The sequence below is a fragment of the Muntiacus reevesi genome, chromosome 3 (assembly GCF_963930625.1).
Source record: "Muntiacus reevesi chromosome 3, mMunRee1.1, whole genome shotgun sequence".
Lineage (NCBI taxonomy): Eukaryota > Metazoa > Chordata > Mammalia > Artiodactyla > Cervidae > Muntiacus > Muntiacus reevesi.
Window position 1 is genome coordinate 140,327,935 of NC_089251.1, and position 72,089 is coordinate 140,400,023.

The 72,089-nt window shown below is 40.9% G+C and overlaps 1 long non-coding RNA gene across 1 annotated transcript; it reads right to left on the reverse strand.

The window, feature by feature from the left end:
* Positions 1-17,623: 17,623 nt before the first annotated feature.
* On the reverse strand, positions 17,624-53,703 carry LOC136163245 (uncharacterized). The gene is made up of 3 exons (XR_010662198.1): positions 53,576-53,703; positions 20,642-20,778; positions 17,624-18,212 (listed from the first exon to the last, which is right to left on the reverse strand). It is a non-coding gene; the product is annotated as an uncharacterized lncRNA (long non-coding RNA).
* Positions 53,704-72,089: the final 18,386 nt, after the last annotated feature.

The window sequence follows — 72,089 nt, forward strand, 5'->3', positions numbered from 1 at the left end:
TTAGTATTACTGAGAGATGCAGCTAAAGGTCACCTCAGGCTGGGGGCCGCCGGGGGAGAGTCTAGCTGACATTTCCGTGGTGCAATGGTGGAGCAAATGGAGATTTTTAAGGGGGCAGACCCCATTCAGCCTTTACAGGAGACTACAGTGCCATTATAATGCTGTGTAATCAGATTTCTTCCTTTTCTGTAATCTTTGTCCCACTTATTAATTAAGTGAAATGACACAAGAGGGTGAGTGCTGGCGGTCTGTGACACATTTTCGTGTATTGTTAGGACCGTGGCACAGGCTTGATTACAGTCAGTGTGAACAGTAGCAGGTTACTTATTGGGTAATAAGACTGACCCATGAGTGTCTTTATGGGAGTTGAAAGAGAAATTTTCAGATAAAAGAGAAAAAAAAAATGTTTTTAATGAAATTTAGAAAATGGGGTCAGAGTATAATTTATGGACTACATCTTGCCCTCTGGCATCTGCAAAAATAGATAGAAGCCAGGGAGGAGGAAAGAGTCCAGAGCTCAGGAAATTTCTCATTAGCTCTCTGTCTGTCCTGTTCCTGCCCATCTATGACTTCACGTCAATGGACTGCCTACATTGACAACTGCCTGCCTACATTGCAGGCAAGATTTGCCATCATCTCCTCAGGATGCCTTTCTTTCTTTTAAATACTGGATGGTTGACCTGTAAAAGAGTTGAGCTGATTGCTTTTCTTCATCATCAGTTTTCCTATGTATAAAATGGGCAGGTGAGTCCTTGATACTGTATTGCCTCACAGACTTCCGGGGGCATGATGAGTATAAAGCTCTTTGTGTTCTCTGTGGGCAGACGTGCTGGAAACACTCATCAATCATTGTCGATGGGAGTCATGCCCACTGAAATGATGCAACAAATGTTTGCTGAAAGGCCGTGCATGCCTGCTCAGTCACTCAGTCATGACTGACTCTGCGACCCTACAGTCTGTATAGCCTGCCAGGCTCCTCTGTGGAATTTTCCAGGCAAGAGTACTGGAGTGGGTTGCCATTTCCACCTCTAGGGCCATGCCCACTGAGATGATGCAGCAAATGTTTTCTGAATGAACAGATGAACCCCAAAAGGCCTGTTCTACTTGCTTCCTGTGGTGCTGATCAGATCCCTTCTCTGTCCTACGGGTTTGATACCTCCAACTGCTGGGGTGCTGTGGGCAGCCAGCCCCTCTGGGTTCTCTCTGGTGGGGAGAGCTGCTTTGAACAAGGCCGCACCCCCTCCCTGGGACAGCTGCATCCAAAGACTGCTTGAGCAAGGGGTAGGGAGCCCTGGCCCTCTCATCCAAATGGGACAGCATTGAGAAGCCAGCCTCCAGAATGTTGGATGAGATGTCCATTGAAACTGCATTACAGGAACTTCCCTCGTGGTCCAGTGGTTAAGAATCCACCTGGCAATGCTGGGGACATGAGTTCAATCCCTGATCTGGGAATTAGGATCCCACATGCTGCAGAGCAACTAAGCCCGCACACCACAACTGAGACCTGACCCAGCCAAGATTAAAAAAAGAAAAAAAACAAAAAACAAAAAACAAAACACAAAACTGTGTTGTAGCTCGACTTCTCCCTCTGTCCAGTTTTACTTCCTTCCTTTCCCTTCCCTTCCCTAGGTGCTGGTATTGCAAGAGCAGCCCCCTAAAAGTACCCTGCACTCTAATTTCTGACTCAGAGTCTGCTTCCTGGGACACCCAGGCTGCCACAGTCATGAAATTCTGTAGGTGTCATGTGCCGTACTACAAATGCAAAAAGATTGGGGGGCTGACAGGGTAGGGAAGACATGTGCTGCTCATTGACAGCTGAGACAACTCTTGTTTGTAATGAGAACCTTAATGTGGCATTTGCAGGCTAGAACACGGCAAATTCTGCCAGCAGCCTCACCCCACCCTGTCCCTGTTTTAAGCTGGTGTCTCTTGGCTATGGCTCCCTTGGAGCCAGCCTCTTTTTAATTCTTTCCCTTTTAAGGCTGTAGCATGTAAGACCTGGTTTACTGGAAATGTGACTATATTATACAGCAGATGTTAATGAAGAATGGGCACATGAATTTAATAGTACTTTTTGATTGGCTTATTGCATTGTGAAGAGAACACTGGAGCTATTAAAATGTGCAATTGGGAAACAGAGCCTATGATGCCATCTACATATTTCTGTGACTCGTGTTTAAGGGTTTCATTCAGTTCTCTAATAAGTGAAGGGAGCAGTTCTGACAGTGCCTGCTTTTTGTTGTTTCCTCCGTATTTCTTTTTTTCCGGGGCTGAGGACATGCAGACCTTCTCTGCATCCTGGATCTATGTTTACTTGCTCTTGCCACTGGCTTGGCTCTATTGTTAAGGGAAGAGAATATGAGAGAAGAAAAGTTATGCTCCTTAGAGGCTTTTCTAATTAACTGTTTGAAAGAGACTTTTAAAAAATGCCTAAGTGTGAGGTTATTTGTATGCCTAATTTCGTTTTTATGTTACACTTACTTTTAAGTGTAATTTACCAAGGCTTAACACTTGTATTCTTTCAGGGGCATTACAAAGAGCATTGAACATTTATTACAGCCCTTTAAATGGCTATGTTTTATTTCCATATGCTTTTAAATGGTTATTGAGTGGATTTGGTGCTCTTCCTGTAGTTAAAGTGCATTTTTTTTTATTGTGCATAAATGGTAAATAATTGATACCTGCCATATGCTTCGCTCTCCCTTTTTGAGCTCCCCTTTCCCTTTTCCTCTTCATTCTCTTCCCTTCTCTGTTCCAATTGGTTTCTGCCCTTATCTTGCTCTTTATCCTTTCCTCTGCTCTCTCTGCAGGTCTCCATTGCTTTCAACACCATTTCCCTTGCCGCTAAATATGCTCATTTGAGAGGGGGCTTTTACATGAATTCTTGAGACCATCACATTACTCTGTGGGTGTGAAGGGGGTGGGTAAGGGCATCAGCTTTTTATTAGGTGATGCCAATATCAAGAATTTAAAATAAGCGAATGGTTTTAGAGAACATTTCTTGAATATATTTTCTTCAGATTGCAAATTGATGCAGGGCTAATTACTGTTGCCTCTTTCTCTGACTAACCAGTGACAGCCTCTAAAGTTTGGAATTAAGAAAGATGTGGCCGAGTGTCTGAGATTGTTCTTAGCAGGCAAAGCTTCTCAAGCTGAACAATTTTAAAGAATCTCTCATTAGGGAAAGAAGAGGATAAATAGTGCAAGGGAAAATTTAAAGAATGTTCAATTGGATGAATTTGTTTGGGGGAAATTCCTACTATACTGAAGCCACAAGACTAAAAAAACATTGATTTCTTTGTTCTTATATCCCCAAAAGGCAAAAAAAGAAAAAAATAAATTTATATATGTGACAGCTCACCAACACTGGAGGAGCTTTTCTTTTTGAAGTTTTAGAAAGGAGTTGAGAATTAATATGCAAATGTAAGGAACGCAGAAAACCCAAAGATAATCTTGGCAAAAAAAGAACAAAGTTGGAGGACTCATATTCCCGATTTCAAAAGTTACTACAAAGCAACAGTAATTGAGACAGTATGGTAGCAGACCATGTATGGCCGTACTGACCAATGGAATAGAAATGAGAGCCCAGAAATAAACCTACATATCTACAGTCAACTGGTTTTTGGGAAAAAATGCCAACATCATTCAATGGAAAAAGAATAGACTTTCCAACAAATGGACAGCCATTCTTCATGCAAAAGAATGAAGTTGAATCTCTACCTTATACCTCTACAAAATTAAATCAAAATGGATCAAAGGCCTAAAAGTAAAGCTAAAACTGTAAGACTCTTAGAAGGAAGCATAGGAGTAAATCTTCGTGACTTTGGATTTGGTGATGGATTCTTAGATATGACACCAAAAGCACAAACAACAAAATGAAAAAAAAAAAATAGATAAGTTGCACTTCTCTAATGTTAAAAACTTTTTTTTCCTTCAAAAGGTACACTATCAAGAAAGTGAAAAGACAACCTGCAGAATGGGTGAAAATATTTCCAAATCACAGATCTGCTAAGAATACTTAGAATATATATTTATAATATGTAAAGAATTCTTACAGTTCAATAATAGCCAGATTTTAAAATGGGCAAATGATTTGAGTAAACATCTTTCCAAAGATGGTAGCACTTAACAGGAAACAGGAGTAAATCTTTGTCACTATGGATTTGGGAATGGATTCTTAGATATGACACCAAAAATACAGGCAACAAAATGAAGGAAAAAAGGACCAACAAACTTAAGAAAAGATGCTAAATGTCATTAGCTATCAGGGAAATGCAAATCAAAACCATCATGTGATACCACTTTATATCTGCTGTGATAAAGAAGACAGACAATGGCAAGTGTTGTCAGGATGTGGAGAAATTAGAATCCATATACAAGGATGGTAGGAATGCAAAATGTTGCAGTCATTTTGGAGAACAGTCTAGTGGTTCCTCATAAGATTAAACATAGAGATACCATATGGAGTAGAACCCAGCAATTTCACTTTTAGGTATATACTTAAGACAAATGAAAACATATGTCCACACAGAAACTTGTACATGAAATGTTCATAGTAGCATTACCTGTAATAATTAAAAGGTAGGAATAAACCAAATGTCTATCAACTGATAAATGAAAGAAAAAAATGTGCTATATCTATAGAATGGAATATTATTTAACCATAGAAAAGGATAAGTACCAATACATGCTACAGCATGGATAAACTTTGAAAACATTGGGCTAAGTGAAAGAAGCCAGACACAGAAGTCCATTTACAGTATGATTTCATTTATATGAAACATTCAAGATAGACAGAAAGTAGGAACAGATGGCTGATAGGCAGAAAGTAGAGACAGAAGTTTGATTGTGGTTACCTAATACTGGAAGAGAATCATGGGGAGATTGAGGTGTGATAGATAAGGGATGTAGGCTTCTTTTGGGGGTGATAAAATGTTCTAAAATTGATTGTGTTGATGATTACATAACTCTATGAATACACTAAAAACCACTGAATTGTATACTTTAAATATTTGAATTGTGTAATATTTGAATTTTATCTTAGTAAAGCTGCTATACACAGAAGAACTATACAAAAAAGATCTTCATGACCCAAATAACCATGGTGGTGTGATCATTCACCTAGAGCCAGAATTCTGGAATGTGAAATCAAGTGGCCTTAGGAAGCATCACTACAAACAAAGCTAGTGGAGGTGATGGAATTCCAGCTGAGCGATTTCAAATCCTAAAAGATGATGCTATTTTAACATATTGAGTGCTACACTCAACATGCTAACAAATTTGGAAAACTCAGCAGTGACCACAGGACTGGAAAAGGTCTGTTTTCATTCCAATCCCAAAGAAAGGCAACGCCAAATAATGTTCAAATTACTGCGCAACTGCCCTCATCTCACATGGTAGCAAAGTATGTTGAAAATTCTTCAAGCTAGGCTTCGACAGTACGTGAACTGTGAACTTTCAGATGTTCAAGCTGTATTTAGAAAAGGCAGAGGAACCAGAGATCAAATTTCCAACATCCATTGGATCATAGAAAAAGCAAGAGAATTCCAGAAAAAACATCTACTTCTGCTTTATTGATTATGCCATAGCCTTTGACAGTTGTTATGTATGGATGTGAGAGTTGGACCATAGAGAAAGCTGAGCACTGAAGAATTGATGCTTCTGAACTGTGGTGTTAGAGAAAACTCTTGAGAGTTTCTTGGACTGCAAGGAGATCCAACCAGTGAATCCTCAAGGAAATCAGTCCTGAATATTCATTGGAAGGACTGATGCTGAAGCTGAAACCCCAATACTCTGGCCACTTGATGCAAAGAACTGACTCACTGGAAAAGACCCTGATGCTGATTGAAGATTGAAGGTGGGAGGAGAAGGGGATGAAAGAGGATGAGATGGTTAGAAGGCATCACTGACTTGATGGAGATGAGTTTGAGTAAGCTCTGGGAGTTGGTGATGGGCAGGGAAGCCTGGTGTGCTGCAGTTCATGGGGTCACAAAGAGTTGGACACGACTGAGTGACTGAACTGAACTGAACTGAAAGCCTTTGTGTGGATCACAACAAACTGTGGACAATTCCTCAAGAAATGGGAATACCAGACCACCTTACCTGTCTCCTGAGAAATCTGTATGCAGGTCAAGAAGCAGTAGTTAGAACTGGACATGGAACAACAGACTGCTTCCAAATTGGAAAAGGAGTATGTCAAAGCTGTATATTGTCACCCTGCTTATGTAACTTATATACAGAGTTCAGTCAGTTCAGTTCAGTCACTCAGTTGTGTCTGACTCTTTGCGACCCCATGGACTGCAACACGACAGGCCTTCCTGTCCATTGCTAACTCCTGGAGTTTATTCAAACTCATGTCCATTGAGTCGGTGATGCCATCCAATCATCTCATCCTCTGTCTTCCCCTTTTCCTCCTGCCCTCAATCTTTCCTAGCATCAGGGTCTTTTCAAAAGAGCCAGTTCTTTGCATCAGGTGGCCAAAGTGTTGGAGTTTCAACTTCAACATCAGTCCCTCTAATGAATATTCAGGACTGATTTCCTTTAGGATGGACTGGTTGGATCTCCTTGCAGTCTCAAGAGTCTTCTCCAACACCACAGTTCAAAAGCATCAATTCTCTGGTGCTCAACTTTCTTTACAGTCCTAGTCTCACAACCATACATGACACTGGGAAAACCATAGCTTTGACTAGATGGACCTTTGTTGGCAAAGTAATATGTCTGTTTTTTAATATGCTGTCTAGGTTGGTCGTAGCTTTTCTTCTAAGGAACTGATGCTTTTGAACTGTGGTGTTGGTGAAGACTCATGAGAGTCCTTTGGACTGTAAGGAGAGTCAGCCAGTCGATCCTAAAGGAAATCAGTCCTGAATTTTCACTGGAAAGGCTGATGCTGAAGCTGAAGCTCCAATACTTTGGCCGCCTGATGTGAAGAACTGACTCACTGAAAAGGACCCTGATGCTGGGAAAGATTGAAGGCAGGAGGAGACGAGGACGACAGAGGACGAGATGGTTGGATGGCCCCACTGACTCGATGGACATGAGTTTGAGCAAGCTCTGGGCATTGGTGGTGGACAGGGAAGCCTTGCATGCTGCAGCCCATGGGGTCAGAAAGAATCGGACTTTGATAGCTGAAAGCTGCTATCCTCAAAAACTATAAATTCCAAGAATTTAAATAAAAAAGAGTCAAAGCATTTTAAAGTTGTGAAAGGTGACCCCTCCTCCAAAGCAAAGCTGCAGCTTCTTGGAACAATAACTTGTTAAACTCAAGACACACTGGGTGTCAGTAAGCAATTGTTCCTGTTTTACAGATGCAGCAATCCAGACTCAGAGGATTAAAGGACTTGCCGCATAGTCATACAGGTAATTGGTGGGAAGATGGGGAACCTAGATCTCTCACAGCCTCTGAGTGCATGATTCTGACATTCCACTAGCTCGTCTCAGACTTCCTTTTTCACAGGGCTTTGGAGGCAGCAACAATATGAAACAAAGCTCCCTTGCTTATTTCCTTACATTGTGGTTAACAGTGTATTAGTTGCTCAGTCGTGTCCGACTCTTTGCAATCCCGTGGACTGTAGCCTGCCAGGCTCCTCTGTCTATGCGATTCTCCAGGCAAGAATACTGGAGTGGATTGCTATTATCTTCTCCAGGGGATCTTCCCAACCCAGGGATCAAACCCAGGTCTCCCAAATTGCAGGCAGATTCTTTATCATAACTAACCTAAGGCTATTGTTAATGAACAAATCTCAAGTTCTTTGGGGGATATAGCAGAGCCTTGAAGAAACTTGAGGTGGGTGAATTAGTTATTTCCTCACAACCTTTCAATCAGGTGAAGGCAGATCTCAAGACAAATTCTGCCCCATAAATGAATATGAGCAGGTTGGCACAAAGGAGCTCATACAACTGCTCTGCCAACCTGATGACATCTCAGGGCTCTCACCTTTTGTTTATCTTCACTTGTGTGAAATCCACTGGGGAAGACGTGGTGATATGGTACAGGTAGGATCCACTGGGGAAGCCATGGTGATATTGTAGAGGTAGGATCTGCAACTGTGCAGATCAGTTTAGGCTACAAAAGTCCTGGCTAATGATCGGGTGTAGGACCATTCAGACATCAAGTCTGGGGCATCATCTTAAAGAGACAGACTACAGGTCCAGCTCAATTCTGATACCCAAGCAAGGATGCAGAGAGCCTTATAAATATTTTGTTCAGCCTATACATCTTGAATACATCTAATTTTTGCCAATAAGGCACATTTTTAACCTTTTGAACCTCCGATTTCACTTCTGTAAAATAAGATATTTAAGGAGTGATGTTACAAATATGTGGAAACTTCTGTGATACTCTAAAAAGCCACTCATTTATTTAATAAATCACCATTTTAAATATTTCTAAAATTCACTTCACTAATTAGAAAACCTTGGGTACTGATTGAGATACAGAAGACAAAATCATTTGCAGTAGCTGCTTCTAGAGCAGTCCTCTCAATTGTGATGCTAACTGGGCGCCCCAGGAGTATAGATTTTCCATTAAGGCAGCTGACTGCCCCTGGAGTGGGAGTCTAAACTAAGTGGCATATTCAGAATATCTCAGTCTAGGCTAAAATATTTCAAATTAAATTATAATTAATAAATAAATTAATAAATATGCAAAAAAACTCCAAGCAATGTACTAGGGCTGCCACTTGCTTTACATATTTTAATTACATAATTGTGATGCTTATGTCCTCAGGCTTGTTAGCAAAGGACACAATTTTTCTTTTTTAAAAAAATTTTTAATTTTTACATAATTTTTAAATGTTACTTTCCATTTACAGTTATTACAAAATATTCACATATTCCCCATGTTGTACAATACATCCTTGAGATTATCTTACACCCAGTAGTTTGTACCTCCTAATTCTTCCCCATCCCACTGGAATCATGGTTAATTCTCTGTATCTGTGAGTTTGCTTCTCTTTTGGTATATTCAATAGTTTGTTTTTCTTTAAAAAAAAATCTATTTTTTTTAAGATTCCACATGTAAATGATATCATGCAGTATTTGTCTTTATCTGACTTATTTCAATTAACAATGCCTTCTAAGTCCCTCTGTGTTTTTGCTAATGGCAACATTTCATTCTTTTTTATGAATGAATAGTATTCCATTCTATATTTATAACACATCTTCTTTATCATTCATCTGTTGATGGACACGGGTTGCTTCCTTGTCTTGGGAATTGTAAATAATGGTGTTATGAATGTTGGGATGCATGTACCTTTCCAAGTTAATGTTTTTTTCAGATATATAACCAGTAGTGGAATTGGTAGGTAATATGGTAATTTTATTTTTATTTTTTGGAAAATTCTCCATACTGTTTTCCACAGTGGCTGTACCAATTTCCATTACCACTGACAATATAGGAGTATTCCCTTTTCTCTACATCTTTGCCAATGTTTGTTATTTGCAGACTTTTTGATGACAGTCATTCAGACAGGTGTGAGGTGATATATTATTATGGTTTTGATTTGCATTTCCCTGATGATTAGCAGTATTAAAGATTTTTTCTTGTATGTGTTGTCCATCTGTATGTCTTCTTTGGAAAAAATGTCTACTCAGATCTGCTTATTTTTAAAATTGGGTGTTTTTTTTTTTTTTGATATTGAGTTGCATGAGCTGTTTATATATTTTGGGAATATATAAATTTAACTCTTTATTGGGAATATAATTTGCAAATTTTTTCCCCATTCAGTACATTGTCTTTTCATTTTATTGATGGTTTCCTTTTCTGGTCAAAAGCTTTTAAGTTTAATTAGATTTCATTTGTTTATATTTGCTTTTATTTCCTTTACTTTAGGAGCTGGATCCCCAAAAATATGGTTTTGATTTATGTCAAAGAGTGTTCTGCCTATGTTTTCCTCTGGGAGTTTATAGTATCCAGTCTTACATTTAGGTCTTTAAGCAAATGATGCAATTTTTTTCAAATCAAATGAAAAGAAAAATGGATAGAAGAGGAAGACATAGAGAATGGATAGAAAGAAAAAAAAAGTCAGAGGCAGAGAAAAATGGAAACTGAGGGAGGAAGAGTTTTAGAGACTCAGAGAGAGGCACAGAGAGAAGAAGAACCAAAATAATCAGGCATCCTCAGGTTGGTCATTTTGTAATTTTCGTGTGATTCCTTCAAAGACCTTTTTTTAACTGCCAAGCATAGCAAGTCTCTCTCATCAAAACTATCCCTGGCTTGGCTGGAGGGATACACAGCGGACAACAGAAATATCTTCTGAGAACCCCCATGTTCATTGCTGCAGTATTTATAATAGCTAGGACATGGATTGAATCTGTGTCCATCAGTGGGTGAATGAGTAAAAATATGTGACATATATAAATTTCAGCCATAAAAAGAAGGAAATTCTGTCGTTTGGGACAATGTGGATGGACCTTGGAGGCATTATGCTAAATGAAATGTGACACAGAGAAAGACAAATGTTGTATGATCTTACTTTTACGTAGAATCCACAAAATCTGAATTCATAGAAATAGAATACACTGATGGTTGCCAGAGGTGGAGAATAGGCCATGGAGGAAATGGGAGAAGATGGTCAAAAGGAACAAACTTCTAGTTATATGATAAACAAATTCTGGGGATAAAACACACAGCATAGTGATTAGAGTTAACAATACTGTATCATATATTTGAAAGTTGTTTAAGAGAGTAGATCTTAAAAACTCTCATCATGAGAAAAAGATTGTTACTGTGTGAGGTGATGGATGTTAATTAAACTTACTGTAATGAGCATTTTGAAACATACACATATATTAAATATCATATTGTACACTAATGTGTATGTGTGTATGTGCTCAGTTGCTAAGTCCTGTCTTACTCTTTGGAATCCCATGGACTGTAGCCTGCCAAGCTCCTCTGTCCATGGGGTTTTCCAGGCAAGAATACTGGAGTGAATTGCCATTTCCTCCTCTAGGGGATCTTCCTGACTCAGGGTTTGAACCCATGTCTCCTGCATCTCCTGCACTGGCAGGAGGATTCTTTACCACTGAGCCACCTGGGAAGCCCCATGGTACATTAATATGATTAACTAATACATTGTTGTTCATTGTTCAGTTGCTAAGTCTTGTCTGACTCTTTGCGGCCCCAGCACACTAGGCTTCCCTGTCCAACACTATCTCCCAGTTTGCTCAAGTTCATGTCCATTGAGTTAGTGATGCTATCTAATCCTCTGTTGCCCTCTTCTCCTGCCTTCAGTCTTTCCCAGCATCAGGGTCTTTTCCAATGAGTTGGCTCTTCACATATATGTGACAAAGTATTGGAGTTTCAGCTTCAGCATCAGTTCTTCCAATGAATATTCAGGGTTTATTTCCTTTAGGATATGTTTTATGTCAATTTTACGTCGATAAAATTGGGGGAAAAGTGAGCAATATCTCCTGAGGAAATAAACATAAACTCACTCTCTCTGAGTCTGGCAAGGTGCTGCAGTGCTGGTAGGCACGTGGTAGAATCCTTCCTAGAGCAAGATGGCAGTGCTACAGCTACACGCCAACTGCAGGGGATCCCAGGGCTCTTTCACAGAGGTGGAGTGAATGACTGCCCATGGGCAATGATACCAGGGTTTCAGAAAAGGATCTCCTTACTCACAATCTCTTTTCCTTGCCTGCCTTGACTTTGCCACTCAATATGGCGTCAGACGAATTATTCAGCCTTTCTGAATCTCAGATTCCACCTTCATACAATGAGGGCTAGTGCCATAAGTATATGCTACATGTACTGTAAATACTTCTTTTTTTCTTTTTCCTTAATTCATTCTCTCTCTTTTTTGGTAACAGATTTTATTTTTCATTAAGAGTATCTTTTTAAAATATCAGTGACTCTGGGAGAGGTGCATTAAGACAGTTTTTCTCAAATACCCATCAAAGTGCCCCTAATGGAGGAGGAAGATAAACATTTAGACCCCGGAGATCTGGGGAAGGATTTGGAAGCTCTTGCTTCAGGGTCAAAATTTATTTATAGTTTTAAGATTCGTTTTATTTTAAAAGTCCATGAATTTTGCATTTTCTCCATGTTTGTATAGTACTTTAGTTTGTAATGCTCTTTAAAAAAAAGGAATTTCCCCTATTACTGGTACTCCAGGAGAATGTCCCATGTTTATCCTGCAGCTTCTTGTTTTCCTGGCATGTGGCCATGTGCTCCTTAGGGTCTATAATCCCTGGCTTGAGCAGAGTGGCCTTATGTATCAGTTAACATGCTGGCAAATAAAGCTACAGAGGAAATAGGACGCCCAAAGATGATTCCAGTTTTGTCTTGAGGCCACCGAGCCTGGTGTTCTGTGCTGTTTGCTGTGATGTGCCTAGTCGCTCAGTCATGTCCGACTGTTTGCGACTCCATAGACTGTAGCCCGCCAGGCTCCTTCATCCATGGGGATTCTCCAGGCAAGAGTCCTGGAGCGGGTTGCCATGCTCTCCTCCAGGGGATCTTCCCAACCCAGGGATTGAACCCAGGTCTCCTGCACTGCAGGCAGGTTCTTTACCATCTGAGCTGCCAGGGAAGCCCGGTATCCATGTCTAGGCTACTCTAAATTTCTAGCTAGAAACTATGGTGATTTTATTTCAGACTGAGACCAAAAGGTGATAGGAGTAGTGAGTTTAAGAACAAATTTAGGGGTTTTTTGATTTTATCAGCATCCTAAGAATTTGGCTTTAGATTTGAGGTCTTTTTGGCCATGTACAGAATGACAAGGGTTTCTAGTCTCTCAAAGATCTTTATCAGGCTCATTCATCTGGGACCCCGAGAGAGGGTGAGAATTTGAAATGGGATATGAACCTGAAATATCCTTCTGGGTAATATTTATAGTCTTGGGGGCCTTGAAGTTCTCAAGGTCCTCTTGGTTGCACAGTGCAAGTGTTCCTTTAAGATGGCCATGTTTGTGAGAAGGCATCGTCTAGTCTTTTGCAGCCACTAAATTAATGATCCTACTGTCATGAAAAGGTACTAAGAGGTTAAATGTTCCTTGGAAGAGGATCTTTTTAGAGTCATCTCTCAACAAGTTGTCTTAGGCTGTACAGATAGTCTCAACCATTACTAACAGATGCATCTGCCGTGAGACAATTTTGCAAGCCCAGGCAGAAAAGAACTCATGCTTTTCTGAATCTTCCCCTTGGCTCATATTAAAACTAGCCAGGAGAGGAGTCATAGCAAAGTTTATTAGGGACAGTTCCCTGGAGGGGAAATAATGGGGATAATGAGACAAATATTCTTAAGGCATCCTGGGGCTTCTGGAATAAGCAGGCTCTGGTCCACCGGAATAGCTGGTGGAGAAATGGCTTTGTTATACATAATTTCAGAAAATATGTTCTGTTGTTATATTCCAAATACATTTGAAATTTCCTAGAGAAGTTCTTTGTTGTTGTTTGTTGTTGTTCCATCGCTAAGTTGTGTCTGACTCTTTTGCGACCCCATGGACTGTGACCCTGCAGGCTCCTCTGTCCATAGGATTCCCCAGGCAAGAATAGTAGAGTGGGTTGCCATGCCCTCCTCCAGGGGATCTTCCTGACCCAGGGATCAAACTAGCGTTTTTTATGTCTCCTGCATTGGCAGGTGGGTTCTTTACCATGAGCGCCATCTGGCAAGCCCAGTGTAGGATAACCTTAATCAGGAAGGAAGCAGATGAAGTGTATGTGTGCATGTGTGTGTGTGTGTGTGTGTGTGTGTGTGTATGTGTGTGTGAGACAGAGAGAGAGAAAGGGAGGGACAGAGAAAGAGAGGAAGAGAGAGAGGGAGCGAGGAAGAGGGAGGGAAAGCTAGAAACTGATTTTCTGGTTAAGGTGAGATAAGCCATCCATTTAATGGCCTAAAAGCTATTGGAACCATCATTTTAGGTCCAGGTAATTGCTACCACAGACTCCACAAGTTAGTATAAGGTCCAGATATGAAGAAAGGAACTTTAATCTATTCCAAAATCACATTATAAAGCCTTATTTAGCGCATCTTTCCAATGGCATTGTAGATAGCTCTGACCCTAGATATATAATGGGGAGGTGAGGAGGGTGTTCCGTGTGCAAACCAGGGAAGCTCCTCCATGCATTACTTCCAAATACATTGACCATTTTCTTATAGACCTGGCCTTAACACTGAGAATATGAAATCAAGCAAATCTGGACATAGTTGAATGTGAGGAGCTTCCAGTCTACTGTAAAGGATTTATGCAGAGGTATTATACCATGGCTAGAGGCATATACAGAGGCATTGTAGTGTAGTGTAAGCTCACAGACTTCTGAAGTCAGGCTGTCTGGGTTCATGAGCTACCATTGCCACTAATTAGTAGTTCAAGGTCACTGAATTTCAATTTTATCATTTCTAAAATGGGATTGGTCTTACTCTATATATGCATAGGATATATTTATTTATATAATAGTATAGGACTATTTTGGAGAAGGAAATGGCAACCAACTCCAGTGTTCTTGCCTGGAGAATCCCAGGGACGGGGGAGCCTGGTGGGCTGCCGTCTATGGGGTCACACAGAGTCGGACACGACTGAAGCGACTTAGCATAGCATAGGACTATTTTATCTATAAATGAACTGATACACACACACACACACACACACACACACATATATATAAAGTGTCTGATTCATAATAAACATTCAGTAAATGGAGAGATATTATGATTATATATATAAATATATTTTGTTATTGTTGATATTTAGGGAGAAAATTATGTCAGGAGACCTTTGGTAATAATCCTCAGATTCGGGAATAATGCCATAACTGCTTTGGAGGTAAATTACCTTTACTTCTATAAGTTAATACTTTGGAGAGGAAAAGGCAAGTAGACCTCAATGAGATATTCTAGTCTCACAAACTAACTCTCTAACCTATACAATAAAACTGAAGTAGTGCTCAGCAGATGAGAAACTGCCTCTTGCCATGGACTTTTGGAGTTAGACAGGAATAGTCTATTAGGACTATTAAATTTCAGAGACTGTTGAAGGTCAGAGACTGTTTAAGATAGCAAAACCAGCATGAGAATGCTGATTTGCTCAAGGAACAAGAGATGGAGGAATGCCAAAACATTCCTCCAGTGGTCCAGTGATGAGCTTGGAAATTCTGGCTCTGCCCAGGTTGCAAAGAGTCTGACACAACTGAAGTGACTTAGCACACATACACACCCACCCACCTCTTCCAGGTGAGACAGGAACGGTAGAATTTCAGGAGCTGATCTAGGGTTGGGAGTTGTTGGCTGGCCCAAACCTGAGATACAATTAGGCTATGACTGCCTTGAATTTTTGTAGATTCCTCCCATTTTTCTGAGATAGGTTTCCATTTTCTGTTTGATTTTGAATGACTATCCCTGGACTCTTTCACACATCTGTGAAGGGTCGAGCAAGTTCAAGGTGAAATAGAGGCACAAACCCAGATGACCTTCAGAAAAGGTTTTCTTTTTCTGCTTATTTTTCTCCCCTCTGCTAAAGTCTCCCTTCTTAAAGGCTTCCTCACCCTTTCCTATCTCTGCCCTCCCCTTCATCAATTTCTGCTTCTGCAAAGGATTTGACATTAGTCATTTATATTTCATAATGAATTTCAGCCAACATGTTACTTGTCTCAGGAGTAATTTTCCCCTTAGCCTCAGATACACGTCACTGTTGAACTCACCTTGTATTGGCTTTGCCTCGGCTCCTATGTTCATTGCAGCATAACAGCTTCAGGGGCTCTGCTGTAGATTTTACTGTGATACAATATGGAAGAACTTTTGGTTTCACAAGTTTTAATTCATTGGTTTTCTTTGATCAAACAAAAAGCTATCCGTACCAGGAGAAGGAGCATGTTTGCAGGCAAATCAGGAAGCATGCTATCCGAAGTTGAATGTAAAAGCAGAGGGAGAATGAAGAGAATAGAGAGGAGAAGGGAGGGGAGAGGGAGGAAAAAGGAAGGAAAAGGAAGAGAAATAGAGAGAGCATCATTCTCTCCTCCTGGCTGAGAACAAAGAATCTGAATGACAATGTGGACACATAGCGCCTGGAAGCGTCAGCTTGATGGTATAAACAGGTGCTACAGAGAACCACAATGATTTTTTACAACTCTTTTCTCCTTTTCTTTGCTTTACAAATCTTTGCCTATGAAAAAGTAGCTTACCTTCTTTCTCATTTCTTACTTTTTTTTTAAACTCAAAATTTCCTTGCTTGAAACACACATACACAAAAGAAAAACAACACACACAGTCCATTTTAGGACTTCTATGTCTTCCTGTCCTTGTTAGGTTTTTTTCCCATTCTGTTCATAACCTAGTCCTTCTCTCTTTCTAACTGATTTCTTTGGAGATGTTAAAGGTCGAAGCTTATTACATTATTACCTTTAAAAATGTACACTAAAAAATAGAGCAAAGAATATCCTGAAGAATGAGCCAGGTGATGTACAAAACCCAGAAATTGTTTCAGTTTCTACTTACAGGGTTTAAAAGTTTGCTTTTGAACAGAGATTAAAACTAAGAAAAGAAAAGAAGAAGCTCATCAAAGCAAAGGGAAAGAAGTCTGAAGTATCCAAAAAGTATTATGTTTTCTTTTTTATCTTTTTAACAGACTAAAATAATCTAAATAGCCCCTAATTAAAATGCTTAAAATGCCTAAAATGCTTAAAGATGCTTTTCTTAAAAAATGGCTCCCCCGCTCCCAAGTTACCATGTCAAACTGATGATGTTGTAGTTGTAGGGGGAATATGTAGCTTGAGGAAATGGAGTATCTGAGTTACAGGTTAAAATTGAAATTATGAAATAATGGCTTTCATTCAGCCTGATAGAGTATAAGCTGTGATGGCAAAGGTCCTATTAATACAAGTCACATGTTCTAATCCATTTGTCCAGTGAATAATTTCACCTTTCTGCTGTGTGCCACTACTTTACAGGCTGAAAGCATTGGAGTTTCTTCCAGCAAATGGAGGATCCCCAGGGCTCCATCTGTCTGTCACTCTCAGACTGTATTAGGGGTAACCTTTCCCTCTCCCCAGCAGTGGAATCCAACGCAGATTTTTTAAGATGCATGACTAAATTCTGTTACAGAGAGCACAAGGGTAAAAACTGTGTAACAACAATAGCCATTTGTTGCATGTTTCCTATGTGCCAAGTGCAGTACATGGTGCTTACTTCATTCTCCACTGTCTTCAAGTTAGGTAAAACCAACATCTTTAGCCGCCTCTTCTGATCTGTGGAAGAGAAAGGCTCTTTCCTGTTTAGGCTCCAGGTTGATTTTTCCCCCCCTGTTAGCAGGGCCTTTCCAGGCTCTGGGAAAAACAGTTCTCATGATCAAGCTCACCATGGGTACCTAAGGTTGAGGACTGTCAGCTACTTTCCAGAGTTGGTCCCCAGCAAGGGTCCTCCTGCTCGGTGTCCTTTGGGCCAACAGAATCAGGCCAAGCTGGGATCATAAGCCAAGGAAACTTTTATTTTTGGATCAGAAAATGGACAGATGCGAGATTGTGCTGTATATCAGGGATCCCCAACCTTTTTTGGCCCCAGGGACTGGTTTTGAGAAAGACAATGTTTCCTTGGCCTGGGGGTGCGGGTGGGCGGGATGGTTTCAGGATGACTCAAGCGCATTACATTTATTATACACTTTATTTCTATGATTATTATTTCAGCTCCACTAGATCATCAGGCATTAGATCCCAGAAGTTGGGGAACCTTGCCCTTCAGGACACGATCTCCCCAACAAGCCCTTTGCAGGGCTGCTTTACTGAAGTCTTGGTATGGAGGAAAGGGGGCGGAGCTTCCACGAGTCTGGCGCAGGCATGTCGCTCAGGGTTGAGGGTCACAGCGCCAGAGCAGCGACTCTGCACACGGCCTGCTGCCGCCATCTTGAATTGCAGTGCCACTCACAGCGCTCCTGCACACGCCCTGGGCCGAGGTGGGGGTACGGCCATTTTGCACTAGGAACTGGTCTGAATGACCAGTGTGAGGCCTCTGCACATGCCCCTCTGTGAGCAAATGAAACTAGTCCAAGCACAAACGAAAAAAAGGTTAGACTGTATTTTATTACCCAGATTCTATTTTTAATTCTTGGAAACTTTTCCTGGGTTTTGCTGGTGACAGGAGGAGAGATGCTAGCTCGATCAGAGCTGAGTGGTAGAATCCTGGAAAGCAGGGGCAGGTGGCTGGCCTGAATCACGTATTTCCGCAACAATGTGGTCCAGCTGCAGACAGTACTGAACAGTTTCTGTCTTACAGTATTTGAGATTTCGCCCTGGAAAACAAATGGAGAGCAGAACAGTTACACCGTTTTGTCATGCTGTGAGGTGAGTTGCGCAGGAGTGGTCCCATTCACGGTCTCGTCCTGAGCCAGTTATTGACAGTTGCAGTGCCTGGAATGGTGGTAAGTGTGGGGCCTGAAGTGAGACCCTTGGATTTGGACCTCTGCTTGGCCACTTATGAAACACATGACCTTGGGCAGCTCACTCAACTTCTCTGGGTCTGAGGAGCTTCCTCTACAAAATGAGGGTTAAACAAGACACATAATATATGCAAAGTGCTTAATGTAGTGCCTGGCAGTTGGTAAGCATTCAGGAAAAGTTGTTCATGATTATTATTCTGATCATCAGTCCGAGAGCTTTAAGTAGCATGTGCTACATGGACTAATGCTTCTGAATACAGATTATTAGCCTTGTTAATCATGTTGAAAATACAAAATGTGCTGCATATTTCCTTTTTATAGATACACAGTTTGTGATGGTTTTACTGTTTGTCTTTTCTTTCTTATACATTTTAATGATCTCTTCAAGTGTTAGTTGCTCAATTGTGTTCGACTCTTTGCAACCCCATGGACTATAGCCCACCATGCCCCTCTGTCCATGGAATTCTCTAAGCAAAAATACTAGAGAGGGTAGCCATTCCCTTCTCCAGGGGAATCTTCCCAACCCAGGAATTGAACCTGCATCTCCTGCTTTGCAGGCAGATTCTTTACCATCTGAGCCAAATGTTAGACTAAAATATACTTTAAATCTCTTGATTTAAGGTCGGTAGTTATATATAATTACTTGTATAGACACATACATATTACATGATAAAAATACATATATGTGGCATGATGCATAACATGGTTCTAAGTGAAATTTATTAGATTTATTTACCACATGGTTTACAAGTTTTGTGCCCAGGAAAGACATTAGTCAACTTATAATATTTTTTAAAGATATGTATTTAATCAACAATAATAATAGACAACTTGATAAATTTTCATATTCTAATACAAATTCATCTAGGCAGTTAAAAATAGTATAAGTTGACTAATGTCTTTCCTGGGCACAAAACTTGTAAACCATGTGGTAAATAAATCTAATAAATTGCACTTAGAAGTATATTATGTATCATGCCACATATATGTGTTTGTATCATGTAATATGTATGTGGCTATATAAGTAAATATATATAAGTGGTGACCTTAAATCAAGAAATTTAAAGTATAATTTAGCCTAACATTTCTTAGATAAAATAAATTGATTATCCATTTTTGGTCTCATTCACATTGCAGGAAACCTATTTACCATTTAATGTAGTTAATAAAATTACTTCTGAGGTCCTTCTGTATCTAAAGCAATGGCTTTCTCCTGAAAATTTGCCATTTTGATATCTGAGTGCTTTGAGTTAGTTAATTGAGAATTCTTCATCTTTTGATGAGGCAGTTTAAACAAGATTTGTCACCATGGAGGGAAGAACTTTCTCTAAATTCTGTTCATGAGGAAGTTGGTCCCTTGGGCATGGTATTATTTTCCTTTGAGAGATGGTTTCCTGATAAAGGGAATTCAGTATTTCATAAAGATCCTCTAGTTTTGTCAAAAATTGGTTTAATAATCTGTTTCATTTCCTGTGCCAAATACTAGTGTAAGACTTTTTTTTTTTTTGACTATCAGAGTTAAATCATGAACTGCTACATGCAGCAGATCGAACGCTATGTCAGTATGAGGTACACCTCGGGTTTTTGAAAAAATTTTGAACCTACAGAAAAATTGAAAAAGTAATATAATCCTGATAATATTTACTAGACCCAATGATTGCTTTAACATTTTGCCAGTTTTGTGCCTACACTCACACAAGCATCTATGTCTCTTGATTGGGACTTGTCTGGGTTTTTCTCTCCTGATAAGAATCAAGCTAAACGTTTTTGGCAAGAGTGCAACACAGCAGAGGGTTTCAAAGCTTTCAGAGCTAGGTGATGAGATAGGAAGGTGACAATGTCCCCGTTTATAGCAGTAATGAATGTGAGCAGAGTCATCTCTCAGATCAGGTGATGTGGGGTGATTATTTTATAGTTTGGGACGGGCTTAGAGAGTGAGTCACTTAGGGATTTGGTGAATGAGAAGGGTCAAGACAGAAAGAGGCTGGCTCTTGCCAGGTGGTACATTTAAATACTTCAATATTCTTGGGTCTAATTTGTATAAATATCATCAGTTTCTGAAACTTTCCTTCTCTTCCTGTATTTCCAAGGCAAAATCTATGATGCTGTCCATAACATATCCATTCACAACTTCTAGGCTGACCTTCTAAAAACTTGTTTTTCCCTTCAAGGAAATGAAATTTTTTTCTTTTCTTTTTTATCAAGTTTGACTTAAATGAAAAGATTTATGGATTGGGGTAAAGGCAGGGGAGGGAATCACAAGCCCCAGGTCTTGTACTTACTAAAGTCAGCTCAAAACTTTGTTTTATTTTCATTTTGAAGCCATGATCCTCTAGGGATGGAGGCAGGGGATTCTTAGAAGGAGAAGAGTTGAGAAGTTTTCCTTAAGTGGGCATCTGAAGAAACCATGCTTGCAGTCCTTCAAGAGGGGATGAAACAAATAAGGAGATTGGGGTCAATTGCCTGAAGTCCTGGAGTCTTAAGGAAAAGCTGTAAATAATAGATTTTTCTCTTTAAAATAAAGATTAGAAAGTAAAAAGCAGAAAAATAAATGATAAATTTCAGAACATTTTCCAAAATTGTTTACTTTTCTTTTTCTAAACTTTTTTGCCCTGGGGTTTATTACCTCTGTGGCAAAGATCTCAGAAAAATTGATAAAAAAAAATTAGTCTGACTCTATAAACAATAATGACAAACAGCTATCACATAAGTTCAGGGAGGATGGGCGGTCCTAGAGCCCATGCTGAAGCTCTGTCTCGAGTCCCTGGACCGTACCATAGAACACAATGGCAGCTACTAGGATTTTTTTCCCACTAGGTGGTTCTGTAATGGGCCATTGGCAAAACTGATGTGTTAAAAATCTGGCCACCTCTGACCGTGCTCCAGGTCTTGGAATCTGCTATATCCATCAGGAGAGCAAGAGAGTGACACCAGAGTGAATTTACCAGAAAGATTGAGTTTCCTGTTTTCTTGTTATCAATGACTTCTTGAAGGTTGGGGGTTAGTTTGCAGAAAAAGTGGCACATTGATTGTGAATTAATTACTGATACAATTTCCATCTGTGTCTTCCATGGACAGGTGGCTCATATGTAAGTCCTAAGAATCTTCAGTCTCAAGGTGCCCTGGTGGGGTTGGCATGTTGTGAAATGAGCTACACACTCTTTAATACCATACTTATCAGCAGCTGTGATAAAGAAACATCTGCCCCCATGAAAAGTCAAGGGCAGAGGTCATCTGGCATTCCAAGGGAACTCTCCACAGCAGGGAGCCTTCTAATTGGTTGATATTGATTGGTAAATTGTGTCCCCACTGTGATTAATTCTAGCCTCCCCCCAAACTCCCACAGCAGGAGCGTGATAGGTCAAGATTTGGGGCCTCTAAGCATCCCTTACAAGTGGAGCTCAGGTCCTTAAAGGTGCTAGTGAAAGACACAGCTTGTTAACTCTCTCCCGGCTGCTAGTGCTAACCCAGGAAGCTGGTTTCATTCAGTTTCCTTGCTCTCACTAATAACGGCTTAATGGGATGCTAATGTGAGAAACAGAAGTTATCAGATGGCTTGTATGATTCATGATGGATTTATTACCACTCTGAGTTCCCTTGATGTTCAGTGCATCCTTTCCCCATCCATCCCTGTTACTGGCCTTAGCAAATGATTTCATAATTAATTAATTTTTTTTCCTGGAGGGGGTTAAATTATTTTTGCCTTGCTGCCTTTTCTCCATATCTAATTCCCAAAGAATGATTCTTCTCTGTGTGCCTACCAAAAATGGAATATACTAACTAACATCTGTTCTCTCCATGGTCCCCTCTCTTTCCCACCTTTCCTGCCAGCTAATGCCTATTCAACTTTCTACAATAGTGGTTCTCAACTTTGACTCTTCACTGAAATTACCAGGGAGAGAGAGCTTTTAAAATACTTTTGCCTGAATACCTTTCCTAGAGATTCTGTTTTGACTGGTCTGGGTTACTTCCTGGGTAACAGGAGTTTGAAAAGCTCCCCAAATGATTATAATGTGCAGTCAAGGTTGAGAACCATTGGAGCAGACTCTAAATTCATCTTAACTGCTACATGTCCCATGGTGCTTTTTCCTGTCTCCAGTAGACATGACCTCTCATTCTTTAGAATCCATGTATCTCTTTGTGTATGTCCTTGGAACTCAGAGTGCTTTGTGTATTTCCATTGGCAGTTTACCTATTTGTGAACTTGTCTTATTGCTGCTATTAGACTCTGAGCTTACTGTGGTATTGTGAGCAATGCCCAAGCTGTCTTTGTGCCCTTGTGGTGCCTTGTACCTACCTGGGACTCAGTAAAAAATTATTGACCTGTGTTTTACCAATAACCACACCCTATGGGGGGCTTCCCTGTTGGTTCAGGCAGTAAAGAATTCACCTGTAATGCAGGAGACACAGGTTCGATCCTTGAGTCAGGAAGATTCCCTGGAGAAGGGAAGGCTACCCACTCCAGTATTCTTGCCTGGAGAATTTCATGGACAGAGGAGCCTGGTGAGCTACAGTCCATGGGGTCACAAAGAGTCATACATGACTGAACGACTAACAGTTTCACTTTCACACTCTATGGAAAGTTGTTCTCTAGCCCCCAATCTCAATTACATCTCAGGCACTGTGAGTGGATTCTGTTTGATGATCTTTAAGATAGATTTTGCCTGCTAGTGCATCCCTGCTGCCTTCTACCATCCCTTCTCACCAGGGTGTCTACCTGACCTGGTTTGCTGGGGACAGTCACTGTTTACACCTTTTGTCCCAGCATCATTATGTATAGTATATCCTTTTGCTCTCAGAGGTATTCCAGTTTGGATGACAGATTATGTGTTTCTTCTCCTCATCTCCTTTCTCTTCCAGCTCACTTTCCTTAAGTTATCCAAGAAAAGGCAAGGTTCTTTAGGGCTCAGACCTTCTTGATGTCATAAGCTTAACTAAGCTTCAGAAGGGCTTATACTAATAATTCCAAACTTAAAATTCCATGTCTAATTCCATGTTTAAAAAATTATAAAACAGATGAAACACCTACAGCATTAGGAGTTAGGCTAGTTGTTTTCTCTGGAGTTTTCCAGTGTGCAGGATGGGGTACACAGGGGCACTTTGACGATGCTGGAAATACTGTTTCTTCATCCAAGTATTGGTTACACACCTGTGGTCATTTTGTGAAAATTCATCACATTGTAATGCTTAGACTTCTTTTCTCTATGTATATTCAGTTCACTTCAGTTCAGTCGCTCAGTCATGTCTGACTCTTTGTGACCCCATGAATCGTAGCACGCCAGGCCTCCCTGTCCATCACCAACTCCCGGAGTTTACTCAAACTCATGTCCATCAAGTCGGTGATGCCATCCAGGCATCTCATCCTCTGTCGTCCCCTTCTCCTCCTGCCCCCAATCCCTCCCAGCATCAGAGTCTTTTCCAATGAGTCACATTTTCACATGAGGTGGCCAAAGTATTGGAGTTTCATCTTCAACATCAGTCCTTCCAATGAACACCCAGTACTGATCTCCTTTACGATGAACTGGTTGGATCTCCTTGCAGTCCAAGGGACTCTTAAGAGTCTTCTCCAACACCACAGTTCAAAAGCATTAATTCTTTGGTGCTTGGCTTTCTTCACAGTTCAACTCTCATATCCATACATGACCACTGGAGAAACCATAGCCTTGATTAGACGGACTTTGTTGGCAAAGTAATGTCTCTGCTTTTCAATATGCTGTCTAGGTTGGTCATAACTTTCCTTCCAAGGAGTAAGCATCTTTTAATTTCATGGCTGCAATCACCATCTGCAGTGATTTTGGAGCCCCCAAAAATAAAGTCTGACACTGTTTCCATGTATACCCATAAAAAGTTTTTCTAAAGGGAGGGTTAAATTATAATCAGCACAGATGCAAAAGTCAACACTTATCCTTGTCAATTAATATGATCACCCTGATTGATGAATTATTGTTAAGCATGAGCAAAATATTGCAATGGACAGAGTATGCAAAAATCTATTGTTCATCTTCTTGAGGGCATATGTTATTATTGTTTTACTAAGAAAATGTTGCTATTGACAGCAATATATGTTGTCAGTCACCAAATATGGTGCAGTCTTGTTTATTATATAATTCTTCTGGTGACTCTATGAACTAGGTGGCTGTTTTCTCATGTTGCAGTTGAGAAAATTGTTACAGAACTGGTGAAAAAGTAGCCTGAGTTTCCATACAGGCTGAATTTATGCCTAGTAGGTTGAAAAATTAGCTGGTTTTTCAGCTGTCTCAAAGACAGAAGCAGATTAAATGTATGGCTGATGTTATTGATTGGGCAGAAATCAAGTAAGAGAGTTTAAACAAAATAAAATTAAAATACATCTAGAAAATAAATAATTTCTTGAGTTTAAAGAGAAAAGCCCAGAGACTTGGTAGCTCGATAGCAATTAAGACTGATAGCTTTGAGTTTCTGGAAAGCATTATAACAATCCAGGTCTTCGTGAGGGTTTTAGTTTCATTTTTTTTTTCCATTTATTTTTATTAGTTGTAGGCTAATTACTTTACAATGTTGTAGTGGTTTTCGCCATACATTGTCGTGAATCAGCCATGGATTTACATGTGTCCCCCATCCTGATCCCCCCTCCTACCTCCCTCCCCATCCCTTCCCTCTGGGTTTTCCCAGTGCACCAGCCCTGAGCACTTGTCTCATGCATCCAACCTGGACTGGCGATCTGTTTCACACTTGATAAGATACTTGTTTCAATGCTATTCTCTCAGATCATCCCACCCTCGCCTTCTCCCACAGAGTCCAAAAGTCTGTTCTATACATCTGTGTCTCTTTTTCTGTCTTTCATACAGGGTTATCATTACCATCTTTTTAAATTCCATATATATGCATTAATACACTATATTGGTGTTTATCTTTCTGACTTACTTCACTCTGTATAATGGGCTCCAGTTTCATGCATCTCATTAGAACTGATTCAAATGTATTCTTTTTAATGGCTGAGTAATATTCCATGGTGTTTATGTACCACAGCTTCCTTATCCATTCATCTGCTGATGGGCATCTAGGTTGCTTCCATGTCCTGGCTATTATAAACAGTGCTGTGATGAACACTGGGGTACACGTGTCTCTTGCAGATCTGGTTTCCTCGGTGTGTTTGCCCAGGAGTGGGATTGCTGGGTCATATGGCAGTTCTATTTCCAGTTTTTTAAGAAATCTCCACACTGTTCTCCATAGTGGCTGTACTAGTTTGCATTCCCACCAACAGTGTAAGAGGGTTCCCTTTTCTCCACACCCTTTCTAGCATTTATTGCTTGTAGACTTTTGGATAGCAGCCATTCTGACTGGCGTGTAATGGTACCTCATTGTGGTTTTGATTTGCATTTCTCTGATAATGAGTGATGTGGAGCATCTTTTCATGTGTTTGTTAGTCATCTGTATGTCTTCTTTGGAGAAATGTCTGTTTAGTTCTTTGGCCCATTTTTTGATTGGGTCATTTATTTTTCTGGAATTGAGCTTCAGGAGTTGCTTGTATATTTTTGAGATTAATCCTTTGTCTGTTGCTTCATTTTCTATTATTTTCTCCCATTCTGAAGGCTGTCTTTTCACCTTGCTTATAGTTTCCTTTGTTGTGCAAAAGCTTTCAAGTTTCATTAGGTCCCATTTGTTTATTTTGGTTTTATTTCCAGTATTCTGGGAGGTGGGTCATAGAGGATCCTGTTGTGATTTATGTCGGAGAGTGTTTTGCCTATGTTCTCCTCTAGGAGTTTTATAGTTTCTGGTCTTACATTTAGATCTTTAATCCATTTTGAGTTTATTTTTGTGTATGTTGTTAGAAAGTGTTCTAGTTTCATTCTTTCACAAGTGGCTGACCAGTTTTCCCAGCACCATTTGTTAAAGAGTTTGTCTTTTTTCCATTGTATATTCTTGCCTCCTTTGTCAAAGAAAGGTGTCCATAGGTATGTGGATTTATCTCTGGGCTTTCTGTTTTGTTCCATTGATCTATATTTCTGTCTTTGTGCCAGTACCATATTGTCTTGATGACTGTGGCTTTGTAGTAGAGCCTGAAGTCAGGCAGGTTGATTCCTCCAGTTCCATTCTTCTTTCTCAAGATTGCTTTGGCTATTCGAGGTTTTTTGTATTTCCATACAAATTGTGAAATTATTTGTTCTAGTTCTGTGAAAAATACCGTTGGTAGCTTGATAGGGATTGCATTGAATCTATAGATTGCTTTGGGTAGTATATTCATTTTCACAATATTGATTCTTCCAATCCATGAATATGGTATATTTCTCCATCTGTTTGTGTCGTCTTTGATTTCTTTCATCAGTGTTTTATAGTTTTCTATATATAGGTTTTTTGTTTCTTTAGATATACTCCTAAGTATTTTATTCTTTTTGTTGCAATGGTGAATGATATTGTTTCCTTAATTTCTCTTTCTGTTTTCTCATTGTTAGTATATAGGAATGCAAGGGATTTCTGTGTGTTAATTTTATATCCTGCAACTTTACTGTATTCATTGATTAGCTCTAGTAATTTTCTGGTAGAGTCTTTAGGGTTTTCTATGTAGAGGACCATGTCGTCTGCAAACAGTGAGAGTTTTACTTCATATCCTATCTAGATTCCTTTTATTTCTTTTTCTGCTCTGATTGCTATGGCCAACACTTCCAAAACTATGTTGAATAGTAGTGGTGAGAGTGGGCACCCTTGTCTTGTTCCTGACTTTAGGGGAAATGCTTTTAATTTTTCACCATTGAGGATAATGTTTGCTGTGGGTTTATCATATATGGCTTTTATTATATTGAGGTATGTTCCTTCTATGCCTGCTTTCTGGAGAGTTTTTATCATAAATGGATGTTGAATTTTGTCAAAGGCTTTTTGGGTTTTAGTTTCAAATTGAGAGAATCCTCTGAAGGTTCAGTGAGAACCCTGCCTGTGTTTAAGTCCTGTCTGAGCCCAGAACAGAGATTTGTCAGAATGGAAGCATCTCATAGAGTACTTAATGGCCATCTCTGTCTCCTCTTCATTCTGCCCCTATAAGCATGGTAAGGAAATAAATGTCTTCCCTTTTTAGATGTAGCTAATGTAGGGAAATGAAGTGAATTAGTTTCCACTATTACAGATAATAAATACACCTAGTGGTGAAATAAATAATATAATATATAAGAATGGACTAAAAAATATGGCTTATAACTCACAAAACTGTATCAAAACAAAAACTATCAAAAGTAGAAAAGTCAGAGAGCTATGTATTCGAACAAAAATAAAGCAGTGAAATCCTGGGAGCCTCATGCACTGTGCCAAAGTGAGTTTTAGCTATTCATGCTGTGTTAACTGCTGATGAAATGTCATTGAGCTTAAAATAAAATAAGTTTGTAGTCCCAGATAACACTTCACAAGATCAAATAATGTTAGGCTACTATAGCCAGTTATATGAAGAAATAACTCATAGCAATGTACCAATATGTCAGGATTTTTCACAGGAGGCAATATGAAAACTAGGTGGATGGTGTCAGGCTTATTTAAAAGCTCATTTGCTCCCCTTAGTCACTGTCCTTTCACCTTTGCATGTCGTATATCCTGGTCTCGTGTCGATGTAGTTGTCAAAGCACCAGCTTAATAGTGCTGGTCCCTCAACAGAGACATGTTAAATGTAAAGATGGCAAAGTTCCCTGCCAAAAGGGAAATGCAAAGAAGTGGAGCCAGCTGAAGTCATGAGATATCAGGTGACAATGAGACTGTGTCATTTCATAACACATTTCCCTGAGGTCCCAATGAACTTTACATGGAGTTTTTTTTCTGTTTTAGTATTTTGACATCCTGAGGGACAAAAAGGGTTGAAGAAAGACATTTCCATGCTACAGAAAGGAAAACTTGGCTTCAGAGGAGTAAAATGGATTTCTCTAGGTCACTTTAATTTTCGGGATTTCCTGATTTCTGTAAACAACCACAAATCTGCCTGTACCTCTCACACATCAAAACTCCACCAATATTCTTGCATTTGGAGGAGCAGATTTAATGTCTGTGATGGAGAGGGGGTGCAGAAGGTGAACGAGAAAGTTCATAGCTTCCTGCCTACTGAAGTGACCACAACATGAGTCATCCACAAAATCCCTTCCTGGTTCAGTGCAACAACTGTTTGTTTAATTAAACTCAACCTGTAGGGACTGCTCTTCCACTCCTGATATTGCCCATCTATAAGATCCAGTGAATGCTCCCAAGTCATAGGAGTCCAACAAGAAGACTACACACTTTCTCTGAACAGTTATTTCCTGGAGAGTTTCATCTTTACTTTGGGAACTTCTACATCTTTGTGATAATGGGAAATTCATCTGCAGTAGATAGGGGTTGCCGATCCTAGAAAACAGGACAGAGTAGAAGCATTGCAGCTCTCCACTTCTGAGTGGGCTCAGTGAGGAGACATCTCAGATGTTGGTTCAGCCTCATGTCTCTATGTTTTTTTTCTTTTGCCAAGGTTTCTATAATTTGATTTTTAATATTGAAATCTTCAGACAACCAGACTGTTTTTTTTTTTTTTTCTTAATCTTTAGCAGGGATATATGATGAGTCTAAATTTTTTTCTCTCTAAATTTCAGTATCACTTAAAAAATATCCATTCTGCCTTGCTTTGTGAGAAAAATATAGTGAAAGGAGGCCTGCTTTGGGAGGTCAAAAAATCTGGGCTCAAGTCCCCATTCATCTTCTCTTTATTATGTTGGGCAAGTCATTTAATTTCTGAGTACCAATTGCTTCATAAAGAAAATAAGCATAATGATAATTCTTGTTTCACTGCATGGTTTTGAAGCATAAATGGTAATGCAGGTAGAAAGCTTTGAAAACTATAGAGCCATCTATAAAAGTGACACTAAGTGTAACAGAATCTGTCCCCAGGGTGTTTGGTCTTTTCCTTTGGTTTACATTTTTACATTTATATCAAAACTCACAGTTATAATTGCTGATTCTTCACATCTATATTCTGATATCCGACAAGACTGATCCCTAAGAATACATTTTGCTAATTATTCCTGTTTAGAGTTTTGGTCCCTTGTTATAAGATAAGCACCAAGTTTAACAATTAGCCCACACTAATTCTAATGACTTCCCAGAAAGATCCTGTTGTATTTTTGGATAGAATTATTTTAATAAGTTTGAGAAGCCATGATGCCTTTATGTTAAAATTTTTCATTTAATATAAATGTAACTCTTCCTATTAATTATTCAAATTTTATCTCTCAAAGTTTTAACAGTTTTAATACATTTCACATTGAGTTGGTATGTCTTTTATTTGTTGCTCTTTGAATAAATAGCTTTTCTTTTCCATTTTATGGTATATTTGGTTATTGTCAGTTGGAATATTATTGCTTTTTAGGTATTTATCCTATTCCAAGTCACTTTATTAGTCTTTATTAATGAAGAAAGCTTTTAGTTAATTCATTTGGCTTTTTCAGATATATGCTTATGTGATTTTTGAGTACTTTATTTAGTATCTTAGTTCACAAAATTGATTCTTTTTGTTTCAAGACTTACTGCCTTAGCCAGAGAATATAAGGTGATAAAAATATTGAAGGACATCTTTATGTTTATTTCTGATTTTGAATATTTCCAGTGTTTACTCATTAAATATATGCTTTATTTATTTTAAGCCAAGAGAACCTTCATCACATTTAAAGGTCATCCTAATTCTATTTAAATGTTTACTTCATTATTAGGAAAAGGTATTGATTTTATCAAATGTGGTGTCTATGAAATTATCACATAGGTTAATTATTGTTGAATCAGTGAATACTCAGTGGATTCTTTTTTCCTTGGAAATCAATCTCTGTTATCAGCTGACTGGCTCTGCTAACAATGACAAATGTGTAAATGTTATCTTGATGAGTTTGAACATACCAGAGCCAAACTCAATACACAAGAAAGTGGGCCAATGCAGAAGCAAGGGTTGTGGGAGAGAACCCCCCTGAACCTGTCTCTTTGGGCACATTCTCTAAAGTTGGTAGCTTTGGACAGTTGTCTAAGATAATGGCAGTTGACATCAGAGTTGTTAACACTATGAAAAAACCACATTAGAGGAGGCAGTATGGAATACAGTAAAGGAGTTGAGGACATGCCGCCTCAATATGTGATGCTTCAGTGTATTAATTACTTTGTTTTAAATGTGCTTGAAAAACAGCAGATGTAAGGATAGCACTTGGATGTTCCTTTTTCTTCCTAAGTGCAAGAAATAATGTTCCCACATGAAAGGTGCCCTCGCTGTGCCAGGAGAAAGAAACATTCTTATCACTGGAGATGGGGAATCGAGGGTGAGAAAAATCTGTACAGACAAAAATCTTGTTCGACAGTTTGTCCTCCTTTAGCCACCCCTTTTGTTTTAGCTACTTTTCCAAAACTGCTACTCTTTGTTCCACCCAGTAGAGAAGCACTTTGGTCTAGTCACTTCTTTCGCTCTTCATTTTTCATTTTTCTTGTGGGGACCTCATTTATATGTAAATAAAATGTGTCTACTTTTCTCCTGTTAATCTGTTTTTCAGTCCCAGCTGGAGACTGCAGGAAGGTAGAGGAAATTTTACTTTCCCTACAATGGGAATGGAAATCAGTGACCTGCTCATGACATGTGCAGCTGGAAAGTTGTCCAAGATGGTGCCTTTCGTGTCTGCGCCTCTCTCTCCAGCCAAAGGTTCAGGCCCTGCTCCCTTGATTGCAGCCCCCCCCCCCGCCCCCACACCTCACTGGCTCATACTCAGCAAGATCTGGCCTCCGGGTTTAAGACTGAGAGTAGAATTTCAATGCCATGAGTCTTACATTTTTAAATGCCAAGCTTAAAAATAGCCTCCAAAATGTAGACAAATGAACTGCTAGCATCAGTGTCTATACCAGGTTCTTGCTGGCACTCTGGCCGCTTGTATGACCTTTCAGCATAGCATTTGAAAAATATGAGCAGTGCTTTCCTCTTCCCCTGGCAGCTCAGAATAGCTCTGTTTCCTTTCCTATAAACAAGTCGTATCTCTGGGAATTTCTAAAGCCGAATATTGTCTGCTCAGAAGCTGTGACTCACGCTCTTTCCTGGCAGTCCTGACAAATTCATGAACGCCTCTTGAGGAAAGAATCCCAGACAAAGAGTGGTCACAGAAAAGCCTCAGATTCCTGCATGTCAAACCCAGGAAGCTGAGAGACAAAAGAAAATACCAGCAAGAATCGCTAGTCACAGCATCCCCCTCTACTTGGCTCAGCTCATGTTCATGACTGTTGGAGCAGGGAGGGGAAACCCACCTGGAAACTTGTCCTGTCTGTCTTTAGGTCATCATCTAGCCAGCCCCTCTGTTTGGGAATTTACCTAGCTCAACTTCCTCCTGATTCTGGATATACAAGTTCTCTGAGGGGGACTCCCCAGGGAAATTACCAGGAGGTCATACACAGTGGCTGGTGGGGCTTCCTAACTGCTTTTATCAGGAGCTCTGTGCCCCACCAAGTCTCCTTTCTGCAATTCTTTTCCCAGTACTTTCTCCCCTCCTCCACTCCTGGTCCTGTCTCTCCATTTTTTTTTGTCCTTCTTTAGTGTCACATCATTTTCCTCATACTCACTAATTTGTCAAGAAACAAAGGAAAAAATATTTATCCTACCTCTCCCATCTCAGCAGCATAAAAATCTGTGTGTGTGTGTGTGTGATACATATGTTAACAATAACGCAAAGACCTTGGTTGAAAAGTCTGCATGAATAAAATTGAAAAAGCTCTGGCTTCATACTAGTGAAGGGACAAAGGAGTGATCTGCTTATGGCTCTGCAAATACCCTGTGGTGGAAGATTTAATCCCAGCTGGCCCACAGCACAGTCTGAAATCAGACTCACTATATCCAGAACCCAGAAAGTCTGAAATATCCATAACTATGTGATGTGTGAGATAATAGCACTTACCATATATACAAGGTGACATAGGTGTCCAACATGGTGGTAAATACTTCACATGCATTTTCTCAATTGCCAAACCTAAACAGCTATTAGTATTTTACAGTAAGGAAGTAGTACTGGAGAAATTTAGTCATTCAAAATTCTTAAAAAAGTCATGACAAGACTGGAACTTAGCCATATATCTGTTTGGAAACCAGAGTCTGGTTCTTAGTCAATGTGCCATAGAGGTACCCTGAGATACGAATATGGGATGGGAAAGGAGAGAGAGAGAGGATGAAAAAGAAGACAAGCATGACTGGGCGCATGATACTGTGATTTATAATAAGAAATAGATACTCTTCATCCCAGTTTCTTGCACACAACTCTTAAAACCCTCAGAATTTTTAATCAATGGGAATGATAAAGGTGTCTTTTGTTATATTAGTGAGGTGACTTTTCAACCACACCTAAGGATGGGGGCTGGTTGCCAGTGGAACCAACTGTGTGATTAGAGGGTGGAACTTTCAGTTTCCCCACCTCCTACTCCCCACCTCCACAGAGATGGAGTGGGACTAGAGATTGAGTTCAATCAACAGTGGTTAATGATTTAATCAATCATGTCCATGTAATAAGGGGTAGTGGGGGTTCAGAGAGCTTCCAAGTTGGTGAATGCAATGGGGGTTCAGCAAGAGTGTGGCTGGGAGATGGCATGGAGGCTCTGCACCCTTTTCTCTTCCCTTGCCCTTCTGAATCTCTTCTATCTGGCTGTTCCTGTCCGTTCTGTCGTATCTTTTTATAGTAAACTGATAATCTAAGTAAATAAAATGTTCCTCTGAGTTCTGTGAGCAACTCTAGCAAATTTGTCAAACCCAAGGAGTGGGTTATTGGAGTCTCCAGCCTACAGCATGTCAGTCAGAAGCACAGATGACAACTTGGACTTACAATTGGTGTCTGAAGTTCAGGGTGGGGAGCAGACTTGTAGGTCTGAGCTGTTAACCTGTGAGATGTGATACTGTCTCCCAGTACATAGGGATAGCATTGAGCTGAACTGTAGGATGCTCAACTGGTGTAGAGAATTACTGAACAGTGTGGGAAAAACCTACACACAATGGAATTGGTGACCAGAATTATAGTGACTATTGCACTAATATGATTTACTAATTTCATTTTTTCCTCAGCTCTTTAGTGTGAACAACTTATCCAAGTTTGCCTGGGACCTTCCCAATTTTAACTCTGGAACTCTGGCGTCCTAGGAACTCTCTCTGTCTTGGACAAACCCAAACAATTAGTGAACCCATTGGTTGCCATCTAGAAAATTTCTGCTGCAGATCACATGGATTATTAGAAGACAAAAGCAACCCATTTGTGACCTGAAAGAACCGAGTTATTGGGGGATAACATTGTAATCCATGTCACAAGGAGTACTGTGCATATCCTGTCTCTATACCTCTCACAGAGACTACATAATTTGGGGCATATAACAGGCATGGAATAGTTGTTGACTTGATACATAAACAGCATGGTAGTTTATGTGTCAACAATTTGTGGGATGGACATAGCTGCAAATAATATGATTTTGTTAGGGGAAGCACACTGATTGAAACCGCCCACCCTGGCCAGGCACCATAGTAACCATTTGCATGAGTTGTTTTATGACAGGAGATCCTGATAAGGAATATGGAACTAATAACCCACCACCAACCGGAAGAGTTCGGGAAAGGTCAAAAGGAGACACGGCTTGTCTGTCCACTTCCCAGAATCCCTCTCGCTAGCATCCATCTTGGCTGAGCGATGCGTGCGCCACCAGGAAAGATTCTGAGTTAGAATGATTGGCCAAAGACCACCCGGAAACTAATCCCATCACCATAAAACCCAAGACTGCGAGCCACGTGGCAGAGCAGTTCTCCTGGGTTCCCTTACCCTCCTGCTCTCCACCCGACTGCCCTTTCCCAATAAAATCTCTTGCTTTGTCAGCAGATGTGTCACCTTGGACAATTCGTTTCTGAGTGTTAGACAAGAGCCCAGTTTCAGGCCCTGGAAGGGGTCTCCCTTCCTGCAACAATTTTAGGTAAAACCAAATTCATGAGCAGTGAAATTTTAAATATAAAATCTTTGTTTTCTATATAAATGGGCAAGTTTTTTGAACAATACTAAATCATATATCTTGACTATTTTTTTGTGTGTCTGAAACCACCAGTATTCACTTCTTATAATAATGGTGCTCCTGAAAGATACTATGAAAAAATATTTTTTTTTGTAAATCATACTTTTAGTGCCTCAGGCTTCCCTGGTGGCTCAAATGATAAAGAATCTGCCTGCCAATGCAGGAGACCCAGGTTCTATCCCTGGGTAGGGAAGATGCCCTGGAGGAAGAAATGGCAACCTATTCCAGTATTCTTGCCAGGAAAAGCCCAAGGATTCTGGCAGGCTACAGTCCATGGGGTTGCAAGGAGTTGGACATGACTGAGTGAGTAACATAGTGCATTAGGGAGGCTCTTTGAGAGAATCAATATAGCCCCTCATCTGATTGGTTTTGTAAATGTCAGTTTTAGATATATAGTTATTGTACTAATTGAAAGTAGATAATACCTACACTAAAACACTTGGGAAAAAATAAACTTCAAGAGTAATATTAAACTTGTAGATCTGGTTCTATGCTGATATGGGTTTAATCTTCAACAAGACAGTTTTCCATTTCTCTGGAGATAGAATTAACTTCCTTTTCTCCTGTGGCTCTCTGTGACCCCAATCTAAAAAAAATCCCTTTTCTGACACTTGCTTCCTCTTACCTTGCAAAGTTTTCTCAGCACCTTGTCCTTCTGATATGATGTGTCTGGGTCTTGTCTTGTACAACTTTCTAAGAACACCAGAGAAAGGCAACAGATCACAGTCGTGAGGAGTACTGAAAGGAGATTGACCACTTTGGGGGTAACCAAAACCATATCACTTACAAGCAAACCCCAAATTGTGGTCAACTTGTAGTTCAGTTCAGCTCAACTCAGCTCTCTCTTCAGTTACTCAATAGGACCTTTGTTCTTCCAATCTGGAAGACTTCAGACACCCTCCATAATTGAAGAAACATGGTTTCCAAGGGCATCAATTAAAATGAAAAATCTAGGATAACCCCTGTCCTCCCACTTTCTCAAAAGCAAAAGAGAGATCTGGGGACCTCTTGGGTACTGTAGCTGCTATCTAGGATGTGAGCACCCACTGGTCTCTCTTGTGGATCCTTCCTTGGTTTCCCTCTCCCAAATGTTCTTATTGTTGTTTTCAAGTCCTAGATTGGGCTTGACCTAGGCTGGGGGAAGTTATCTTTCATTTTCACTTCTTCTTCAGGTGAAAAACGAAGCTGACATATTTATGGATTTTTGTTACTTGTTTAATAAATGGCACCCTGGGACGCAATGCTAGGAAAATGACACTTTTAGGAATAATGTCTCCAAAGGTGGTGACTGGGCAGAATCAGCCACTGTGGTGAGAAATATTCCACACTATGCATTTCCAGCAGGCTGGCAGTGGTCAGAAATGCTCCTCTTGATTCTGTCTGTAGCAGTGTATATGTGTCAGTGAACTGCCTCTCGGACATTTACAGGACTTCAGGACTAGACGAGAAATGCTTTTCCTCTCCACTCTTTATGCTAGTTTGTCATTACAAAAGGAAGCAGCAGGGCTGAAACATGCCAGAGAGCTTGTCATACTTCCTCCAGAATCTGAAATACTTTTCTGAAGAATGATTCCCTCCATTAAAAAAAAAAAAAAAGAATTAATTTGTTTATTTTTGGCTGTGCTGGGTCTTTGTTGCTTCACAGGCTTTTCTCTAGTTGCGGCAAGCCAGACTTTACTCTTCATTGTGGTGTGTGGGATTCTCCTTGCAGTGACTTCTCTTGTTGCAGAACAGGGGCATTAGATCAAAGGCTTAGCAATTGTAGCGCATGGGCTTAGCTGCCCCTTGGCATGTGGGATCTTCCCAGAGCAGGGATTGAACCCATGTCCTTGCATTGGCAGGTGGATTCTTATCCACTGTACCACCAGGGAAGTGTTCCCTCCACTCTTTTTAATGACACTCTATTTCTTTTGAGAGACAGAAAATAATGACTTTATTTCATAGGGTGTTGGGCTTCCATTGTGGCTCAGCTGGTAAAGAAACCACCTGCAGTGCCGGAGACCTGGGTTCAATCCCTGGGTTGGGAAGATTCCCTGGAGAAGGGAAAGGCTACCCACTCCAGTATTCTGGCCTGGAGAATTCCATGGACTCTATAGTCCATGGGGTCACAAAGAGTCACACACAACTGAGCAACTTGCACTTTCAATGGAGAAAGTAGGAGTCTTCCTGATGTAGTTATATAATTTCCTCATATTTTAGAGATGGGGAAACTAAGGCCCAGGGAAATAAAGGAAGTCATCCTTCATCTCACAGTGAGTTTGCATGTTATCAATCAGGCCAAATCTCAGTTTCCCCTTCCGGTGCGCAGAAATAATTCCCTGAGAATAATCTCAAGAGAATGTGTTTCAAAACTTGTAAGCCAATGCCTCAGCCCCTCCTTTTTCCTTTTTCTCATTCCTCACCTGCTCTTTGTTCAGTAATGGGCCTGCTGTAGCCAGTTCACCAGGTGGCCCATGGGCTCCTTAGAGAGCATTAGTCTTGGGCTCTCGCCTCAAGGGCCCTGATTCATTTCTAGTCATGATTGCATCATTGTGCATGTGTGTCTCTGTGTGAGAGATGTGGGTGTTTCTCCAGTCATATGAAAGAGTTTGCCACAGCTATCCACCCTCCCCTCCCGACTCTGCCTTCTATCACACTCCATCAGCTATGGCTAAATAATAAAATCAAGAAGGAGGCAGCCAAGGCGGACTTCATACAGATGAGAGGTCGGGTCCTCTTAAAGATTATACATGCTGCCATAGGAAACATTAAGAATTAAAATCATGATTATATTGGGTGTTTGCTTTGCGATCCTTACTAGCATTTTGAGTCAGTGAATAAAGTGAGGTTGCTGTTTTAATTGGCTCCTTGCAAAAGTGGTTGGGCAGGGTACTCAGGTTTTTTGGGGAAGTGTATGGACATCTCAAGATAAAAGGTTTTATATGAGGGAAAGGTTATTGCTATTATTTTGAACTTTCAGAGTGATTTCCTTTTTGCATATTTATGATATTAATATAACTTTAATAGAAGGCTTAATGTGCAAGTTGCTAAGCACATTGCCCAATGGAAAAAATTAATGATACAACTATTGCAATGATAAAGCAGTTTTCAACTACACTTAATTATTTCTCTTTCTTTAAGTGCAATCGAAAGACTTGATGAAATCTTAAAAGTATGCTGGAAAAGCTTCTAGAATGAAATAGTTTAATTTTAAGATTTATGTTTTAAGTAAAGACCAGGTAATATTCTCTCTGTTTAAAAAACAAATAAAGGTGAGATTTAAAAGTTTTATAATTGTGTGATATGTATTACTATCAGAGAAATCGGATGTTGAAATGGACAAGATGGAAAACTGAAGTGGATATATTCTTAAAAGTGGTGTGAAAGAGACAGGGAGTATGGGAGTCCTTAGTGAAATAAATCTGACGTTGACCTAAACCTATTTTAGCACTCGGCTTTGGTGTAGACTATGCACAAATTGAGTAAGGAAAGTTTGGGCACCATTTGTTCTTTAATAGTTGAAACTGTGGCTTTGGGCTTGTAGATCATGTTTTATTAATTCTTAAGAAACTGGATATGGTGTCTGTGAATGGAAGTTTTATTGCAAAAACTGTTTACTCTTATGTGAGTCTGTTTCATACAACCATGTGCGTTGGTTCAGCTACATATTTACAACCTCTAGCTTTTGCTGGGTCCTCATTGCAGCCATAATCCTATGCTTCCTTTCCCGTTCATTCTGAACTGCCTGGCTCATGACATAACCTCCTGAAAGTGAAAGTGCTAGTCACCCAGTCATGTTCAACTCTTTGCAACCCCATGGACTGTGGCCTGCCAAGCTCCTTTGTCCATGGAATTCTCCAGGCAAGAATACTGGAATGGGTAGCCATTCCTTTTGCAGGGGATCTTCCTTACCCAGGAACCAAACCTGGGTCTCCTGCATTGCAGGCAGATTTTTTATCATCTGAGTCACCAGGGAAGCCCATAACCTCCTAATTCACAGAATACACATATCCTAACCAGCAAGAACTCTTTCAACTTCTTATTTCTCTCATATACAAACAGTGACAGCCACACCCCTCCTTCTCTCCAGAGTCCTCCTTTGTTCAGACCTAGCCCCTCTGTGTGAGCTCTGGGTTGCAGACACTTCCACTCCCATTTCTTAAGGGGGCTCAGCTCAGGGTGCTTTACTAGGTGCTTTCAGTCACTCTTTTTCTATTGGTTTCTGTCCTCAGCACATAAATACACTCAATTTTTCCCCATCTTCAAAAATATATATACAACTTTCCCTTGACTGAGAGTGTCCTAGCTACTGTAAGACTCCTTTCCATATATAGTCATAAGAGTAGCTTGTTACTTCTACTTCCTTATGTTTCATTTATAACTTAATTTAGCTCAACCTTACTTCCATACCTATCACTAACCATGAAATACTTTCACCCAGATCATTTAGCATCTTCTAAACTCCAAAGCCAATAGACTTTTTGTTAGGCCTCTGATTATTTGGCATTCTGGGTGTTCGCTTAGAGAAAAATCTTCCATGTGATCTCTTTCTCACATTCCACATCTGATTCAACAGCAAATTCTGTCAGCTCTACTTTCAAATTCCATCCAGAATTCAACTACTTCTCAACATCCCACCGCCACCTGGTCCAAGTTAGGATCACTGCTTGCCTGGATTATTGCAATGGTCTCTTAACTGGTCTCCCAGCTCCTGCTCTCACCCTCCCATACCCTGTTATCATCCTGTAGCCAAAGAGTTTCATGCTTAAATTCAGTTCAGTTCAGTTCAGTCGCTCAGTCGTGTCCGACTCTTTGAGACCCCATGAGTCACAGCATGCCAGGCCTCCCTGTCCATCACCAACTCCCGGAGTTTACTCAAACTCATGTCCATCGAGTCAGTTATGCCATCCAGCCATCTCATCCTCTGTTGTCCCCTTCTCCTCCTGCCCCCAATTCCTCCCAGCATCAGGGTCTTTTCCAATGAGTCAGCTCTTCACATCAGGTAGCCAAAGTATTGGAGTTTCAGCTTCAACATCAGTCCTTCCAATGAACACCCAGGACTGATCTCCTTTAGGATGGACTGGTTGGATCTCCTTGCAGTCCAAGGGACTCTCAAGAGTCTTCTCCAACACCACAGTTCAAAAGTATTAATTATTCAGTGCTCAGCTTTCTTTATAGTCCAACTCTCACATCCATACATGAGTACAACAAGAGTACAATATGATAAAAAGTGAATGGGGATAGAGTCAAAGAGGTATGTAAACTGAGCACTTGAGCGAAGTCTGAACAGTTAAGTGGAATCTCCCAGCAGAATATAAGTGGAGAGAGTTATCCAAGAAGCAATAGCAAATATGAAAGTCCTGAGGCAGGAACAGTGTTGTCCTATCCATGGAACAGAGGAGACCATGGAGCTGAAGCTCCATGAGACAGGAATAAACAAGGTTAGTATAAGGCAAGTGGGCAGAGGTATGAAGGGACCAGATCACTTAAGCCCGGGGTTGGCAAACTGTGGTCTATAAGGCAAATGTAGTCAGAGAACTGTGCTTTTTTTCTTTTTAATTATACATTTAAAAATGTTGAGATATTTAGAGATTCACATGAAGCTTTAAGAAACAACACTCAAATGCTAAAGAATCTGCCTGCAATGTGGGAGACCAGGGTTCCATTCCTGGGTCGGGAAGATCCCCTGGAGAAGGGAATGGCAACCCACTCTAGCATGCCTGCTTGGAGAATCCCCATGGACAGAGGAGCCTGGCGGGCCACAGTCAATGCTTAAATTAGGTAATGCTATTTCTCTCCTCAACCCTCTCCAATGACTGTCATCTCACTCTGAGTAACAGTTAAAGTTCTCAGTAGAAGTCACAGGGCCCTACAGGATCCTCCCCTTATTCTTATCTGTTTTTAGCTCTGAGAATTTCTTTTGCCTCTCCCAGGCCAGGACTAGCATAAAGATCACAAAAATTGTCTGGGGTGCAAAATTGAAGAAGGTTCCCTTTCTCCATCTTGTATGTCATTCTTGAAATGATTATTGACAACTATCGACAACTTCTTAAAACCCCCTTTCTTAAAACTCTTCTTTTCTTGCTTATGTTGCCTGGTTTACCTTCAGTTTCTTTGGCTTTCTCCTTAATTTTATCCCCACTCCCATCTAGGCAGCATGGTGTAACCATGGAATGGTCAGGTTTTTGCTGTGCAGATGTGGAGCTAGAGTGCTTGAGTTCAGTTTCTAGAACCATGTGACTCTAGACAATTATTTAAACACTCTAAGGCTCGAATTCCTCATTTGGAAAATTGAAATAATAATGTTTACTCTGTAGTGTTGTTGTCTGATTAAATAAGTCATATAGGCATTTAGCATGATGCCTGGTAGTACAGCAAGTGCTCAATATTCATTATTATAATAATAGCAACTAGCATTATTACTTCTGTGTGCATACACTTAAAGCCCACTGTCCTCTCTAGTAAACTAATTGAGTTTTTCCAGAACAACTGCAAAACAATTCCTGATATAAATTAAGTGATTTTGTCTTTAAAGGCAAAGAAGAGGAACGGCATAGTTCACATTCCTTTTCTTACAGGAGAAATGTTAAGGGTCACACTTTTGCCAAGAAATTTGAAGGCCAATGTTAATTAAAACATTATTCCTAGAAAGAAAGAGGAACATGACATTCACAAAATTCCCTTATCAAATCACATGCTGAAGTTATACAGTATCAATGACATACAAGATGGAAGAGAAATTATAATCACATGTGTGAGGACCAGCAGAGATTTTTACTTGGCACATAGTGGGCTGAATCTTGGCATATGAGTGGTATATATGAGTGAAGTGTTTGATGACTTTAAATTATATTTTTCTAAAACTCCAGGCTACTGGGAGGGAATTTGTTTAGCTAACAATGATTCTGTGAGTCATTCTATGAGACGCACTAGTAGGGTTTATACTGATGGAGCACAAGCTGTGGGCTCAGCAAGGAACTCTGTGTGTTCCCTCTGCCTAGAATATTCTGTCTTCAGATTCTATCATGACTGTCTCCTTCTTGTCAGTTAGGTTCCAGTGCCTTAATCTCCAGGAGTCAGAACTCCTCTAACAGTCATCCTCCATCTCATTACACTGTGTTATTTTTGACTGACAGCTGCAGCCAGAGAAGGGAGTGTGGTCATCTTTCTGCTTCTTTTCAACTCTTCCCTCTGCATATATCTAACCTTGCTTTCTGACTCTACAAGTGTTGAAGCTTAAGGAAGTGTTTTGTAAATGTTCATTGCTTTCTCTTTCCCTTCTGGACACTTTCCTGACTTATTTGGAGACACTGCTGGTGTTCTCTTAACCTGAAGTTCCCTTCATAAGTGAATAAATTTCTATGTGGCAGTGGATGAGAACCCTAGGAGAAACCTGGACAGTGTATTAAAAAGCAGAGACATCACCTCCTAACAAAGGTCCATGTATTCAAAGCTTTGGTCTTTCCAGTAGTCATATACAGATGTGAAAGTTGGACCATAAAGAAGGCTGTGTCAAAGAATTGATGCTTTTGAGCTGTGGTGCTGGAGAAGACTCTTGAGAATCCCTTGGACTGCAAGGAGATCAAACTAGTCCACCCTGAAGGAAATCAACCCTGAATATTCATTGGAAGGGTTGACACTGAAGTTGAAACTGAAACTCCAATATTTTGGCCTCCTGCTGCAAACAGCCGACTCAGTGGAAAAGGCACTGATACTGGGAAAGATTGAAGGCAGAAGGAGAAGAGGGCAACAGAGTTTGAGATGGTTGGATGGCATCACTGATTCAATGGACATGAACTTGGGCAAACTCTGGAAGATAGTGAGGGACAGAAAGGCCTCGTGTGCTGCCATCCACGGGGTCACAAAGAGTCAGATATGACTTGGTGACTGAACAACAACAAATGGGAACCCTTAACCTGGCCTCATTGCTTAGCTACAACAACAACAAAAAATCTCGTCAGTCTCCTTTTCCTGCTCTCTCAACCCATTTTCAGGCAAATGGTAAGCCTGCCTTGCTACCCTCAGATAGCCTCATTATATATGTAATGAATCTTTCCCTATCTCTTTGGTGTGGTATCATCGGTCTTATATTTGGAAACAGATTTTGGGAAGAAGGGTCCATCTTGCAAGGCATCCACAAAAATTGGTGCAGTAAGCAGGGTGACCACATTATTTAATGTGTTTGACAGCAGTATAGCCCTTCTAGTTCTCTTATGGTTGCTGTTTCCATGATATACCTTTATCCATCTGTTTACTTTCAATTTACTTATATCTTTCAATATAAAATATTTGATGTCTTCTACCAGCAGATAGTTGGATTTTGTTTTTTGTTTTTTAAATCCAATCTGATAATCTCTTTTTGATTAGATTGTTTAATTCATTCACGTTTAATGTTATCATTGATATAGTTGGACTTACACCTGACATTCTGATTTTTTGTTCTCTGTGTCTCATGTCTTTTTTCTTGTTGTTTTTCTATGTCTCCTTTACTACTTTTTTTTTTTTTTTTTTTTTTTAAGAAAGTCGACTTTATTTTTCAGAATAGGACTCCAGGAGTTGGTGGTAGACAGGGAGGCCTAACCTGCTGCGGTTCATGGGGTCACAAAGAGTCGGACACGACTGAGCGACTGAACTGACTGACTGACTACATTTATAGAAAAATAGAAAATATTAGTGTTCCTATATATGCCACTGCTAATTTTCCCTATTGTTAACTTCTTACATTAGTATAATACATTTGTTACAATTAAAGAACCAGTATTCCCAATGGTAAAGAATCTGCCTGCTAATGCAGGAGACACAGTTTCAATCCCTGGGTCAGGAAGATTCCCTAGAGAAGGACCAGGCAATCCACTCCAGGCAATCCACTTGCCTGGGAAATCCCATGGACAGAGGAGACTGGCAGGCTACAGTCCACGGGATCACACAGAGTCAGATATGACTTAGCAATGAAACAATGACAACAATTGATATATTAAGTAAATTCTATAGTTTATTTAGATTGTCTTAGTTTTTTAAAAAATTATAAAAAGTTTTTTTAAAAATTTAAGCTTTAAAAAACTGAAAGCTATCATTTTGGCCATTCAAAAATGTACAGTTCAGTAGCATTTAGTACATTTATATTGTTGTGCCCCCATCACCACCATCCATCTTTTCATCTTCCCAAACTGAAACTCTGTACCTATTAAATACTAGCTCCAACTGTAACTCTGCTCAGCTCCTGACAACCCCCATTCTGTTTTCTATCACCATGAATTTGACTAACTAGCTACCTCATATAAGGAGAATTATGAAATATTTGTCCTTTCATGTCTGGTTTATCTCATTTAGCATAGTGTCTTCAAAGCTCATCAGTGTCAAAGTTTTCTTCCTTTATATGACTGAGTAATATTCCATTGTTTGTACATACCATATTTTGTTTATTCATCTGTTGATGACCAGTTGGATTGCTTCCACCTTTTATCTATTGGAAGTAATGATGCTATGAACATGGGTCCACAAAATCTGACTTCTGCTCTTGATTCTTTCGGGTCTATACCCCAGATTTCCTTAGTTTTTACTTATTTTCTTTCCTCTATGGTCCCATCCATGATGCAAGACTATTTTTGGAAATCTGAACATATATTTGTAATGAATATACAAATTTGAACATTATATTTGTAATGTAATACAACATTATACTATTTTCCTCTTGGGAGTGACAGCTCTCAGACTTTCCTTATTTTTGATGATATTGATAGTTTTGAAGAATACTAAGATATGCAGATGACACCACCCTTATGGCAGAAAGTGAAGAGGAACTAAAAATCCTCTTGATGAAAGTGAAAGAGAAGAGTGAAAAAGTTGGCTTAAAGCTCAACATTCAGAAAACTAAGATAAGAAAACTAAGATCATGGCATCTGGTCCCATCTGGGAAATAGATGGGGAAACAGTGTCAGAATTTATTTTTTTGGGCTCCAAAATCACTGCAGATGGTGATTGCAGCCATGAAATTAAAAGACACTTACTCCTTGGAAGGAAAGTTATGACCAACCTAGATAGCATATTAAAAAGCAGAGATATCACTTTGCCAACAAAGGTCCGTCTAGTCAAGACTATGGTTTTTCCAGTGGTCATGTATGGATGCAAGAGTTGGACTGTGAAGAAAGCTGAGCACTGAAGAATTGATGCTTTTGAACTGTGGTGTTGGAGGAGACTCTTGAGAGTCCCTTGGACTGCAAGGAGATCCAACCAGTCCATCCTAAAGGAGATCAGTCCTGGGTGTTCATTGGAAGGACTGATGTTGAAGCTGAAACTCCAATACTTTGGCCACCTCATGTGAAGAGCTGACTCATTGGAAAAGACCCTGATGCTGGGAGGGATTGGGGGCAGGAGAAGAAGGGGACGACAGAGGATGAGATGGCTGGATGGCATAACTGACTCGATGGACATGAGTTTGAGTAAACTCCGGGAGTTGGTGATGGACAGGGAGGCCTGTGCTGTGACTCATGGGGTCGCAAAGAGTCGGACACGGCTGAGCGACTGAACTAACTAACTAAGATGTTCTTTTATTGGAATTTGTCTAGTAGTTTTCTTATGATTAAACTGGGATGATGGGGTTTACTTGATCATAGAGGTCAAGGGCCATTTTCATTACATCATATCAAGATACATACTATAAGCATGTCTCATCATTGTTGATCTTGACCTTGATCATTTGGCTGAGATAATGTTTTTCAGGTTTCTCCACCCTAAAGGTACTCTCGCCTACCTGTATCTTCTATATTGATTCTTTGGAAGGAGGTCAGCAGTCTACACTTAGGGAATGGGAAGTTAGATTCTCTCATTAGGAATGGAATATCTACATAATTTATTTGGAATTCTCCTGCCAGGAGATTTTTCTCTTCTCCCTATTTATTTACTTATTCAATAATTTTTATATCAGTGTGGGCACATGGATACTTATTTTTATGCTATGAGCTATAATCTAATGCTACTTTATTTTTTTATTTTGCTCAAATGATTCTAACTTTGGCCACTGGGAGCTCTCTCGGTTGGTTCCTACATTCCTTTGGCATATCTCTATCAATGTAGGGTTTTAATTTATTTATTTTTTTAGCACTCCCTTGTTTTCTGTCATTACAAAATGCTCCAGGATCATCTTGTATATTTCGTGCCCCTGTCCTAGAATCAGTCATTTCTCCAAGAAAATCCTGTTTCCTTTCAGTTGAGAATGGTATTAGAAACCAAGATCTGGGAACTAGGTGTGCTTATTACTATTGTTTTGCATGTCTCACATTTTTTTTTTTTTTGTTTTTTGAAACTGAATTTCTTCAGTTTCAAGTATATTATAGTAACTCTAGATACTGATTCCCTCCCTTAGACCCAAGGGATGGTGGTGATTGTTGGCTTTGTCAGTTGTTGATTTGTTTAGTGATTTGGCTGAACTAATCATGTGGCATCTATTTCCCCCTCAGTGGGCAGCACCTTTAATCCATACTTACATTTTCCCCCTTGTTTTTGCTTTTAAGCCTGTCTACCTAAGGGCTTCCTTGGTGGCTCAGACGGTAAAGAATCTGCCTGCAGTGCAGGAGACCTGGGTTCAATCCCTGGGTCGGGAAGATCCCCTGGAGAAGGAAATGGCAACTCAATCCAGTATTCTGGCCTGGAGAATCCCATGGAGAGAGGAGCCTGGCAGGCTATAGTCCATGGGGTTGCAAAGAGTCAGACATGACTGAGCAACCAACACTTTCACTTTTCTTTTTTCACCTAAGGGTCATCCCTAGGTCTTGGTTGGTATAAGCCACTTATTGGTCAAAGGTAGTAAAACTTAGCCCGCTTAGCCAGTCAGATTTTTGCTGTATATTTTATGATATCTGTGTGGCTTCGAGGCTGCTATTACAGTTCAGGGAATTTGTGTTTATTGCCCTATGTACAGCGAAGGACTTCTAACTTGGAGGTTCTTTCTCTGATTGTTCCCAGGAGGGCTTAGCCTTGGGGATGCCCATAATCTTCCAGTTTGTTAGGGCTGAGTGTGATTTTAGTTTTAAACCCAGGTATCACCCTGGATCAGAATTCCTACTCTTCATGGTTTGGTCAGGGGTTGTGTTTAAGCCCATTGTGCCAGCAAGGCTTCCCTCCTGGACTCTGACTGCTCCCAGGAGGGCTCTTCCTGGATGCTCTTTTCCCAGTTCTCTCTATTAAACTTCTGGCTGCTCTGCTGTTTTGCAAGTCTTCAGGAGCTATCCTTCTCCTGTTAATTACTCTCTACCAAGATCGCCAATGTTTTTCAAAACACCCTTAAGCATAGAGATCTCTATTTCCTTTTCCAAGTGCTTAACCCCCTCAGGCAGAGCTTCAGGATCCTTTATCCTTCAGGTCTGCCTCACCTCCTGGGTGGGACCCTCATGCCACTATACTAGAACTCTACTCCAGTTCTATGAGGGCACTGGTTCGGAGTGGGGCAGTGCCAGGCCCTGGCCTCCTCAGCTTGCCCTTTCCGAATGGAACCTCTATAATGGAGCTGGGGCAAGGGTGATCAGGTGTACGTTCGGTGTGCTACAACTGGGGCAGGACTTGGCAAAGCACCCCATCCCCTAGATCTTTCCTCCTAGGAATAGGGCTTCTGCAACAGTGGGTTAATTGGAGTGGGCTTGGGGGTATGAGAAATTTTGCTGGCAACATGCCACTCCTGGGGTGAAATCATAGCCCAGACGGTGCACTTCAGGGAAGGAGGCCCCTCTCTTCTTTGCTGCAGATGCCTAGGATATGGGAGTTAAAGGAGCAGATGGTGGCAGACATGCCATAGATGCTTGTCCTTATGCAGTTCAGCAAATTATTTTGCATGAGTATTTCTCCTTTTGCTCTATGCCCTTAAGATAATTCCCAGAGACATTAAATGATTTTACTTTAATTTTTGTGATTTTCTCTATCTAAATTGTTGTGATGCTAGGGAGAATTCACTAGGAGTCCCATTCATCCTATTTTAATGTTCTTTTACACCAACAATATGTTCCCTACCATAAATACTTGACACAGTCTTCCACTATGTTAATGTTGCTGCTGCCATGGATTGCTTGGTGGGGACGTGGGGTCTGAGAAACAATGAGAGTGCAAGAACTATAGGAGAGCTAAGGAAAGACCTGGCCCTACCACCACTGGGGAAGGAAAAAGGTTTTCATTTTATCAGGGGCTTCTGATTGTAATTCAGGTTGATGATCATCACCCTGGTCTTCTTACTACTTTCATTCTAGCCTTCTGGGGATCCTGATATAGCCATCTGATGTTTCCTCAGGCATCTGAACTAATATCAGCATCAAATAGCATCTGTTCACTGTGAGGAGAGAAAATCCACTTTAATTGTAGCAGGAGGAATATGGGCTAAATGTGAGGAGATAGTCCCTGATCAAAAGCGTCAGCCTGAGAGATCTTTTTCAAGTGAAAATCAGATCATGCCTCTCTGCTGCTTCAAGCCCTCCAATGGCTGCCCAATGCAATTAGAATAAAGTCCAATCTCCTAACCAAAACCTACATTTCATTTCACTCTCTGTCATTCACCATGGTTCAGTAACTCGGCCTTTCTTTCTGTCTTTCAAGCCTACCAGGCTCCCTCCTACCCTAGGACCTTTGCATTCTCTGCTTGGAATGCCCTTTATCAAACCTCCACATGGGTAACCGTGATCAACTGTCTTAATTCCAAGTTTACCTTCTCAGGAGGACTTTCTGGACCACAATATCTAAGGTAGGTTCCCCACACCCCGATTCTTCATTGTTCACTATTCCTTATTAACCTGCCTTCACTCTCCTACTAGAGTGTAACTTCTAAGAAGCAAGAATCTGATGAATCTTGGTTATGCTGTCTGCTCTCACCTAAGTACTAGAAGTGCTTCCTATCCAGTGGGAATTTAATAAATCCAAAGAATAAAAGGAGGAATGAAAACATGGATGGGATGAATGTCCATGGTTTTCTTTTTAGATTTTAAATAAATGAATAAAATACTCTCTTGATGTCTCAGAAGAAAGGCATAGATGAGATTTCATGTTGAGATCTTGCAATGTGAGAATTCATTTTTACTAGTAGAAGAGTGCTTTATAGAAAGTGGCAGCCTGAAGTGTTTTCCAGGGAAATAAATCCTCCAAACAAGAACAATTCAAAATATATTCAGCTATTGAGTTGTTTGGATCCTGGTTTTTAGTTTCACTCTGGTCCCGAGACAGTTTCATGTACATTTGTGCCCTGTTTTGTTATAAAACCCAAGGACAGGCTCAGTATGAGGATAGCACCACTGTTGACCTTATATACTTGTGATTGAAACAACTTTGAATATTATGACTCATGGAAGACATAGAAACCCCGAATAATGCTGGCTTTGTCAATGGAAACAAATCCTGATTCCTTTCTATTTCATCAACCAATTGCATTTGGTGTTTCTAGTCTCTTTTAATCTGAAACTGATCCCACCCCCCTTTTTCCCATGACGTTACTTTTTGAGAAGCTAGGCCAGTTATCTTGTAGAACTTCCCAAATTCTGAATTTTTCTTATTGTTCTATTGTGATGTTATTTAATTTTCCCCTCTATTCCCTGTACTTCTTGTAAACTGGAAGTTAGGTCAAAGGCTTAGTTTAATTCAGGTTGTCAAGAGCTCTTCAAAAGTGATCCATACTGCATCACAGCAGGAAGCATGGAAGGTTAGGATATTCTACTACTAGTGATGCTAATGTTTTAAAGTTCTTTAATTTCAGTGTTTCTATAAGAAAACAGTTTATATTTTGGACAGTAGAGAGCTCCTTTGTACTAAAAGTAAGGTGATGTGCAGCTTACAAAATAGACACAAGCAACAGTTTGCAAGAATAGTCTAAAATGATGACTCATTATCCATTATTCCATCAGTGATGGGGGAGACACGACTGGATGTCAAAGGGACTTGAGAAATAGCTGAGGTCAGACTACCTCTCCCCTGGAGGATGAGCAAATTCCCATGTGTCCTGGATCCTGGCAATAACTTCAGGGACATGGGCTTGGGGGTCTAGGGGAGAACCAGTAAAGGGCTTAGGAGGTTGGTGGTCAAGTTCAGTCACCTGTCCCCATTACTTTTCCCCTAAATTTTAGGGAAATCTTCATGGAAATAATTAAACAGCCAGAGTGGAAATTCTGGCCCTACTGCTTGTACTGCTGTTATTTCAAGTGCAACGACTTTACATTTATCTATTTGATTTAAAAAAACTGGTTCCTGCTTTAAAAAGCTTCGGGGCACCAGAACAGTAAAATTGTCCAATAAAATACTTAAATCAGTTGACAGCACCACATTTAAAAACACAGTGTATCACAAAGTAACATAAATGCCATGACCAGTATGAGATTCCCTTTGGCTATACAAATTTTTAAGGACAGGCTTTACTGTGAATTTAAACACATGTAAACCTGGGTCTGGTTGAACCAGTGAAGGCAGATGGCGTGAGAGGTTAAACAAACTTTCCAATGTCACTGTTTGATGATAAAGCTGAGATTTGAACCCAGACATGTTGGTTCTAGAAGCTATACTTATAATGCTTTAAATTTCTGCTGTAAACTGACAGCATTCATTCATTCAATCACTTACTTAATGAATAACATATGCAGGTGCATGTCCATGGGCATGCATCTTACCCTGTGCCAGGCATTTCATTTTACTGGGCTCTGGAATGAAATGAAAATCCAAAACACATGGGGTTCCTCAATTCAAGCCGACCCTAAATAGTAAAGGCTTTGGATTTGTAGATAAAATCTGATGAGGGGGCCACATGTCAGCAAGTTATGTAACTGCTAATGGAAGCATTTCAGGTTAGGAAATCTTTCCAGTCTAATCATTCTATGGGCTCTCTGCTATTAACATTTACTGGCATTTTGGAGGTCTGTTAAAGTTGATCACAGTGTAGACAATGTACAAACATAAGAACTGGGCTCAAGGAAGCTACTGTTACAAGAAAGGAGTGATGGAGGAAGAATCATGAGGCAAGAGGCTTACTTGAAAAGTATCTCCCTTATGAATTGCTCATGTTTGCTGTGTTTTCTTTCAAGAATAGGAACTAAACATAACAAGAAAAATGCCCACTTTAACAGAACACATTTATGTTTCTATTTTGGACAGGAGAATTTTTTATGAGGCGATAAGGTGGCTTATTTCAGAGAGGGATGTTTCAACAATAGCAACGCAAACAGGAGAGACTTCTTTTCATTTGCACAGTCTGATTGAAAGCTTATCAAACTTATACAAGTGCACCGACTATGAGTTGAAAACACACTTGATTTTTTTTTTTAAAGACCAATAAGACAGCAACGTTTGTCATTGTTTGGGACTTTATAGCGTTCAAACTGCTTTCAGATACTTTATGAGAAATAGCTTATGTGTATCTTTTCACCCTCACTGGATTCTCTCATCCTCACTCACCTCCTGGCCTGGACTCTCAGCTCCTCGTTCTGAGGAGCTGCCCTTCTGAAGCTGTGGGGCTGTGGGGTTTCACCCCTGTGGTCAGTCTTCCACAGGCCTGGAGACTTTGTCTCTTCCAGAAATTTTCAGACTTGGACAAACTTTCAGACTATGCACTTTCAAAAGGACATAGGAGTAGACTTTCTGGGTGCTTTCAAGGGGTAGAGGGATGGGGCAGTCTGGAAGTATGGGCAGTAAGTTTTTCAGTGGGCGAGTATTCACCATGCTTCATCTTTCCTTGATGGGTTGCCTCAAGGTCTAGTTTCTCCATAGATATCTCACGTAATCCTGTGAATATACCTGTCAAATAACTGGTGGTCACTTTGTGGCTTCACATGAAGCACTGGTCAACGCAGTAACTCATCATCTTTTCATTTCTTCCTGTTTTCTTTTTTTTTTGTCTTGTTTCCTTTTGCCTTCAATCTGGATGCTGTAGGATTGTACCTTCTTAATAAAGCACCAGTACTTAATCCCTGCCTCAGGCTCTGTTGGGTCTCATACACATATTTATTTCAGACTCTCCCCGCACTTTGAAGCAGACAAGTATGTTAGGGTTAGTCATAAGATGAGAAAACTGAGGCTCAGAAAATTTAAGTGATTAGTCTGAGATTACATTCATTTATTTGTTCATTAATTCACTTATTTATTTAACAGACATTTCTCAAGCACATTCTGTATGCTGATGAAGTCAAAGACAGACTAGGCGTCTGTCTTCATGGAATTTAAATTTTAAGTTTGAGGAGACAGATGGCATGTAAGTACCATTAATGTCTGCTAAATGAATGAATTAATGGACAAATGAAAGATTCTTATCTTTCCCAGGATGACTGACATGAAAGTGTTCATCACTCAGTCAGGTTTGTCTCTTTGCTACCCCATGGACTATAGGTCACCAGGCTTCTCTGTTCATGGAATTCTCTAGGCAAGAATACTAGAGTGGGTTGCCATTCCCTCCTCCAGGGGATCTTCCTGACCCAAGGAATTGATCCCAGGACTTCTGCATTGCAGGTAGATTCTTTATCATGTGAGTCACCAGGGAAGATCAAAAAACATATCAAATTTCAAATTATTTTCCCCATATAACCTTTTTTGGGGGTCCCATTGCTTCATTGTTGTCCTATACTTATGCTTAATTTGCCCATCAAGTAATCCAGTATTTGTTGAGAGCCAAATGATTAGTAGGTTCCTTTCAGGACAACACAGGCAGAGGGAACAAAGGTACGAAGACAATGAGGTATAAACACACCTAGTGACTTCAGAAATAGAAAGAAGGCTGGTGCAGCTGGAAGTAAAGTGTGAGAGGGAGAGAAGTGTGGGATAGGGTCAGAAAAATGAGCAACAGCCAGAGCATACGGAGTTCTGAATATGGGTTATGACTTTTCATAAGGGCAGTAGGAAGCCACAGGAAGATTTTAAGTGATATGATTAACATGACTGCTAAGTGGTAATTCTCAGACCTTCTGACTCTTGGGCCTATAGGCTTCTACATGAAGCAGGTGTCAGAGTCTGGACTAGAAGGCAAGCTATGAGGCTCTGACTTTTGATGGAGTGAAACAAGTTTCATAATGATGACTCAGCTATGAAGCCCTCTGGTAATGCAGAAATATGTCTCCAATGGCACACCTTCCAATACAGTAGGTGAAAAGGCAGACTCATGGAGTCACTTCCAGCCAAACAGGCCTTTATTGTTCCATCTATAGACTGGGAATGATGTAACCTCTTATCCAGTAATGAGGTGGAGGGGCAGAGACCTACAGGTCCTTGGGAGCAGGGAGCATGTGACCTCGAGAATCATCTGTGGTTCAAATCAGTCTGAGTAATCCAGGCATCAGATAGGGAGTGTCTGTCCTGATAATTCCATAAGTGAAGATTATGATATTGCCTTGTCTAGTGTAAGAGAACTGGCTGATTATATTCAGTGACAAGACAGGTGTCAGCATGGGTTTCACATTGTTTTGAACATCATACAGAAAAGTCACAGGCAAGATAGGTAAATGCAACTGATTAACAAAGTTCTGTTTAATTTTTGTTTGTTATTTTTGTATGAAAAGGATGATGGATTTTCCTACATGGGGGGCCTTTGCAAGGGACTCTGTGATCCTCAGTAAATGGTCAGGGAACTGCCAGTGTTGGGGTCACTGTCCTGAAGAGAATTCAGGACTTATCCAAAGGTTTGAAGCTTGGCTCCCCTTTCCATCTCAACTTCTATTTCCCTAAAAGAGAATGCCAGCTTGGGGACACAGCTCCTCTTTCCCTTGGATGCCTCCCTCCAGGAACTGTGGACCAGGCAGTCCTCAAGCCTTTGCTAACTCACAGCCCTGTGCCTTTGCATCGTGAGTCCCCAGTGTGGACACCCCTTAGTTCCCAGCCCATTCTTTCTTCTGACTTTGCAGCTCTCAGTCCAGTAGTTTGCCTTGAGGCCAGCAGAGACTGTCCTTTTTGAACTGACCACTAAGTGACATTTCGATGCTACTAATGTGTATTCATCTGCTCCCTTTCTTCTCGCAAAAGCAGTCGGGGAGACAAACGTTACAGAAAAGAGATTATGGGGACTGACTGGTGATCACGTAGGTGGGGGAAGGGAGAGAGGAAATTCTAAACGAGATGAGCTTGGTGGAGCAGAGGACGCGGAGAAGACGCCCAGGAAAGCTGATAAACAACAGTGTCTGCGCATCGCAGAATCACACCTTCTCTGAGTCTGCTGTTTCACCAGCCTGCCCCCACCAGCCCGGCGCCTCTTAGCAATTCCCCAGCTGTCAGCTCCCTACCTGCCTGGCTCTGGCTGCTCGCTCAGAGCGGCTCCCCTGGGCCTCTCGCCGGCTTGTCAGTGGGCTGCGTCAGCATCACGCCACACTGTCTCCCGTTGGCCCGGTGATCAACGCCTGACGGCCGGCCCTCTCTCCCTTCTCAGCTGGGGCCAATGGGAGTCAGGGGAAGGTTTTGGTTACAAATGAAAATAAAATAAATAAGTCATACGCCTGCACTCAGGAGTCTGGGAGAAACATCTTCATGGACTCGTAAATCTTTCCTTTTAAATTTGTCCTTCTCCTTCTAGATGCCCCTCCCAACCCCCTGCACACCCTTGGCTGCCCCTCACAGTGCAGGGAATGCAAAATGCGAGGCTTGGGCGTGGGCTAGATGTCGATATCCCCCCTCCGCAAGAACCCCCAAAGGCATCTGTGCTGTGCTGTGTGTGTGTGTGGAGAGAGGAACCAGCTAGATAGAATCCAGGCCAGCCATGGCTTGTTCCCAGTCCTACTCTTCTGACCTTGTCCCAGCCCACTCCCAAGGCTCTCCCCTTGACCTGGCTACATTACCCCCAAAACCTTGGTTTCTTTCTTTCTTTCCATTTCAGGGGGTTCTGATGATTAAATGCCATAATCTATTTTAAGATTTTTCTAAATGTGTATGAGACGTTTCATTAAAGCTGTTGACTTTGAACGTTTTCCTTAAGACTTTGTTGTCTGTTTAAAGACATGTATTAAGGCGGGGGGTGCTAGTAATATCATATACCTGAATGCGAAAAACAGTACCCATAAGCTGGGCCTCAGAGGGTCAGGGGAAAGTGCTAGAGGTCCTGAAGGCATGAAGAGTATGACGTGTGAGAGGCGCCAAGCAATAAAAGCTGGAATAAGCCTTAGACCCCTTTGCCAGTTCACCTGGGGTTGTCCAGCTTGGTCCTTAAGGAGGATTCACCCTGTTCATCAGAGGGGGTGTCCCCTGAGCAGATGGGGTAGTGGTAGGAGGGGAGCGTGGTCATAGGGGCCAAAGGATGGAAGGGAAAGAAAGCAAGAGGGTGGCTGCTTGGGCAACCAATACTTGGTGCAGGGGAGCTCCCCCCACAGAGGATCAGCTCTGTTCTAAAAGGTCTTTTTACTTCATGAGGGTAGATGACGCTCCTTGATCACTGCTATGCCAGACTCCTTTTCCTCTCTCACTTTAATGCATAATTGATGAAGCGAATGGAGGTGAAAGTGAAACTTGCTCAGTTGTGTCCGACTCTTCATGACCCCATGGACTTGGTTCATGGAATTCTCCAGGCCAGGATACTGGAATGGGTAGCCTTTCTCTTCTCCAGGGGATCTTCCAACCCAGGGGTCAAACCCAGGTCTCCCACATTGCGGGCAGATTCTTTACCAGCTGAGCCACCAGGGAAGCCCAAGAATGCTGGAGAGGGTAGCCTATCCCTTCTCCAGTGGATCTTCCCAACCCAGGAATCGAACCAGGGTCTCCTGCATCACAGGCAGATTCTTTACCAACTGAGTTAAGAGAGAAGCCCTGAATGGAGGTGTGCCACCCATTAACCATGGTCAGAGGACCCACTTTGCCAATATCATGGGTTGTTGAGGGGCTGAGGAGGGACTTCTATCTGATGTGTTATCTTATCGGGTTAAGGAGGAGGAAGAGACTGGGAAAGGGTCAGGTTTAAGGAGAAGTTCCCCAGTTTCTGCCAGATGGGAACAGTGGAGGCACCACATGGCAATGGGCTGCCCTCAGAGGGATGCCAAGATGGCGCCCTGGCACTACAGGAGGGTAGACAGGCAAGATGTCTGCTGTCACATAATTATTATCCAGGAAGATTTCAGTGTTCAGAGCCATGTACAGTTCTATCTCTTTGAACCTTTTCTATCTGCTTCCCCTGCATGGTCGCCATGCTGAGACGGTAGTGAAATTTTTATAGACTATAGACTGGGGGGTAGAGTAGCTTCCACATTGGTTTGGGGCCAAGATAAATAGGCACCATCACAGAAAAGCTGGGTGCTGTGTAGAGGTAGATTTGCCACAACTCTGGTGAAGTTTAAGGCTTAGAGTCCCTCATTTGCATGAGCTCTGTCCGTGGCAGTGAGGTCTTCCTGGGAATGTTTACAGTGGGGTAAAATTGGACCTTGGGAGGACAGACAGAGGAAGAGGGCAGGTGTTGTGTGAACAAGCAATTCTAGGATCCCATACACCTGGAGCAAAATCAAGAAGTGCAAGCATTGGCTTTGAGTGAAAAGTGAAAGTGAAAATGTTAGTCGTTCAGCTGTGTCCGGCTCTTTGCGACCCTGTGCGCTGTAGCCCTCCAGCCTCCTCTGTCCATGGACTTCACTTAAGAATACTGGAGTGAGTAGCCATTCCCTTCTCCAGAGGATCTTCCCAACCCAGGGATCGAACCTAGGTCTCCTGCATTGCAGATTTTCTTCCATCTGAGGGCATTGAGTATACATGTCAATTTGACCCCATAGATGCCTTGCTCTGTGTAGAAGGACAGAAAAAAAGGAGGAACAGAGTGTAGCCTGTAAATTCAGATTCCCTCCAGCCTGGGTTAAGGGTGTTTCTGAGAGTATCCCAATAAGATGCCTGAGGCTGGATGTACATATGTATACAGGGAGTAAAAATATTTCAGACATGCAGAGCCAGAAGCCAGTCTGTGGAAAGTTCTTCCAAATCCTAAATCTCATATATACGAAAGAAACTTGATGACGATTTCCCCAAATCTGACAGCCATGCTAACAGTTTATATGACAATACCAACAATGACTTCTGGAACTGAAGGTTTTCTAAACTATTAATAATAAAAGGCTAATTTTGACCAATCATGCTAGAGGAAAAACTGGTTTGTCTTTCTATTTCCTCTATGGGATAAAATATAACAGAATTATTGTCATGTGAAGAAATTATCAAAGAGTAAGCAGCCAAAAATGGTTTTCATAGAGGCATGTCAGGAAGTTAATAAAAATGTTACTTTTTTCTATTTGTGATGTATGTGATATTTATGCATTAATTTTGAAAAATTATGTGTATTTTGTTTCTTCATTCTAAATTTAAATGGGCTTTTAGGTACCTAATTTTGAACTTGTAGTTTAGCATTATTTTTTTCAGAGGGGCTTCTACATTTTATAAACTTCAGCCCCCCCAAAACCTGTAGCAACACCTATCACCCTAACTTTTTTCTGGGCAACAATATTTGATTTCCTTCATGACTGTAGGTGAGAATAAGAGAAAATTGCTGTAACCACTTGAAGTCCTCAATAGATTGGGCTGTATATGCTAAGCCCAAGGTTAATAATATTTGTGATGTTAGAATGTTTATTAAGTTTGGGATATTTACCAAACTTGCAGTGTCATATGATCTGGAGTAAGCTATGAACAGTTTGAATTTTGGATTCCTCATCTATAAAATGAGAGGAACAGACAAAATGTTTTCTAGTTTTCTCTCCAGCACTAATATTCTATACTTTTCCCACTGAACACTGAACTCAGCATTAGCAATTGGTATAAGCTGAGGACTGTCAGTATGAGTTATGATCCACAGCAGTAACTAGATACCCAGATAATGTCTTCCCTAAAAAACCTCCAATCGCACAACTTCTCTCCATATCCTACCTCCATAAAGGCATGGCTCACAATTTTCATGTGCTTCTTCAAAGTCATATTTTCCTGATTCAGAGTACAATGGATATGCCAGGGAGAACTCAAGAAAGAAAATCTATCATGAAGCTCTTTTTGGCAAATGTAAGCAACTGTGACTTTACAAAAGGATTCTTCAAGTGGATTCCATCTATGCAAAGATATTCACACCTCATATATAATTTCTTAAAATTCGCATATTCAGATTAAGTTATATGGAGCCAAATTAAAAATGGCAAAAGTGACAAATAGGAGAGCCAATTTTGATCTTAGAATGGGGAGAATGGGATAAGATGGCGAGATTCCAAGTCTGGGGAAGTTGAATATGCCAGCAGAAAGAGGCCCTGTTATCCCCAAATATCTGGGTGATACCAAACTGAAAGACAGTTCTTGGGATGTGTCTCAGGTGCCACACTTACTCCTGCTTTGACTGTAATACTTTCTGGAGCCAGAAATGTGGCCAAGACAGTTCCATAGGTTCCTATAAGAGGATCTGTTTCTGTTAATGCATACTGTGTATAATACAGAACTTCCCAGGTGGCGCTAGTGGTAAAGAACCTGCCTGCCAGTGCAGGAGACAGAAGAGGCACGGGTTGGATACCTGGATCAGGAGATTCCCTGGAGAAGGGCATGGCAACCCACTCTAGCATTCTTGCCTGGAAAATCCCACTGACAGAGGAGCCTGGCAGGCTACAGTCCATGGGGTCACAGATTGAAGTCGGACATGACTGAAGCAACTTAGCACGCATGTGTATAGTATGTTCAGTACTGGCACATTCGTATATGTCTCTAACTGGATCCATGCAGTGGTGCAGCTGAAGAACTTCTGCCCCAAGGAGTCTCGTTCTCCAGTTCTAACAGACAGACAGACTGCGCTGACACCTCGCAATTGTTCAACAGGCATCTCTCCCCTCTTTCATGATCTCTGGGAAACTGTTTCTATGTACACACACCCCCACTGTAAAATGCACTCTAGCTCGGTGCATATGTTATTCTGAGGCAATAGTGGCTCTGAGTACACACTTCTTAATTCATTCTGCTGTGTCACTGTCTCACCGGATCAATATCTGGCACAGGAAGTGCTAACTCGGAGTGAAGGCTGCTTCCTCTGTCCTCTTGCAGGGGAGTCGGGTCTCCCTGGAGTGTGGCTTACACTTATGCACTTACCATTCTTTTTTGCCCTCCCGTTTCTGTCTTCCTTTGTCAGCTGAGGCTGACTCTGTTTTAAGAATGGATTTAAGAATGGAGGACTTAGGTCTTATTTTTTTTTTTCCCCTTTCATTCCTATGCAAAGTTTTATTTTAAAACAAGGAAAGAGTCTGTCTGTTTTAGGCTTCATCCACTGCCCAGGCAGTGTTGTGCAGAGTTTAAACATGTGGATGTGGAGAAAACTTCAATTATTTCATATCTGAGTGTCCTTGGGCAAGTCACTTAACCTCTTTACGTCGTAATTTCACAATTAGGAAAACAGAGATTAAAAATGTACCTCCCCGAAGAGCTGTGAGATTAGATGACATGATGAGTGTCAAGCTTCTAGCGTGGCTCTGACAGGTGAACAGTAAACGCTCAATGGGTATTCACTAAGATTGTTGCTTCCCATGTTTCCAGTTCATTCTGCACTCATGTAGGTGAGGGGGGGGGTGCTTATTTTGTGACCTGAGTTTCTGCAACAGAGACAAGAAGTTGTCTCAGATCTGTATTATTAGCCTTTTGGCACTGTATTGTGCCCCCCCCCCCCCCCACACACACCTTTTTTTCTTTTTAAATCTTTCTTCCAGACCACACCTCCCTCACTCTTTACCTCACATACACATTCACCCTGACAGGGTGTTTCTCAGTGGTCAGTAGTGAGTGCCTTTATCTCTCATCCTTAACTCCTGACTTAGGGCACGACTTATATCAAACGTCTGATAAGTGTCTTTCAAGTGGTTTTCTGTCTATATTCTGATTAGATTTTTGTCTCGTTACTTTTTATTAGAGTTCTATAATCTGCACGTTGACTTGTTTTGGCAATGGAGTCCACATTTGTAAGATATTCCTGTAAGGCTGTGTCCTAAAATATTTCCCAAAGTAGGTATGACTTGCAGGGACACTGGCTCAATGGGAAATATCAGAAGAAAAGATGTCTATGGCCATCTGCCTCCCCTCAATGCTTTGTGAGGAGTGGACACTTGTGAAGAAGTGTCTAGTGGAGAGCAGAGTAACAGTTAGAAACCTGCAGAGGAACATCGAGGGTTCTGTGCTTTCCTTCTGCCTTTAGCCTTCCTGCACAGAGATCTTCTTGGGGAGATCCTATCCAACATCCATACCTGGTCCCCTTCACCTGTCATCTCTTCCCCTCCCTCTTTTCAAGTTATTCTCCTCGAAACTTCTAGTAGTTGTAGGTAATTTGCCTGGCCACCCTGATTAGCTGTCTACCTTCGTACATTTTTCTATGTGAAGTAGAAGTTTTCTCCTTCTCTCCTTTTTTTTTTTTTTTAATAACCACACTGCATAGCATATGGGATCTTAGTTCCCTGACTGGGGATCAAACCTGTGCCCTCTGCAGTGGAAATGCAGAACCCTAGCCAGTGGACCTCCAGGGAAGTCCCCTACTTCTTTTTTAAGGATGTCTAGCAGTGTGATGGCTCATCCCCCTGTCCTTCCCAGCTGCATTCTCCCCCCCAAAAAGCATTATTTTTTCATTGGCTTCTCTGCAAAGAAGGGTCATGGTAAGTTCGGTCATCTTAAGCTAATTCCTAGAATACAGAAGTTGAGAGCTACTGATCTATGGTAATAATTCTTTTTTAAAAAATTTAAATAAATATTTTATTTTAAAAGTATTTTTAGATTTACCAAAAAATGACAGCGATAGTACAGAGAGCTCCTATATACCTCACGTGCATTTTCTAACCTGTTGCTAACTTCTTACATTATTATAATGATTACAAGTAAAGAGCCAGCATTGGCACATTACACCACTATTAATGAAATTGCCTGTGCTGTGTTTAGTCGCTCAGTCATGTCCGACTCTTTGTGACCCCATGAACAGTAGCTTCCAGGCTCTTCCATCCATGGGGGTTCTCCAGGCAAACACTGGAGTGGGTTGCCATGTCCTCCTCCAGGGGACCTTCCCAACCCAAAGATCAAACACAGGCCTCCCATATTGCAGGCAGATTCTTTACCATCTGAACCACCAGGGAAGCCCCTTGATTTGCCTACTTTCTGTAAATGTTCTCAGTTTTCCCTATTTTCTGTCATTTCTGTTCCAGAATCCCATCCAGGACACCACATTACATTTTGTTGTTGTGTCTCTTTAGTCTCTTCTGGTTTGTGACAGTTTTTTGGACTTTGCTTGTATTTGATGATCTTGAGGAGTGCTGACTGGATATTTGAGGGCTTCCCAGGTGGCGCTAGTGGTAAAGAACTCACCTGCCAATGCAGGAGACATAAGAGACATGGGTTCGATCTCTGATTCAGGAATATCCCCTGGAGGAGAACATGGCAACCTACTCCAATATTCTTGTATGGAGAATCCCATGGACAGAGGAGCCTGGTGGGCTACAGTCCATGGGGTCACAAAGAGCTGGACACCACTGAAGCGACTTCGTACATGCACGTTCTTACCTAAAGGCTTCCCGGGCGACGCTAGTGGTAAAGAATCCATCTACCAATGCAGGAGATACAAAAGCTATATTTACATATCCATAGAATTTATCAGTGTACATTTTTATAGTATATCCACAGATATGTACAAATATCACTGCAGTCTGCGTTAGAGTATTTTCATGGTTTCAAAAAGAAATTCCATATCCTTTGGCTATCACTGCTCCCAATCTTTAACCCCTGGCCCCCGTACTGTGTGCTCCTTTTCCCTAGGCCTAAGCAACCAATAATCTACTTTTTATAATAGTTTTGCCTATTCTGGATATTTCATTTAAATGGAGTAGTATAGTATATGGTTTACTGTGATTGGCTTCTTTCATTTAGCACAGTGTTTTTAAGGTTCATCCAAGCTGTACAATGTACCCCATTCTTTTTTATGGTCAAATGCTGAAGTCAGGTGTTTGCTATCTGTTCTTACCCCTGAAGGCTGAAAATGGCTAGGGTACTTTCCTGCAATTAGGAAAGCACTTGTAGAGAGAACTAGATATATTGCCTGTGCAGTAAATGCCCATTGATCCCAAGTACATGAAGAGTATAGTTTTATAGCTAATTTAAAATAATGTAGGGAATTAAGAGCACAGCCTCTGCAGTCAGATTGCCTGGGTTTGCTTCTTGGATTTAACCTTTTATTCACTGTCTAAGTAAGTTGCCTAATCTTTCTGTACCTCTGTAAAATGGGAATAATATAACTGTATTCATCTTAATAAATGTCAGCCATCAGGGAGGTTATACACATACTGGGCTTTTGAATTTTGTTAGATCAGGTCAGTGATAAAGAATCAGTATTAGTGAAGTTCCTCAGTTCTGTCTGACTCTTTGCAATCCCATAGACTGTAGCCTCCTAGACTCCTCCATTCATGAGATTTTCCAGGCAAGAATACTGGAGTGGGTTGCCATTTCCTTCTCCAGGGGATCTTCCCAACCCAGGGATCAAACCTGGGTCTCCCACATTGCAGGCAGACACTTTACCATCTGAGCCACCAAGGAAGAATTGCAGTTATATATATAATATATTATATATATGATATAAATATAATTTATATTATTTATAATTTATATAGTTTTTATAAGGGAAGTGGTGAAGAATCCACCTGCCAGTTCAGGGGACACAGTTTCGATCCCTGGGTGGGGAAGATCTCCTGGAGAAGGAAATGGCAACCCACTCCAGTATTCTTGCCCGGAAAACCCCATAGACAGAGGAGCCTGGCAAGCTACACTCCATGGGATCGCAAAAGAGTTGGACACAACTCAGCAACTAAACAACACATCGATCAATGGGATCATTTAATGACAAGCATGGAATATCAGTTTTCAAAAAAGGAGTTAATAATGCATTCAATTCTGATCAGTGTAGTTACGTGTTTCTGGGGTGATTCAGAAAGCACTTAGGCATTTTACAGGAACCCAGCATCATGCCTCTGAGAGGAAGAGGTGAGGGAGATGGGCTGAATCCAACCTGGCCCAATGACATCCCCTAGAAGTTAATTTTGTAATGAACCCTTAAAATCTGCTTAGCTTACTTACCATTTTTCTCTTTTCTAAAACAAGTATGCCAAATGTATGAAGAAAAAAACACTATTGTTTAAATGCTGTATATACAAAATTTTATTGTATTCCAAGCACAACAGGTGTCACAGGATTTCCTGGGGGGTTGGATAAGACAAGCCATGAGGTCTCTTCTCATCCTGAGAGTGCATGATGCTCTGTATCAGCATCATCAATACTTCTTCCTCCAAAGCCTCACTCACGGCGCTGCCAAGAAGCAGCCCCACAGAGCCACTTCGGTGAAGTAAAGCTTACTCTTACTCCTTCTGCAGTCATTATAAATTCATCATTTCCAGCTGCTCCCAAACTCATTTCTTCCTTTCTTCTTTGTGCTTTACAAATTGTGTAGCTTGAGGGTGGAAAGGGGATAACTTTAGAAGGGAAGCTACTGCCAAAAACATAAAATGAAAGAACCACTTTTCTTTGTTTCAATTCTGCCATCTCAGAGGATTTCTTTTATTTTATTTTTCTTGTTAAATTACCTCTCCTAATTAGGTCATGCTACTGGAGGTGACCTACATTTCAGAAGCCAACAAGCAACAACAGAGAGACAGGCAACTGGGTGAGACAAAAAAGAATGACTTCAAAATGGCTTCACACGCAGCTTTCCTCAAGTGATTTGCTTGCAACGGAGGTCCATAAACTTGATCTTTAAATGAGAGTCAGTTCAATGCAATATTTTGAAAGCCTATCTAATGGGATACTCTGTGCTCTTTTATTCATTCAGTATGCCCACTTTATCAAACATATTGTGTGTGTGTGAAATATATATATACACACACACATATGTATATCCATACACACACACACATATATATATAATGTGAGATATCTATACCTATATATTTAGGGCTATATATGTATAGGGCTATATATATATAGCCATCCCTGATGGCTCAGATGGTAAAGAATCTGCCTACAATGTGGAAGACCAAGGTTCGGTCCCTGGGTCAGGAAGATTCTCTGAAGAAGGGCATGGCAACTCACTCCGGCATTCTTGCCTGGAAAATTCCATGGACAGTGGAGCCTGGTGGGCTACAGTCCATGGGGGTCACAAAGAGTCAAACATGACTGAGTGACTAAAACTTTCACTTTCATATATATATGTGTATTTATATATGTATAATTATTGGACATGGTTGAGAATGCAAAAAAATACAGAAAATGATCCCTGCTCTCAATTGCAATCTAGGAGGAGAGGAGATACCAAGGGAACATTTTATGCAAAGATGGGTACAATAAAGGACAGAAATGGTATGTACCTAACAGAAGCAGAAGATAATAAGAAGAGGTGGCAAGAATACACAGAACTATACAAAAAAGATCTTAATGACCCAGATAACCATGATGGTGTGATCACTCACCTAGAGTCAGACATCCTGGTGTGCAAAGTCAAGCGGGCCTTAGGAAGCATCACTACAGACAAAGATAGTGGAGGTGATGGAATCCCAGCAGAGCTATTTCAGATTCTAAACGATGATGCTGTGAAAGTGCTGCACTCAATATGCCAACAAATTTGGAAAAATCAGCAGTGGCCACAGAACTGGAAAAGGTCTCTTTTCACTCCAATCCCAAAGAAGGGCAATGTCAAAGAATGCTCAAACTACTGCACAATTGCACTCATCTCACACACTAGCAAAGTAATGCTCAAAATTCTCCAAACTAGGCTTCAACAGTACATGAACTGTGAACTTCCAGTTGTTCATACTGGTTTTAGAAAAGGCAGAGGAACCAGAGATCAAATCGCCAACATCCACTGGATCATAGAAAAAGCAAGAGAATTCCAGAAAAACATCTACTTCTGCTTCATTGATTACGTTAAAGCCTTTGACTGTGTGGATCACAACAAACTGTGGAAAATTCTTCAGGAGATGGGAATGTCAGAACACCTTACTTGCCTTCTGAGAACCCTTGCCTTCTGAGAAGAAGCAACAGTTAGAAATGGACATTGAACAATGGACTAGTTCCAAATTGGGAAAGGAGTATGTTGAGGCTATATATTGTTACCCTGCTTATTTAACTCATATGCAGAGTACATCATGTGAAATGCCAGGCTGGTGAAGTACAAGCTGGAATCAAGTTTGCCGGGAGAAATATCAATAACCTCAGATACGCAGGTGACACCACCCTTATGGCAGAGAGTGAAGAGGAACTGAAAGAGTCTCTTAATGAAAGTGAAAGAGGAGAGTGAAAAAGTTGGCTTAAAACTCAACATTAAAAAAACTAAGGTCATAGCATCTGGTCCCATAGCTTCATGGCAAATAGATGGGGAAACAATCGAAAAACTGAGAGACTTTATTTTTTGGGGCTCCAAAATCACTGCAGATGGTAACTGCAACTGTGAAATTAAAAGACGCTTGCTCCTTGGAAGAAAAGCTGTGACCAAGCTAGACAGCATTTTAAAAAGCAGAGACATTATTTTTCCAATAAAGGTCTGTCTAGTCAAAGCTATGATTTTTCCAGTAGTCATGTATGGATGTGAGAGTTGGACTACAAAGAAAGCTGAGAGACAAAGAACTGACGCTTTTGAGCTGTGGTGTCGGAGAAGACTCTTAAGTGTCCCTTGAATTGCAAGGAGATCAAACCTGTCAATCCTAAAGAAAACCAGTCCTGAATATTCATTGGAAGGACTGATGCTGAAGCTGAAGCTCCAATATTTTGGCCACCCGATGCAAAGTACTGACTCATTAGAAAAGACGCTGTGGCTGGGATAGATTGAAGGCAGGAGGAGAAGGGGAATGACAGGATGAGATGGTTGGATGGCATTACCAGCTTGATGGATATGAGTTTGAGCAAGCTCTGGGAAAGCCTGGTATGGTCCATGGGGTTGCAAAGAGTTGGACATGACTGAGTGACTGAACTGAACTGACTGAACTGAGGAGGAGTAAAGATATTCCCCGAAACATCTTTATCTTTAGAGTCAAGCAATTGAGCTAGTGTGTGAGAGTAAGCGTTGTATTATTTGTCTATTGTTGCTTATAAAATCACCCCTCACCTAGCATGCTAGAACAGTAGATATTTGTTACCTCATATAGTTTACATGGGTTTGGAATCCAGGAGTAGATTATCTTGATAATTCTGGTTCGAAGATTCTTATGAGGTTTCAGTCAAGATCCCAATCTGGGCTCAGGCATCTGAAGGCTTGACTGGGATTGGAGGATATGCTTCCAAGTTGGTTCACTCTCATAAATGGTGAGTTTGTGAGGGCTGTTACCATGTGTCTGTCTCCTTAGGGCTTCCTGAGTGTATAATGACATGACGCCTTCCTTCTTCCAGAGGGAAGTGTCCAAGAGAGCAGGGAAGTTGCTGCAGTGACTTTTATGACCTGGCCTCAGAAACCACACACCATTTCCATAATATCAGTCCTATCAACATGGGAGGGAGCCACACAAGGGCATCAATACCATGCGGTGGACATCCCTGTGGGCCATGTGGGAGGCTGGCTACCACAGAAGCCAAAGGATTTGTTTAGAATTTAGGAACTATGGGACTCAAGGAGCAAAAGAGGGTGATCATGGTTAGGAGCAGTGTGTTAGTTCCCTAGGGCTACAATAACCAATTATCACAAACTGGTGATTAAAAATAGCATGAATTCATTCTCTCATCATTTTACAGTCCAAAGTCAAGGTGCCACAGGGTTCCCTCTGAAGGCTCTAGGGGAAAATCCTTGCTTTCCTCTTTCTTATCTTTTGATGGGTACAGCACTCCAATTTCTGTGTCTATTTTCACATAAACTTTTTCTCCCTATGTGTCCCTGTATCTTTACATGGTCTCTTTATAAGGACACTATCCATTGGATTTAGTTCCCACACTAATCCAGTATCACCTCATCTTAGCTAATTATCAATACATCTGCAAAGACCTTATTTCCAAAAACAGTGATTCACAGGCACCAGGTGTTAGGACTTCAGTACGCCTTTTAGAGGGACACAGTTCAACCCACAGTGATCAGGAAAAGGGGTCATGAGGAAGCAACATCAGACTTTCATGTATGGTTAAAATTTGGATGGAGAAAAGAATAAAACTTTGGGGTAGAGGGAGGAGGTGTGGTTGATGTTTTGCTGAAAGTTTTCACTTTCGTCTCAGGTTCAAAGAATTTGTTAATAAGCCACATAAATAATGCAAATATTTATTAGAGAATTATCTAGCTTACTTTCAATATACTAACATTGAAAGAAAAGAGAAATAGAAAACAGCAGAGGATACATCACTAAATTGGGTTTTGACCAACATCCAGACTCAAACAGCACTGGGAAGTCCCCTGTCACAGCACATCTGGAGTCCCAATTGGGAAAAGGTCCCAGGCAATCCATCCACTCCGTGGGTGAGACTTCAAAGATTGCAGTTTAAGGTTCCTGCTTATAATCCCAGGATGTAAAGTAATATCATCATCAATCTGTGAGCAAATTGCAGCTATGGTTTCACGTTAATGGTGTTTGTTTTGTCATGTGAAACTTGGAATGTTGTTAAGCCTGGGGCTTGGTTGTCCGAGAATTCTCTGTCAACAAAGGTCTTTCAGTCAAAGCTGTAGTTTTTGAGAGTTGGACCATAAAGAAGGCTGAGTGCCAAAGAATTGATGCTTTTGAACTGTGGTGCTGGAGAAGACTCTTGAGAGTCCCTTGGACAGGAAGGAGATCCAACCAGTCCATCCTAAAGGAAATCAGTCCTGAATATTCATTGGAAGGACTGATGCTGAAGCTGAAACTCTAACACTTTCGCAGCCTGATGCGAAGAACTGACTCATTTGAAAAGACCCTGATGGTGGAAAAGATTGAAGGTAGGAGGAGAAGGGGATGACAGAGCATGAGATGATTGAATGGCATCACTGACTCAATGGACATGAGTTTGAATAAGCTATGGGAGTTGGTGAAGGACAGGGAAGCCTAGTGTGCTGCAGTTTATGGGGTCACAAAGAGTCGGACATGATTGAGTGACTGAACTGAACTGAACTTGGTAATTTTGGAGGTGATCTTTGTGCCACCCTTTGAGAAACACTGATGAAGAATTTGAAATTTGGGAGAGAGAAATTGAACATCTAAGTATTTTCTCACTGACATGTCTTGATGATCACCTGAACTAGGATGTTGCCCCTGAAAGTGAAAAGGAAGGAATGGTTATCAGATGAGAAAGACAGAAGGAAGACTCAACAGGCATTGTTGACAGACCAGCAGTGAGGAGTGAGGGAGACAGATGAGTCTAAATGATTCTGTGGTGTCATGCTGGGATGACTGTAGAAAAGGTGACATCATTTACAGTGATAGGAATGTCATACTAAACAACTTGTTTTATGGAGCTGACAGGTTCAGGGCAGTCCTGTGGTTTGAGAAGATGATGTAGTCCCATGACAACATCTGGATGGTGATTGAGGAGGCTGTGTTGAAGGTCATTGCTATTTTCTGGTCAGATTGATGCCATCTTATTGGGCTTAATGCCAGTCAATTTTCTAAAATGTCAATTCCGAGAGGTCCTCAAAGTCTTTCTGGTCTTCTCTCTGTTGGTAACCAAACTCATCCAGAAAGAAGGCTAGGTATAACATTGCTTAAAGTTTCCAGGCAGACCCATAGCCTCTTTTGATATTGTTAGAAATGGTTCTGAGTAGCCCTCTAGCTGAAATACTCAAAGATTTAAACACCTATTCAAAGTATATCTGGTTGCTCTTGGACAGCCATGCGTTTGTTGTTGATCAGTCACTGAGTTGTGTCCAACTCTTTGCAACCCCATGAACTACAGCATGCCAGGCTTCCCTATTCTTCACTGTCTCCCAGGGTTTACTCAAACTCATGTCCATTGAGTTAGTGATACCATCCAACCATTTCATTCTTTATCACCCTCTTTTCTTCCTGCCCTCAATCTTTCCTAGCATCAGGGTCTTTTCCAATGAGTTGGCTCTTTGCATCAAATGGCCAAAGTATTGGAGCTTCAGCTTCAGCATCAGTTCTTCCAATGAATATTCGAGACTCCTTGTTGTCCAAGGGATTCTCAAGAGTCTTCTCCAATACTACAGTTTGAAAGCATCAATTTATCAGTGCTCAGCCTTCTTTATGTCCAACTCTCACTCCCATACACGACTATTGGAAAAACCATAGCTTTGACTAGACGGACCTTTGTTGGCAAAGTGATGTCTCTGCCTTTTAATACACTGTCTAGGTTTGTTATAGCTTTTCTTCCAAGGAGCAAGTGTCTTTTAATTTTGTGGTGTTAGTCACCATCCACAGTGATTTTGGAGCCCAAGAAAATAAAATCCATCACTATTTCCACTTTTCCTCCATCTATTTGCCATGAAGTGATGAGACCTGATGCCGTGATCTTAGCTTTTTGAATGTTGAATTTTAAGCTTTGCCTTCAGTTAATTAATAGAAACACTGGTTGTGTGTATCCCTTCATAATAGCGTTGAGAGCTCCCTTTTCCTACTAGTCCTTCTTCTTGAGGATATATTTTACATTAGTCTTTCTGCATAGAAAATTAGTCTTTCTGCATAGATCCAATTTCCCAAACCTTTAACATTTTTTGTGCCTCTCATCTGGAAACATGTGACTACATGCTTGACTAAGAGAAGCATTTGTTTTCTCCATACTGTGCTAGGATTACTGGAAAGTGCTGGAAGAATGTGATCTACAGGTGTAGTTCACTTTTAACCATGGATGTGTTCCCTTAAAAATGTGCATGTAAAATCACCCTTTGGGCGTGAAATTGAACGGTACTTTCCCTTTTGTTTGAATTGTAATCTCAGCAATACTTTTACTTACTTCTCATTGAACTTCTTTGAATTCTAATGCCTAACACATTAGTTGTAAAGTATATTCCTCTTTCTAAGTTGTCAGCAGCTGCAACAATTTCCCCTTGAAAAGCGTGATAAAATGTCTCTTTATCATGATTTAACAATGATCACTTCCTCAAAAATCAGATTTATCTAATTGGAAAATTTTTAAGTCTCTTTAAGTTGAGAAGTGGTAAAATACCAGAGTGTCAAAATCTCTGGCAGGAGCTCATGTAGAAGGCAGAGACCACTGATTCAAAACAAAAGGATATTGAGAGTGAGCCAACTTCTCTGTAGCCCAGAGAAGTACCTGCCCCACCCCACCTCTTGTGGAAGGCAGAACTCCATCAGTCCTCTTGGTGGAGCTGGGCAGGGCTTATACACGGAGATGAAAAAGGAGAGCAAAGCAAGCAAGGCTGGCCTTCCCATTCAGAGAATCACTTAAGTTTGTGAATGCTTCAAGCAATATAGAAGCATCCTCTATCTTGCTCCTTTGAGTATTTGAAGAAAGATAAGTGTAATTTCAGCTGGCAAAGTATTTGCAGCCCAGAGAGTCTAAATGATTAGCTGAGGATGACAATGCAAGTAAGTGATAGGGTTAGAAGAACTAAAGATTACAGATCTAGTGTTCTCTTGCCAGAAACCAGAGGATTATGATCATGGTGAATGATGTCAGGCTTGATAAAGATGTTTCTCACTGGGGCAGCATGGATACATGCCCAGACAGGCAGGAAAATCCTGTCTTCCCTCATAGCCATCAGCCTTTCTAGCTTCCACCTGGAGAAAGTGTTCCATAGCCATTTCCCAGGAAGAAAGAATGATTTATGTAGGATTTAAAGAGAGGGCAGAGCCAAAGTGGGGAATGACATTCCGTTCTCCCAGCTGTTCATGTTGATTGACAGGGTTTTGTAGGTTGCCTCTTCTGGTTGTCCGTCTTTGTATTGAAGCTTGCCCCCCAAGCCCCAGCGTCAGCACCGGGCTTTGTTTCGATGTTTGTGAACTTCCAGAGGAGGTCCTGGACTCCAGGCAGAGGAGTAGTGTGGGTGAGAAAAGCAGAGCTCCATGTGCTCCAAATGCAATTATGCCCGGACACATTTCCTTTGGTGCATTTCTTAAGGAAAGTTCAGACCAAATGATAAGGCTCCATTTCTTAACTGTGGCAGCAGAACTGTAATACTGCTTTTACAACACCCTGTCAAATCTGAGGGGTGCTCAGAGGCAGTTTGCAGAATGCACCGTTTCCCAACCAGGTTGTTTTCTCACTAGCGAACAGTCTCTTCTAGGCAGTGAGGCTGTCCACACATTTGGCAAGTAGTTGGAGAAGGCAATGGCAGCCCACTCCAGTACTCTTGCCTGGAAAATCCCATGGACAGAGAAGCCTGGTAGGCTACAGTCCATGGGGTCGCTAAGAGTCGGACACGACTGAATGACTTCACTTTCACTTTCATCTAACTAGAACCACGGACATACCCTCGGAAGAATTCCTGGCTCTGTGTGACTGGGTTATGATGAAGTTGAAACGATACACACTCAGGGGTATTTATCTCAGGGAGGCCACGAGCTTTCCCCTTCTTTTAGGGTAAAAATATCTTGTTTACCATAATAGTATGATAAGATGAGGGCTTTCTTGTGATGGTGAGTTCTTATTCCCTGGAGTCTCTGAAAAATCCAAAGGCCTCTGCTCCCCTGCAGAAGGCATGGGGAGGGTCAACCCTGCATAGTACTTGGGTCATCTATGTTTGGAGAGCACTTTCTTAGCTGTCTTCTTATTTTTACTTTAAAAAAGTATTTATTTATTTATTTGGCTGTGCCAGGTCTTAGCTGTGGCACGTGGGATCTTTAGCTGCCACATGTGGAACCTAGTTCTCTTACCAGGGATCAAACCCAGGCCCTCTACATTGAGAGTGTGGACTCAGCCACTGGACCAACAGGGAAGTCACTTATTTTTACTTTTTAAGTAAGCTTTCTATTGACATGCAACTTATACATAGAGAAGTGCATAAATCCTAAGTGTATAGCTAGATAAATTTTCACAAAGTGAAATCTGACAATGTAAACAGTCTATAGAGGACTAAATGGGCTTTCCTGATGGCTCAGTGGGTAAAGGATCTGCCTGCAATGCAGGAAACACAGGAGACCCAGGTTTGATCCCTGGGCTGGGAAGATCCCCTGGGGGAGAAAATGACAACCCACCCCAGCATTCTTGCCTAGAGAATCCCACGGACAGAGGAGCCTGTCGGACTACAGTCCAAAGGGTCGCAGAGTCATACATGCCTGAAGACTGAGCAAAGAGGACCAAACAGAAAATCCCAGGACTCAGAAGACTCCTCATTGCCCCTTCCTCTCATGGACTTCCTCTCCCAGGGGTTGCTACTATCTGTAAACTCCAACACCCTAGAGTATTTTTGCTTTTAAAAAAAACCATACAGAAATGAAACACTACACAGTTCTTTGCATGTCTGGCTACTTTGGTCCAACATTATGGGTGTGACATTCAATCATTTCAAAAAGATAGTTCTTGTTGTTTAGTCGCTAAGTCATGTCCAGCTCTTCACGACCCCATGAATTAGCTAATACATGTGATTTTCAGCTAATGCATTAAATATGTGTATTTAGGAAAAGCTTAAGAAGCATGTAAAAGCAATCCAAGTTATTTATACAGAATTTGAGCACAACAAACTTTTACATGACTGATATGAAGAACAATTTTACCCAAAGTATACTTCTTACCCATCTTGATGGGGTCATCTTGCTAACGTATATTCTCTTTATCACACATTTCTCACTTTATAAGGCTAAGCATTTGTTTACAAGTGCGAAGTGAAATGTTTTTGGAAAGGGCATGAGCAGGTATAAAGTGTGTGGCTATTGTTGTAAGTTTATCAAGCATTTTGATTTTTACCCTTTTACATATGATTTTTACCTTTCATATTTTCAGCCATTA